This window comes from Miscanthus floridulus, chromosome 7, assembly GCF_019320115.1.
Source record: "Miscanthus floridulus cultivar M001 chromosome 7, ASM1932011v1, whole genome shotgun sequence".
NCBI classification, from domain to species: Eukaryota; Viridiplantae; Streptophyta; class Magnoliopsida; order Poales; family Poaceae; genus Miscanthus; species Miscanthus floridulus.
Window position 1 is genome coordinate 112,081,809 of NC_089586.1, and position 71,460 is coordinate 112,153,268.

A 71,460-nucleotide genomic window follows, 5' to 3' on the forward strand; every position below is an offset into this window, starting at 1 on the left:
AGACCACCGCTTATGCGCTTGCTCTAGGTGTATGCCTAGTGTTTAGTGAGGTTTGCATACCTCTTGCCACCCCGTGCTTACGAGCACAAGAGTTGTACATCGGAGGGGCTTGAAGTCTTGTGAGATCGCACCAACCGCGTTTGTGGTGCGGCCGCCACCGTGTACCGAAGGGAACAAGGCCCGCGGCATTTTGGCCGGAAGCTTGATAGTGAAGACGGCGGGGAGCATCCAGGAGAGGCTTGCCGGAAGGCACGTCGGAGACCCACTTGCGCGTGGGGAAGGCCCAAGGCTATCCATGGAGTTACCCGACCGGGAGCTTGGCCCTTGCAAAAGATTCCTTGCGAGGGGCTCCAACGAGGACTAGGGGGAAGCTTGCGCGCTTCTCAATACCTCAGTAAAAATACCAGAGTCGTCGACGGGAGTTTGCATATCTTTACCTTGCTCTTTAAGCTTCCGCATTTACATTGATCATTTTATTATCATTTGCGGTAGAGATAGCAACACACTAGCAAAACCATAGTTGCACATCTAGATAGATTATCTTTTGCATAGGTTTTGCTAGAGGTAGAAAAAGATGCCATAGTTTGGAGTTAGAATTTTAAGTTGCCTAATTCACCCCCCTCTTAGGCGTCCAAGTGTCCTACAAGTGGTATCAGAGCCGGTTGGCTCATATTTGGACCTTTGGCTTAACCGCCGTTGAGCCGACGCTAATTAGAGTGGTTGGGATGGATACCGCTAGGCCTCTACAATTTGACGGCACTAACTTCCTCTATTATAAGGCTAGAATGGCTTGCCATCTTGAGGCGGTTGATTTAGGTGTATGGAGAGTCACTCGCGATGGAATGAAATCCATTAAGAATCCCGAAAAACCCACGAAGAGTGATGAAAAAGAATTACATTTTAATGCTAGAGCTAAAAATTGCTTGTTTGAATCTTTTAGCATGGATGTTTTTAACCAAGTATTTACTTTAAATACGGCACATGAAATTTGGTTAAAACTCCAAGAGCTCCATGATGGCACAAGTAATGTCCGTGAGCAAAAACATTGTCTAGCTAAGCAAAATTATGATTCCTTTACAATGAATGAAGATGAGCTTGTTCATGATATGTATTCTCGATTGAATCTAATTATCAATGAGCTCCACTCTATAGGATTATTAAAGCTAGATGATGCGGACATTGTGAGGAAGATCATCTCCGTGCTACCACAAAAGAAATATTCAAGCATCATCACCATCCTTCACAATATGGAGGACTTGAGCACCATGACCCGGGGCATTGTCATTGGCAAGATAGTGGCATTTGAAATGTCACGCAAGATGGGTCAAGAAGAAGCCTCTTCATCGAGCAAAGGCAAAGCTCTCACATGTAGCGAGAAAAAGAAGATGAAGGGCAAGAAAGTTGAGACAAGCTCAAGCTCAAGTTCCTCAAGTGAAGATGAAGATGAGGATGATGATGATGAAGAAGAAGAATCAAGTGATGATCAATCTTCCTCCTCCACCTTCGACCTTGATGAAGAATCAATCAAACTTATCAACAAGGTGGAGAAGATGATCCAAAAGCTCAATGTCAAGGGTGTGCCCATCCAAATCCAAGACCTCATTTTCACCAATCAAAGAAACGAGCAAAGAAAGAGAGGATGCTATGGATGTGGCGAGGTGGGGCACTTTATGGAAGTTTGTCCAAACAAGCCCACACCCAAGACAAAGAAGAAGGCGTGCAAGAACAAAGCCCTCACATCAATAAAATCATGGGATGATTCTTCAAGTGAAGAAGACCATCACAAGAGGCGAGGACGCAAACACTCATCATCAAGCTCTTCTCGTGTGTGCCTTATGGCACGAGGTAACGAAAGCTCATCCTCTAATGAGAGTGATAGTGATGATGATTTACCTTCTTACAATACAATTGTGCAACAAAATCTTAAATATGCTAAAGTTTGCACTAGTCAACAAAAGAAGCTCAAAATTTTAAAAGAAGAGCTAGGTAGTTCACAAGAAGCATATAAGAATTTACTTGAACAATATAAAAACTTTGCAAATCTCAATGTTGAACTATCTACTAAAATTGAGCAACTTGAGGCTAGTGCAACAACGAGTGCATGCACAATTAATGATAAGCAACTTGAAAAGAAAAATGAAAAATTAAAAGAAAAGTTAGCTAGCTCACAAAATGATTATCAAAGTTTGCTTGCTAAAATGGAAATCATGTGCAAGCATTATGATGAGCTAACAAATAAAGTTGCTAATCTTGAGGCCATCAAAAATACCCCCACCAAGGCATCTAAAAGAAATGACATAATTAAAAAGGATGCCTCTACTTCTTGCAATGATTTATATTTAGACTTACCCTTGTGCAACCAAGCTTGTGTTGAGAAAGTGATTGTAGATACATGCACACAAGAGGTTGTAAAGGAGAATGAGAAACTCAAGCAAGAAGTAGTTTACCTCACCAAGGACTTGACTCAAGTGAAAGGCAAGGCGAAGCAAACCCAACTTCATCAAGATAACACCATCAAGGGAGTGAAGAAGCTTGATGAAGGACAAACCATGGTTTGCTACGTATGCCACAAGGAAGGCCACAAGTCCTATGAGTGCAAGGTGAAGAATGGGGGAGGAGAAAAGAAGAAAGAGAAAAAGCAAACAAGCAAGCTCTCCAACACCTACACCAACAAGGTGGACAAGAAAGCCTCCACACCTTATCTCTTGAAAAAGAAGAAAAATGATAAGGTGGTGGCCATCAAGGTGAACAAGCAAGCAAACAATGGGGTCAAACGCTTTTTGGTGCCAAAGAAAATCATTTTCAACATGAAGAGCACCAAGAAGGTTTGGATTCTGAAAGGGAAGTAAGAAGTCTGTTGGACCTCGGGGAATTTGGAGACTTGGCAAAGTATGGGTGCATTTCATGGGGTGCATCATGATGGACAAAATCATTTCTAAGTGTGTTAGTGAATACTATGGACCCAAATTCCCCTTCCCATGTTAGGTAACTAGATGTTATTGCTTTTAAATTGGTATATCTTGCAATTAGTTTTTCCTACAATTGATATCTTTAAGCATCTAGTTACTTTTCATGCCTAGGTTTGCTTTTGCATGCTTATATCTTTTATCATGCATACACTAGGTATATCTTATGGTAGGATTGCTCGGTCTCATTTTTTTTACCCTTGGAGCAAACCTACATGGTTTAAAATTGCTTACAAGCACGGCACATAGCTTGTCTTACTTTTGTTCATCTAATATGTGCCAAAGTCCAAATTGTAGATAATCTCTCCTGGATATCTTTTTGAAAATGATTCTCACATTCATGAGATGTCATCTTTCAAGTAGTATTTTTTATTCTAAAATCAATGTGCATGATTTCTACAATGTATTCTATATTTGTGTGCACATATTTAGGGGGAGTATTTCTACGACTTGGATGCTTTAAGACTAACACTTTTTAAAATGGTATCAACTTTTCAAACCTATCACATGTGTAGTAGTCTCATTGTAAGGAAATTGGAGTCCCCAAAGTTAAGCATCATTCTTCATTTAGTATCATCATGTTGACTTCATTTTGATATTTATATGCTTTCTCCATGCATTATATAGATTAAACTCCTTTGTGCAATAATTTCCCAATTATGCATATGATTTGCCTTCTATCATATGTATGTATTTATTTAGGGGGAGTGTAACACCCCGGTGTTATGCCTGCATTTAGGCACTGCAAATCACGCATATCATGCATCATCAAGCATCCAAATCATACATGCGTAATCATGTGAATAACAATTGAAACATCGCCTTGAAACATGTGAAACATGATTATGAAACAAGAGTATCATTTCAAGTGTTTTTCATCATTTCAGTACCTTTAGTGCTTGATTATTGTATGACCAATGTGTGGTATAGCTAAATATATTGTTAAACATCTTAGCTATGCTTAGAAAGTCATTAGGAACAATGTTCATGTTGATCATTTTGCCCAATTAAGATTTCAAATCATGGTTTGACTTGTTTTGACCCTAGGACTTTTTGGTTTGACTGTTCAAAAAGTACCACTTAGAATGTTTGCATGTCTGAGCAACCTAAAACAAAGTTGTAGCAAATTATATGAGGAACAAAAAGTATTTTTGTGACCAAGTCATGAAAATGTGCACAACATGCTCAAAATGGTCCCACAAGTCAGAATTTGGGTTGGTTTCAACACTTAGAAATTTTCTAAGTACAAAACTCCATTTTTCAGTTTCATGAACACGACTTTGGCATGAATTTACTCTCTGTCCTTTGCGAATTAGCTTAGGATTTCTATAGGACAATTGTAGCCCTATTGTAGATCTACAACTTTGCTTCAAGGAGAAATTGCTAACTCGCCACCGTTTTGGAGTTTGGAAGCAACGAAAAAGCGCTGTCAGTCGGTCTCGGCGGTCTCTGATGGACGGTTCAGGCCGGCCAGCTGGCCGACATCGTCAGGCCGCGGCGGCCAAGTGGTGGCCGTACGCCGTCGCTGCCCCCACCGGTCAGGCCATCGCCACCACGAAGACGCCACGCGCCCCGCAGCTGGCTTATCAGTCCACTCCGAGCCGAGCGCGCTCCTCCGCCATTACCGCTGTGAGCTCCAACAAGCTCCCGCGTAAGCACCACCGTACCTCGCCTCGCTCCGTCACTTACGCAGCTCCGCTGAGACCTCCACTAGCTCCTCGCCACCTCTGTGCAGTCCACCGACCTCAGGTGAGGCCATTTTTGGTGTTTCCGCGCCGTCGCAACCTCGACGGAGTTGGGGTGCTCCATGGCCAGCCCCACCTGGAGTACCTCATCCCCTCCGCTCTCTCCCTTCTTGTTCCCCAGTGTGCCCTAGTGCTTGATTCAAGCCTAGCCTGGCCTCTGCATGCCGGAGATGGTCGGCGCATCGCCGGGCTCCTCCACCGTGCCGCCATGCGCATCGGCGGGCTACCTCCGATGGCTCCACTCTCCCATCACCTACCCCAATCGTTGTGCATTGTTGAGTAGGGCACGCTGGTGACCTCGGCCTCGCCGGAATGCTCGTCGCCGGTGAGATAGCGCCGAGCCGCGTAGCGCAGAGCCGCCTCCCCTGTTCTGTGTCGCTGTCACGCGGGCCCGTCTGGCATGCGGGGCCCAGCTACAGTGACCGAGGGAAACCCCGGGTGCACAGCACCGGGTGCACCCAACGTTTGCATTCGCTGGTTTTTCGTTTTAAGGAAAAGGGTTTTAGAAATGGTTTCAAAAATTGATTCAAATGCTTAGTAAATGTATATCTCAATTTGTGTTGCTCCAAAATGTATGAAACAAATTTTGTTATGCTTCTTGTGACTAGATCTATCTGTTAAAAATACTGCATGTCAAGTTTGTGATACTTTTATGTGTAGCTTTATTTAAAGTAAATAAATGCTGATTTCTGAGAAAATGTCTAGTAAATAGAATATACCTCAGAAAAATATGGTTCCAGTTTTGTTAGTTTCCTTGAGTGATTTACTTTCTGTGAAAAATATATTCCATGCATGTCTTGTAGAAGAATTAGGAGGTGTAGTTCAAGTGCCTTTAATGGCTGACTTTTGTTATTTTTGCTAAAGAGCCAAAGTTGCATAAAACATGCATATGATAATTTTTGTACAGTGATTATATGCTATAAAGAACATAGGAAAAATACTCAATCTGTTGTTTGACACTTTTCATAGTACAAAGTAATTTCATGCTCATTTTTATGCTATAGCTTGTCATTTTTGTGTAGGATAGTTTACTTATCCAAATGCCATGAAATTTTTATGGTAGTCTGTTTAGGGTAGTATTATGCTACTGTAATTTTCTCAGATTTTTATAAGCATCAGAAATATAGATTGTTGTTGTAGCCCTAGTTTAAAAGGAAATAAAATAATTCTCTTTAATACAAGATTAGTTAATAATAATAGCTTTGGTGTATCTTTGAAGCATTTGATAAGGGTGTTGACTTAAACATATTAGTAGTAGAAGAGAATGCAGTAGATGACATGTGCTTGTAGTATAGTTTCTTGGATGATGTTGACTACCTTGCATTTAAACATATCCATTGCATTCATCTCCTTCGATGCACCATTTGCATAATCACTTACGCGCATTGCATCATATAGGATCACAAACCGAGAACCCAGTCGTCATACCCGAGGAGCCCGAGGAGCAGCTCGAGGTGCAGCAGCAGGAAGTGCCAGAAGCCGACGAGGAGGACGTTGAGGAACTTCCGGAGTGCCCCGATCACCGTCCGAGCTCCTTCGAGAGAGGCAAGCCCCGGAGCATTTTTCTCCTGGTTTACAATGATTTAATTAAATGCTTTACTTAATTGATGCATTACGTTCAGGAGTTAATTGCAACCGTTGCTGCATTATACTTTGTCTACCTTTGTTATACTATATCCTTATTACCCTGGTATCCATAGTCGAGTCAATGCTTAGCTGGCTTAGACCGGTAGAAGTCAGGTGATTTCCTGTCACCTGCGAGCTATAGGTGGTTACCTGGATCTGCTTGGATGACTATGAAGTCATGGTATAACTAAGTGTGAAATGAAGTTGAGACCGGACGGAGACTTGTAGAGTTTTGGACTGTAGTGTTTCCGTCTATGTCGATTAAGGACCGACCGTTGTTGGGCCTCGAGTCATGTTGAACGTATGCCTTACATTTAGCTGGCCGGATAAAGTACCTTCCGACCGCGAAGCTGGGAGATTTTTTGGGCCGAGTAGATTGCCCGCAACGCACTATGCCGGAGCAGGTGTGGTAGGACACGGGGGCGGGATGATAAGACCAAAGTGCAGTCGGTCGGCCCCCGGGTACATGTGGTTCCTGGCAAACTCGAGATTCCTGGAAAGTTGACTCGGTGATCAATATCTCACTTTAGCGGGTGAGTGAGGTTTATGTAAGGAACAAATCACCAGCTGGTTAGGAAACGATTCGAATCGCCATCGCTCCTGGATAGTGAGCACTTGACTTGAGTTACTTCATCCTAGTAATTGTTATGGAACACTTGGACAGTTATAATGAATATGACAGTATGGAAGTTGTTTAATGATCATTGGTTATCATTATCTGCTTAATCACATGTTTAACTCTAGTATAGGTGCAAATCTAGTCGACAGGTTAATAATAATTAACTTGGCAAACATGCTTTTCTAAAGGTTCTCGAAATGCTAAAAATGCTCCTTTTTGCAAATGAGTCAGCTACCCTACTATAAAGCCCTTCATAATCCTTGGTGTCATTTATTTTTGGTTATGTCGGGTAAGTCTAGCTGAGTACCTTCTCATACTCAGGGTTTATTCCCACTTGTTGCAGATGGGCAGATGTATTACGGCTACTGTATCAACTGCCTGTACCCTGCGATGGGTGATGCTTAGGACCATGGGCATGGTCATTCCTTACGTCTCGTCTGATGCTTTTGTCGGAGATGATCATTCGCTGGCACTATATTTAAACTCCGCGTGAGTGTGTGTGTGGTTTGAACAAATGACTTCCGCTACTTTTATTTGAACTGGTTTTGTAATAACTATGTTGAAACTCTGATGTATCTGAGATTGTGAACTTTTATGTAATATATGATGGTGACCGCTAAACTTATTACGATCTTGGCTGGAACGGAAGTTGGTTTGAAATCCTTCGTGATTTCACGGACTACCGGGTTATACGGGCTTAAGTTTGCTAAATCGTCTGCTCTGGCGGATGATTTTCTTACTTAATTTCATATAATTGGTCGGTTCTGTTACAGGGAGCTTAGTCTATATAATGTGAGAGTCAAATTTTGTGATCTATCCAATTCTACATACAAAGGATCACAAAGTTTGACCCTCCTTTGTGCTACTAATGTCTTCCTTTTCGGTGTTTGATGCCAAAGGGGGAGAATTTGGAGGACCAAAGGCAAGCATTAAGTTAATGTCTACAAATGATAATGGTTCGAGAAAGGGAGGATAGTGGATTATGGATTAAGTCTAAGTAAGGAGGAGAATTTATAAGAAGCAAGACTTTAATCCATAATGCCACATGGAGACATTTGCAAGGGCAAGCTAGGTCTTCAATTGGTATCATAGTCTTTCATGTAGTATCTCTTAGCATCATAAAACCTTGCCCCTTGCATTGCATCCTAGCAAGTAGATAGTTTTTAAATTAAAAATTTTGTTATTTGCTTGCTTTGGTCGTGTTGGCATCAATCACCAAAAAGGGGAAGATTGTAAGGAAAATGGACCCTTGACCCATTTACTTTGGATTTCGGTGTTTGATGACCAACACAACCAAATTGGACTAATGAATTTGCAAGTGTTTGTTTTGTAGTCTAATAGGGTGCAAGACGTGACTTGGACGAAGGCGACGTGATGATCCGATGATCAACACCTCAAGCAAGACCTTAGAAGCACAAGTGAAGACCCAAGATATCAAGCAAAGTCCAAGCATGAAGATTGAAACCAAGCCGTACGCAAGATCACGAAGAAACGAGCTCGCAGAGGCGACCGGACTCTGGACCGGACGCTGGACCGGTGGCTCAGCAGACAGGCGACCGGACGCTAGACTGGACGCTGGCGGCAACCGACTGGACGCATGGCATCAGCGTCCGATCGAGTACAGAGAGGTTCCAGGCGCGCGAAACTGCGACCGAACGCGTCCGGTGGCAGGCGACCGGACGCTGGCAGCGTTCGATCGGTGGTTCGTGGCTGCAACAGTCGGGACGACCGGACGCGTCCGATCAGGACGATTCAGCGTCCGGTCAGTAGCAGTTTCGCGGGAGTTCGACCCCAACGGCTACTTTCTCAGTGGGGCTTATAAATACAACCCCCAACCGGCCATTTGAGTAGTGGAGCTGAGGAAACATACCAAGGGTGTTGATACACCATTCTAGTGATCTCCACTTGTATAGTGCTTAGTGTTTCATCAGGTGATTAGCGTAGGTGCTTTACGAAGTGCTTAGGTTGATTAGACCACCGCTTATGCGCTTGCTCTAGGTGTATGCCTAGTGTTTAGTGAGGTTTGCATACCTCTTGCCACCCCGTGCTTGCGAGCACAAGAGTTGTACATCGGAGGGGCTTGAAGTCTTGCGAGATCGCACCAACCGCGTTTGTATATTATGTGATATACGCATAATATTCTCGAAGTATACATGTGATGTTCTATGATATATTTTAGAATGTTCACATAGTATAAATGAGATGTTCCACGATTTTTTTGAGTGTTCATATAGTATTTATGAGCTGTTCGGCTGGCCTAAAAAATAAGCAAAAATACTGTTCCGGCTGGATTGTTGTGAGAGAAAAATATTATTCTGACTGGAAGACATTGTTCATGTGAACAGTGCCCGCGTGAGTGGGCTGGCCAGCACCAGCCCAGCCAGCCAGCCAGCCGAATAAGCGGGTTCTATCCAAGAAAATCGGCATCGTGCCAGGCGACGTGAGTGCGGGGTAGACGGGTTATGGGTGCGCGGGAAATCATCGGACGGTGGTTTCAGTCCGAACGGCTGGGCTATACGATCGTGAATTATAAGCTGAAACATTATTTTTCTCTCACACCAAACCAGCCAACCAGTCGCAGTAAATAATCCACGATCGTTTACGACGAAACGAGCAGGCAGAGTGCCCATCCGGTTGGCCAGGGTGCTTTATATAGGGAAGAGGCAGGAGATCAGTCGCAAAGACAGTCAAGCATCTGTTAATTCGGATGGATTAGAATCCTATCTCCAACAACTTGCACGATTCTCTCCAAGACTTGACCTCTTGATAACTAGCTCCTGGATCTGGACTCTAATTAACAAGCTATGAAAAATAACGCACAGACACCAAAATCTCTTAATATCTCCAAGACTTATTATTATATATATATTTTATAATCATTAATATCTCAGAGGCAAACATACGTTCCAATATTTAACAAGTGGGGCTCATAAGCTATAAGCTCGACGACGTGAATAAATGGTCTTGTTATAATACGCGACGAATAAATATATCTTCATATTGGCCTTGTCACATATGATTATTCTCATTAAAAATAATAATCATCAAACACTCTTATGAAGTGATGGAGGATATCCTATGCTTGGTTCTTGAATGTTGAATCGGATTGGTGGCTATCTTGACGGTATTTTTATTGTCACGTAGCAATGTCATTTGTTCAAATTTGATCTCACTATCAACCTGGATGGATAGGTAGGGTTTGAATATGGGTTATGGGTATCACCAACAGTTATATATAAATACAAACAACCAATCAGGCTCTTATGATGCCCTTTTGCACAAGATAAAAAAGAAGAAGATAAAATACGAAAGCCTCAGAAGAATGCCCCCAACGTGCTGCCCCCAACGTGCAAGTGCTAATATTTCTGTTTCCTTTTTCGTATGTCTCCCCAACGGTGGTGGCTAGGGAGGTGTAACATGCAGTAGTACCTGTGCCAATTTGCCAATAAAACTGAAATTGAACAGCTCAATCCGGGATTCCGGGTGCAAATCTACGTCGCAGGTTGCACAACAAAATAAATTAAGTTGATGACAACTGTAGATTAATCATCATTTATTGAATTACACAAGTTCTTTCACCTAACAAGCATGCGACTGGCCAGTGGCCCCTACCAATTCTAACCGAGACGTACTTCACCTAGATCTTGAATGAAAAGCTAACATTACTTCCTAAACCGACGTCACTATAAGTATGGATCAAGAACCAACAGAAAGCACACGTCTAAGTTCAAAGTTCAAACCACCACGGACAGGGTGATGGCACTGGCAACCAAGACCAGAAGCCCTACTGCAACGGACGACACGACGCCAAGCACGCGCCTAGACGCACCGCTGGCCTGCGGCAGCGGGCTCGGGCTCGGCGTGGGAGCAGTGGAAGCGGAACCGGAGCCGACCGACGGCACGGCGGGTGAGGAGACCGGGCTGGGCCTGGGCGCGCCGCCTCTGCCACTGACGGTCGGCGGCATCCCCGGCGCCGCCGCGGGGGCGCCGTACAGTGCGGTGGGGGCCCTGACCCGCACGATCATCCGCTGCCCCGCCTCGCAGTGGCCGGCGACGCCGCTGACGAAGTAGAGGGGGCCGTAGCGGTCGAGCTTGAACTTGGTGTCGCCGCTCGAGAACCGGCTCAGCGGCGTCTCCGTGCTGCACTGCTTGTAGTCGTCGTGGGACACCAGCAGCACCGAGTCGTTGGCGTACTTGAAACCTGCATGCACCAGACCACGTACGCGAACGCGCGGCGGCGAGCCGGCGACGCGACATCGATCAAACACGCGCATTATATCGGAAAAGTAGAGAGAGAGGCTACAGGCACGGTACAAGAATAAATGAATGATTGAATAACCAAGTGTGCTTATTATTACTCAGGACGTCGCCGACTTGGACGCGGTTCCTCCTGGCCCAGTGGTTGTACGTCTCGGTGCCATTCGCCGGCACCGTCCACCCGCGCTCGTCGCCGACTGTGAACACCGCCGGCGGCAGCGACGACACCGACGCCACGAGGACGGCGAAGGAGAACGCGAACACGGCGACGAAGTGGAGGGTGGCCTCCATTGGCATGCAGCGGATCGATGGAGCCCTACGCGATCGGATCATAGCTTCGCCGAATGGACGAATGCTGCAGCTCTAGAGAAAGTGAAGGTTGCGGCGTGTGAGCACTGACCAGTGCGTGGGGCAGGGTGTTTTATATAGACCTGGATAGACGGATCGGAAGGGAGAGGCGCCGGCGAAAGAGGAGGGTGGAGTGCGTGGTGGACTGCGTACGTGCGTGCGAAATGCTCGGGGTTGTTGGAGTCGTGGAGAGAAGAGACGTTGCTTCGATCTCCTGGAGCCGTTGATTGGAGCTTCCCGGCTCCCGTGTGGACGGCCCGAGATTGCCGCTTGACTTGGTAAGAGCCCGCGGCGGAGAGATTCGTGCGTGGCAGTTCAGGTTTCAGCCTCGATTTTTAGTTACCGCCGGGCTCAGTATGTGACTCTGAAGTTAAGGCCAGTCTTTTTTTTTTTTTGAAAAACTGAAGTTAAGGCCAGTCAATTGTGCGAAGCAAACCGCACGCATTGCATAGTTGGGCTCAACTTTCTTTTGGGTGGGCCGCTTTTACAAGGAAGTTTGGGCTGTTTTCCTTACTAGTGATCTGCTTCCTCTTATTCTCCTCTGACGAAAAAAAGTGTAGCGATGCTTCCGGGATGAAGAAGACGGGGGGATCTGAATCGCAAATGTTATTGCGAGCGCCGCGCTCGCTGTCGAGCGAGCGACCCCTGTCGCCCGCGGCCTTTTCAATTTTTGTGAGCTGGCCCATAGGCTTTTACATGCACGTAATCATGGATCATCACGTGAGCTTAAATAGGGCCAGTACACGTGCACAAAATTAATATCATGGCCGTGTTTAGTTGCCCGCCACCGAAAACACTGTTCATACTGTAGCGCACTGTAGTATTTCGTTTGTATTCGGTACTAATTGTCCAATCGTTGACTAATTAGGCTCAAAACGTTCGTCTCGCAAAGTACAACCAAATTGTGCAATTAGTTTTTGATTTCGTCAACATTTATTACTCCATGCATGTACCGCAAGTTTAATGTGACGGGGAATCTTCTTTTTGCATAGTGCCAAAGTTTGGATTTTGGGTGAACTAAACATGTGCTAGCCTAGCCCAGCCCAGCCCAGGAAGCTTTTCATTGGGCTGTTGTCTGTTCTAAAAATACGATAACTTTTCGCAATATTTATCTGAGGCCATTCACCTATTTTTAAAATAGGATGTTCATATTTAATTTTGTTTGCGATATTGTGCTCCTTATGTCGTATTATGGGATCTAAAAAAGTAGACCTGCAATGCCTATGTTTAAAAATAATTTTTATATACTAGCAATTTATATTGTATATATAATAGCTACTTATGTATTAAGTGTGTAGCAATTTATATTAATAGTTAAGCTACATTATACCATAATCATTCATCCGTGCGCTGACTCAGAGTGCTACCACACCCATACTGATTAAGGGTCCTAGCTAGTTTAGCGGGCTTTTCGATTCCGGGTTGGTGGCTCAAAGGTTATAGTGTGTCCTCAGTTGGCAGCTTGTCGTTTTTTGGGACTGCTACAATGTTTTTCATATGCTGCCATGTGGTCTGGTGATGCAAGAATATGTTTAACCTAGAGTCACAATTTTTATTTTATTTTTTCTTTTAGTTTCAGTATAATGACTTATGAGTTTAATCTTTTCATTCACCCTTTTAGTTTAATGAGTTATGAGTTTCATTTCTTCACTTTTTTTGTTTCACTTTTCCTTTCAGGTTCAAATGCTTTCCTAAATCCTATATATTAGTTTTTTTGTTTCATTTTTTCTTTTAGTCTCTGTTTAATGAGTTATGAGTTTCATTTTTTGAGTCTCCCTTTCAGTTTAATGAGTTATGCGTTTCATTTCATCAGTTTATGTGTTTCAGTTTCCGTTTCAGGTTTGAATGTCTTCCTAAGTCGCACATATTTGTTTTTTCCATTTAATTGTTTCTTTTAATTTTAGTTGAATGAGTTTTGAATTTCATTTTTTAGTCACACTTTTAGGTTCAAATGCCTTCCTAATTCCTATATATTAGTTTTTTGTTTCATTTTTCATTTTGTGTTCTTTAGTTTTTTTTTAATTTCAGTTTGTTTTCATGGTGGTCAATTTCAGTTTTATTTCATTGTAATTTTAGTTTTAGAGTTGTCAATTTCAATCAGTTTCTGGTTTTTTTAGTTTCAGTTTTATGTTTCAATTATTTATTTATTTTTCATTTCGTCTACTTTTGTTTTTTGTTTCTATTTGTCAATTTCATTTTAAGGTAATTTTAGTTCCCTTTTATTTTGCAGTATTTTTTCATTTTTTCTACTTTAGTTTTTAGTCCTTTTTGTCAATTTCAGTTAATTTTCTGGCTGTCAATTTCATTATTGCCTACATTCATGTGTTTTAGTGCGAGGAGGAGGAGCAAGTTGACGGAGAGAAGGAGCAGATTTGGATCGATGGAGTGAGGATGGTTGCCGGTAGATTCGAGCGGAAAGGAGGAGCTGATTTGAGCAAGTTATAATAACTTGCCTCCGAGTTGGCAGCTTATGCATGTTTATTTTAATAATTTGCCCCTCAAATTGTATAACTATAGTATTACCTGGTATAACATCTTTGATATTTTTTGTCCCCAACTTGTGCATACTATGTAACAACTTTACTATATTTTTGGAGTAGCAACTTTAGTATTATATTGTAGTAACTCCTTTGATAAATCTTGTAGCACGTATATTACACATAAATTACTATTAAAATAATTTTTTTTGAAACATATGTTAGTGAACCCGTGTATACGGAATTAAAAACGGATACTTCGTTCAAAAATTATAGAAATTCAAAGAAAATACACATGCAGCACGGAGCTGGATTAGAGCATCGTGCGCTAGCCTTTTGCGCTTGGGACCACAAACTGAGAAGGGAAAGTGTCTGGGAGCTGTGGTCTCGTTGTAGCATGCTGGGGGCTGCGGGGTATCGCGCGCTCGTGCATTAGCGCGACGGGTCGCGCATTTAACCCAGTCCATCTGAATGTCATAATCTCCGCGAGAACACGGGTTTCCAAAAAACCGCCAAAGGTTATTTCGGTCAAGTCGCCTCTCTCAGGGCGCGTTTAGATAAAAAAAAATTTTGGGTTTTTGGCCACTATAACACTTTCGTTTGTATTTGGCAATTAGTGTCTAATTATGGATTAATTAGGTTCGAAAGTTTCGTCTCACGATTTCTCATCCAACTGTGTAATTAGTTTTTTTTTCGTCTATATTTAGTACTCCATGTGCCGCAAGATTCGATGTGGCAAAAATTTTTGGCTTTTGTGTGGAACTAAACGGGGCCTCAGTCGAAACGACGAAACCCAGAAAACCTTCTACAAACCCAGAGGCTGCTCCGGCGGCGGCGGTGCGTTGAGATGGCCGACGACGCGGAGACCGAGCAAGCCACGCTGGCAGCGGAAGACGGGGGCAAGCCCCCGGAGCTCTCGAAGAGCGCGAGGAAGAAGCAGGAGCGGCAGGCGGAACGTAAGGCTGCCCGGAAGGCGGCGGAGAAGGAGCGCCGGCGCGCCGACGTAGAGCGGCGGAGGCGTGAGTGGGAGGACGCTCTCGCCGCCGCGCCGTAGGATGAGGCCCGGGCCGAGATGGTGGCGGCGCGGCGGGAGACGCGGTGCGAGCGGGTGGGCCGCCGGGCGGAGGAGCGCGGGGCGCGAGCTGACCGGCTCAGGCGCGCGGCCGAGGGCGCGGGCCAGAAGGTGGTGCTGGACCTCGAGTTCGCGGACCTTATGCGGCCCAACGATATTCACAGCCTCACGCAGCAGGTGAAATTGCCGTTCTCTTGTTAGTATGTTCTGAAGTCTGAACTCAATGAAACGTTGTATGGCAATCAGTAGTCTGTATGATTCTCCTATAACTGAGTAGTTTATGTGAAGCGACTGGCCGATCTTGATATATGGAATTATGAACTATCTACTAAATGTGTTTGAAAGATCTCATATATTGGTAAACTAAGTAACCAAGACTCATTGAACTGATGCCCTTTTGTTAAACTCGTTATATTGAAATGTTTGTGCAAAGGCTGTAAAGTGTAAACGGACTACAAAGTGCAGACTTGCTAGAGAACTGCACCATTGGTTTACAAAACCACACCTAATGTCATTTGTACTAATTAGTGAGTTTGTGGCCATATCCAATGCCATTCTTAGAGGCCCTGTGCCCATATTTTTCTCTTGAGTTTTTTACAGCAAGTTTGTGAGAAGGGCACTAGTTCCTATGTCTGCATTACATATCGTTGTAAAATATCTCTGTCAAGCTCCTGCTCCATATCTTCTGCATGCACAAAATTTAATATTACCTTGAGAAAATATTTTACAAATGAACTGATGTGTGTTACAGATTATGTACTGCTATGCAGTGAATGGGAGATCTGCAAACCCAGCTCACCTGTGGTTGACAGGTTGCAGTGGAGAAATGGCGACCCATCTTCAGAGAATTCCTGGGTATGATAAGTGGATCATTGAAAGGAGGCCAAGCCTTATATTGAAGCATTTGAAGATCGTAAAGAAAACCTTGTGTATCTTACAGCAGATGCTGAGACAGTGCTTGATGATCTAGACGTGTCGAAAATATACATCATTGGTGGCCTGGTGGATCGAAATAGATGGAAGGGCATAACGCTGAAAAAGTCAGCTGAGCAGGGAATTCAATCTGCAAAACTTCCTATTGGAAATTACCTAAAAATGTCAAGTTCTCAGGTGAGTGTATATCTGTTTCTACCTTTCACACGGGGAAAAAAACTACTCGACTTTCAATAACCTTGTGTCTGAAAGCATCACCTTCTGTTTCAAATTTGTCTCTGTACCCATTATATGCCTTTGAAATGTTCCAATATGTAAATAGATTGTGGTGGTGTCTTCTGTACTTTACAGACTCCTTTGTTATGAGGCATTGTCTGACAACACATTAAAATATGGAACATTTCAAAAGAGAGAGAGAGAGAGAGAGAGAGAGAGAGAGAGAGAGAGAGAGAGAGAGAGAGAGAGAGAGGAAAAGTTACCATGGTTGTGCCTTTTGCTGAAATTCTGAGTATTCAGACTTGAATGAACACTGGACAAGTGAGAGCAATGTATTTATACTTGTGCTTGTTATAAGGTACTGCCACAAGTTGTCAGATTAGTTACATTGAACTGTCTGGATATCTAGTTATCTCAATTGTTACTTTTATTCATGAAGAAGTTGTTGGCATTAGAATATCTGATCTCTCTGGAGTAGTTTGTACTAAGACTATTGATCTCTTGTGTATCAATAATCATGCAGGTTCTTACAGTTAACCAAGTGTTTGAGATAATGTTAAAGTTTGTGGAAACAGGGGACTGGAAGACGGCATTCTTCCATGTGATTCCACAAAGGAAGCGAGGAGAAGCTGAAACTGGAGATGATGGGGACAAAGGAAGCTTGGATGACAATGGTGGTGCCGCCGAAGGGGATGCAGATGGAGACCATTCTGAGGAAGACCTGAACAAGGGATTCGATGAGGTGGACGATGATGTGGACGAAGAGCTAGAAGAGGAAGAAACGGATGTCTCCAACAAGAGGCAGTGTGTTAGACTTGAAAACGGCGAAGCTGGGGATCACTCCTCTGGCACCGTGGCAGAGGCGACATCAGACGGGGACGCCAGGCTCCAGACTGAGCAGGCCAAGGAATCAAACAACGTTGGCGGGGACTGATGAACAGTGAACACCACCACTACTTTGTCACTATTTTTCACAACAGCATCGATTTTGGAATTTTGAGCGTTCTCTGGTATTCCATGTATTTTAAATAATTTCTGTTGTACTCTGAACTGATCTTCTTAGTAAAAGCAGGCCAAGGAATCAAACAACGGTGGCGGGGACCTCACGTTTGTCACCGTTTTGCATAACCGCATTGGTTTTGGATTTCTTGTGCGTTTTGCCGTTTTCTCTGGTATTCATGTATTTTAAAATAATTTTTGTTGTGTATTTTGAACTGGCCACATTTTAGTACAGTGCGTTCAACGTCTCGCAACCTGGTGGCCGGTGGTGTCATTCATCTTTTCAGAAGAATGTGTAGTTCGTTGCAGTATCAGAAGAACGTGTCTCAAAAAATATAGAATGAATTGGTTGTCTCAAAAAAGATTGAATGAAAGGTACTCCGAGATTTGACAATCAAACGTACGAGCCCACGATGGAACCAAGCTCTTCGTACTGTGTATAGTAACATTTGGCACGGCGTAGGGTGCTGCGGCCTGCCGCTGTACCTACGGTTTGGATACCACGACTGAATTTGACGAGGTGTCACATGAGATATCGCATGAGGTGTTCGGATACTAATAAAAAATTTATTATAGAATTCGTCAGTCCTCCATAAGACGAATTTATTAAACCTAATTAATCCGTCACTGTAACACCATATTGTTAAGTCATGAACTAATTAGGTTTAAAAGATTTGTCTCGCAAATTAGTCACAAACTATATAATTAGTTTCATAATTAGTCTATATTTAATACTTCAACATGCGGTGAAACATCCGACGAGACGACCAATAAAGTTTAGGAGACACCCCGTCACGCGCGCAGACGCAGGCTGTACGTGCAGCCGTGCCGCAACAAAAATAGACCTGACCTCACGCGGTCGTGCGTACAGTAGAGAGATGGGCACAGGGAAGGAGCTACATGCAGACTTGCAGAGTGTGAGAGGAGTGAGAGAGAGAGAGCTCACAAAAAAAAGGCGAGCTGCGGTATTCAGTTCCCGAAGCGGCAGCGAGCAGGGCATGCACTGGAGCAGGGGAAACGGAACGAAGACCTGCCGATACATTAAAGTAGCGAGCCTCCACGTAGGAATTAGATCCAAAATAAGACGGTGTGTTGTTGGACGAGAGAACATTGGCCTTTTTTTAGTTGGCGAAATATTTTGGAAAATAGTATTGTAGCATTTTTGTTGTTATTTGGCAATTAGTGTTCAATCATAATCTAATTAGACTTAAAAGATTCGTCTCGTGAATTTCGTCTAACCTATGTAATTAGTTTATTTTTTATTTATATTTAATGTTTCATGCATGTGTCTAAAGATTTGATGTGACGAGAAATCTTAAAAAAATTTGCAAAATTTTAGAAACTAAACAGCACTGAACATGGACACGCATGGCCGGCAGAATTACAGCGGAAGCTGCGCGATTGCCGGCACTTGTCGCGGGCGCCTCGCTGCATGCAGCCGCGCACGCGACTGGAACGCCTGGCGGCTGGCGCGCAACGGCGCAAGCCAACCGGCTGGCCGTGGCCCGTGGAACTTGGACACACGCCCACGCCCACGCCCGCAAGGGTGTCCCAGCCCATGGCGTTTTCACGTAGTCCAGAGTCTAGAACATGCGCCGCCGGCAGTCGCGTTTCCTCCCGTCGGAAGCCACGAACACGTCACCTACACAGGCTATTGGCTATAGCAGCAGCGACAACGAAGGCAAGTAGGCAACCATGCATCACACTCAAACGACGCATATACGGCTGCCGTACCACCGTACGTATGGTATATTGGTATCTACCATTGTTTTTAATCTCCCGCTATAGCTGTGGCTATAGGCTATTTGTGTTCATATATAATTTAGCCGTTATATCCCGCTATAGCTCTGTTATTAGTTGTTTTAGATATACCCTTAAACACTTTAGCCAGCTACGTAGTGTAGTACAACAAACAATCCGCTAGCTCCAAGCCTCCAGAAGACTATTGTACGTACTTTATTTTCCAATAAACGATACAGTAATCAACAATATAATTGCGCGAATAGCTAGCAGCAGAACTGCAGAAGAAACACGAACAGTCAATCTGAAAGCATGCAGGAAATAATTTCATCGATGGTTACCGAACATAATACTACATACTGACAAGCATGGAACAATACTACCACTAAGAAAAACTAGAGACTGATATTTTAAGGAAAATAAGCTGCTAGCCGGGGACAGAACTTAAAATAGCAGTGCACACATTAGGACCCGCATGCGCCCGATACATGCATGCGTACAGGAGCTCATCAGCAGATCCTCATCAGCAGATCGACGATGACTTGCTGAACGAACTCTACTTGAACGCGAACGGGTGCGGGTGCTCGAAGCCGCCGCTGCCCAGCGGTGTGTGCGACGCGCTCCCGCCGCTGCTGCCACTGCCGTCGCCGCTCCCGCCGCCGTTGCCTGGCGCGTACGCGGCGGCCCCTCCGTAGTACGCGGCCATGGCGTGCTCGCCGCCGTACGTGGGCTCGTAGGGGTAAGGCAGGTACTGGCTGCCGCCCTGTGGGTGCGGCATGAGGAACCCGCCGTGGTGCGGAGGCCCCGGCGCCGGGGGCACGGCGCCACCGTACATGGCGGCGTGCATCTGCATATCGTGGTGGTGGTGCGGTAGCATGGCGGCTCCGGAGCCGGACCCGCGGGACTTGAGGAGGTGGGGGTGGTCGCCGCCGCCGCGCGGAGGGGCGCCCTGGGCGAGCCCGACGCCCCGCGCCTCGCCCTCGAACTCGAACTCCCGGTAGCGGTGGAGGTAGACGCTGAGCGGCTCGACGTAGTCGTCGAAGCCGAGGCGGCTCATGGCCCACAGCACGTCCTCGGCGGTGATGGTCTTGCGCTGCTCCCGCTGGCACCGCTCGTTGGCCTCCCCCGTGATGAAGCTGATGTACTCGGACACGCACTCCTGGATCGTCTCCTTGGCGTCGTCCGAGATCTTGGCATGCGCCGGCAGCACGCGCCGCATGATGCGGATCACGTTCGCGATCGGCATCAGCCGGTCCTGCTCGCGGATCAGCGGCGCCGCCTGCGGAGCGACGCCGTTGTTGGCGCCGCCCGCCGCCGAGCCATTCTCCGCGCCGGCAGGGAGGAAGCTGGAGTCCATTGGCTCGCTCGCTCTCGCTACCTGAAGCTAGCTAGGGTTATTGCTCGTGCTGAATGGAGTGGTGGCTACTGGCTAGTGTGTGCCGTTTAAATAGGAGGCTATGATGTGTTGACCAGGGTAGCAAGCCGTCTACCGAGCCACGGCATCGGCAAGGCAAGGGACGATGACAAGTGGCGGGGCATTCTGTGAAGTACTGCTCCGTCGTCGTCTGCGTGCGTGGCCGAGTTGTCACACGCGAAAGATGGAACGTGAAAATGGATGAATCGGGTACCACTGTTGTTGTTGTATCATCGTACGCCATTGTGTCACGGTGTCAGAGATATACTGTACGTACGTGCTTGGTTCAACCTACTCCTACGTACTACGTCCTAGTGGTACGCGCGGAGTACATTTCAAACGTGCGTGCCTAAATTTTCGCTTTTGACGACGTACGTTGATGCCGGATATTATGGGATCGTATCTTCGGTATTTCGAAGGAAGTTACTTTTTTGCATCACTTCAAAAAAAATTCGATCTTTTGAAAATGGGACGTGTCCGTGTATATACTCATGGGGATAGGCCGATAGGGTACGCATGCATGATGCATGGAATCGTCGTCGCTGGCGATTGAAAAGGCCAGTTACCATCCAAGCAATTGCGTTGTTTCCCAACGCATACTTTACAATACTTCTGACTTCCTGCTCCGGTGTGTGTGGCAGTGTTTCTACCTCAGTTAAAAAAGATGTAAATAATCTACTAGACCATTACCTGGGATACTTGATGTGTACCAGTATGCAGTAAATCTTTAGAGCATGGACGCTGACGTCGCAGACATGCTTCGCTTTTTTTTAATCCTTTTTAAACAATATTTTAATACTAATCCTAAAAAAAATTATTTGCAAATGTGACCTTTTTTGTCGCGCCACATGCGTTGGCGCGACAAGGGGTGCCACGGTGGCACGCATCGTTGACCGGAGCTGACGTGGCGGTCTGGAGGCCCTCCTTGTCGCGCCAGCGACTCCGGCGCGATAGGGTTGTCGCACCAAGGCCCCGTTCGCTTGTCTTAAATTTGGCTTGTTCGGCTTGTTTTTTCAGCCGGAACAGTGTTTTTCTCTCACAACAATTCAGCCGGAACAGTGTTTTCAGCCAGTTTCAGCCAAAATTCAGACCAGCGAACGGGGCCCAAGTAGGCTGGCGCGACAGGGTCATATACGACATGGTTGGCCCGATTCATTTTTCTTTCTCTCTCACTCTCCCTCTCCTTCACTCCGCGCTCCTTGGCACTGTGCCACCACCGCCGCCACCCCACGTCCCCGGCCGCCCCAGCCATCTGAGCCCGCTTCGCCGGCGAGTTGAGCGGCTACTCCTGCTACCCTCTCTCTCCCTTTCCCTCGTGCGGCAGGGGAGCGGCACCAGAGGGAGCAGGCGGGCCACTTTGGCTGGCGCGACAGTCCTGGAAATCTGTTTGCTTCGGCCATTACCTCCAAGTCTAGCTTTCATGAATGTTTTCGAAATATACGTCCTTAAAATTGAATTATCTTCATGTTTTTCTTCCAAACACAAAATTTTTGGCCATTTCCTCCGAGTGACGCTATTTTCGTGAAACAATTTCCTAAGTCCACCATTTCATAACTTATTGACATTGTCTTCATGGTTTTTTTTCCAGACACAATTGCTTGGCCATTTTCTCCAAGTGACGCTATTTTTGTGAAACCGTTTCCTAAGTCCATTATTTCATAACTTATTGACATTGTATTTTCTTCATGGTTTCAAAACATTGTTCGCATTACACACCATAATGAGTCATATCATAACGAGTTCGAAGCATTACACACGATAAGGAGTTCGAAGCATTGTTCGAAGGTCATCATCATCATCATCTACATAAGTGTTCCATCTAGCATATACAAGCACTACTACTAACACTAGTCTTCCATCTACCATGAACAAGTACTACCAAATGGTAACCCTAGGTCATTTGCAAAATATGTACGGATCTTGCTGCCTTTGCATAAAAGAAGCAGCGCTATCGTACCAGCCCTCCATCTACCATTTACAAGACGTACGTAATGCCAAAACTATTGGCATTTGCAAAATATGTACTACACCTTGTAGGCATCAGTTGAGAGGAAACACTACTCATCGTCCTCGTCCTCGTCATCGTCATGGTCATGGTCATGGTCATCGTCATCGTCATCGTCATCGTCCTCCTCCATAGGTGCGGGGATATGGCCGTCGTTCGGTGCATCATTGGGGACTACAAGAAGGAAACAATGTCTCATTGCCAACAATTGTAAGAAGATGCACAAGTCCAAACAAATTTTGAAATCAATTACTCACATAAGCGACAGATATGCCTGTGAAAAAAGGCCATCTCCCTTGCATCCTCGACCTCCTTAAAGTCACAGGCCTCCTTGTTTCGTCGTCAGAAGCTCATCAACTCGTCCTCGCTATTGTAATAGTTCAGGGGTCGACCGGTCACTCGAGGAAAGTCCTCTAAAATCCTGTTATGGGTCTTCCATGATGGCATCTTTACCCCGTACCTCATCCTCACCTCCATCTGCTTCTCCTCCCGCATCCAACGCTTCTAGCCTTTATCGAGAGGTGAATGTATCTTCAGCCTCTCCACTAACTCTCCACGACCAGTGAAGTCCTCCCAATCGCATGTCCTTCCCACCTAAGCAAACACAAAGCAATGAACAAACAAACCGGTGGCCTATGTTCATGTAGTAACTTCACTGGTTCAGTCAACTCGCCCATAACTCAGACGGCCCTCCATAAGCATTGCCACAGTAGTATCTGTATCCTAGCTCAGACGGAACAACTCCTTCGCGAGCCTTGATGCCACACTTGCACTTACGGTCCGGCATCTTTGTGCATGGCCATCGCTTAATGCCTTCTTGAAACTCCACAAATTCATACTCAGAAGGCCAGTGCGATTTGGGTCCATAGTTGTACTCCTCAAAGTCACAAGATGGGAATCCTCTTTGCAAAAAACACATGTTCCAAGTGTAACATTGTATGTGCAAAACACACACAAGCTTAGAGATAGATTGCTTTCATGAGAACTCACATAATCTAGCAATCCATAGTGATAGAAGGTAGTGAATGCTCCATGTTGGCTGGGAGTAGTTAGTCTCGTCGACACTCCACAATGGCATCTAGGAGGATTGGCTAGACGACGCAAAGTAGCGTCAACCTTCTCCGCCTTTGTCATTTTCGGAGGGTTCAGTGGCGGCGAAACCCCACGAACAAATTCTGAATATGGAACACTCTTTCAGGGGTCATAAGGAAACAACATAATCAACGAATCGAACATTTCATCGTCATTAATCCACTAATAAAAGATGCATCCCTCTAGGTAGGCATCAAGTGTCGGGGGACGTCTCTTAAGTTGGCAACAGTAGAAAGCACGCCCAGCTGACATAGGATGCATTGACTGCTTCACAAATGCCGGTAACCCATAGTAACACAACGATGCTGGCTCTGCTGGTAGGAAAGGACCGATACCACCATGGTCCTTCGGATGGTGCACGAATTGGTTGTTATTTTGAACTGCCATTGAACCTATTACAAAGTAGTTCAACAAGGCAAAGATATGAACCAATACTATTACACAGTTCAACAATAATTTTTATCTCAATCATCTCTCTAATAATGTAAACCCATGAAGCCAAACCCTAAAACAAACTTATTTAATGTAAATACATCTAATCACCACAAAAAAACTTCAAATCACACACTTCTAAGAAAGTTTAGTATCAACCGTCCAACCCATACTGCTATCTAAACCAGTGCACTCAAGCCCTAATGCACTGGCAACCAAAATCAATCACAAAAATCATAAAAGTTTAACAAGTACAACATGAACCATAATATATTAGACGTGATTAGCCAAAGCAACTTTCATTCAACCAAATAAAAGTCAGTTTTGCACACAGCAGTGTAAACTACAGCAGTATATAAACATCAACTAAACACAAAAAAACAACTGAGGTGAGGGAATCATATCTCATACACGAGAGGGTTCAAACCTGAAATGCAAATGCAAACTTGATCAAAGGCAAATAAAGGATGGAAGCATGGGAGCAAGAGAAGAGAGAGAACACTGGAACATGAACTCACCTCGACCTCGTCCAGAGTGAAGGGAGAGAGAAGAGAGGAAGGAAAAAGGAGCTAGGCCGCGGCCTTTATATGGGCTTATCGCGCCAGCCCACCTGGCGCGATAGCTCTGTCGCGCCTGAGTCGCTGGCGCAACTGGGCGAGGCCCACGACCCGCCACGCCAGCTCCGGTCAACGATGCGTGCCACCGTGGCGCCCCTTGTAGCGCCAGCGCATGTGGCGCGACAAAGTGGTGTAGTCGCGTCAGCGGCGCTGGCGCGACCAAAAGGACCAGATTTGCAAGTATTTGTTTTTTTAAATTAGTATTAAAATATTGTTTAAAAAAGATTAAAAATAAATAAAATTCCGCAGCAATAGCAGCATGCATGCGTGTGCACTCATCAGAGCAAGCCACCAAGGTTTTAATACGAACACCAACCTAGCGGGCTGCATACCAATGCCATATCACTTGCATAAAAAGGACTCCAAGTCCAAAGTCCAAATACATACTAATATGAATACAGTACACGGTTCTCATGAGGATCGTGTTGGCCTGCTTGTTCTACGCATTCCAGCGTTGATAATAACTATCTATACTGAATTTGGAGGAGCCCTTGAGAAGCTTGCTGCGTTGCATCTAGCACTGACAGACATATTTGCGCAATGCTCTCACTTCTCAGCAGCAGCTTCTCTCTTTTCTAGTTTTCTGAACTGATGGGGTATGACTGGGATATTTGGCACATCAAAAGAAGAAGAAAAAAATATCTCCTTGCATCTCTAGCCATCACATGATTATACTTGCATGCATGTACTATACTTAATAAAAAAAGCACAAAGAAAGTCTGAAAGGCACATCAATAGTGCCCTTTGGCGTTTGTTATGCAACTCTGCAAGCATGAACAGGTTATGTACATAGCTGGGCACTAGTCTCAGATTTGCACCTTACATTTGATACATATTTGAAGACCCGTGCCACAGAAACTTTGCAGACATCAACTAATTATTTGAAGGAACGACATCAACTAATTATGAAATATTATCAAACTAAATCTAGAAGTGACTGCTGCCCTGTCATGCTACTAGACACTTATTTTGATTACTCAGAGGGTCTCTGGTACGTGTTTGCTGCTGAACTCTTTTCAGTGGAGAGCCTCTCAGGCCAGTAAAGTACGCCTTAGATGTTGGCCTAAGAAACAAAAAATGTGAGAAAGAACGTGTGGTGAGTAGAACTCATCTATATGCTCCGATTCTTATCTTCACGAGATGATTCTTGTGTGCTCTCTAACACATATGAAATACATGTTACTGCACCCTGTATTCAGCTGCCTTGCGGCCGATCTGATGATCAACAGAAAGACTAATTCGCTAGCATCACGGACTCTTGTTGTCAGTGGCTGCATCACCACATGCTTCTCTTTGCAAATCCCTGTTAGCAACGAATTGATGGCTACCTTATCTCTAAATTCTTGTGCAATGCTCTTTGCTAGCTGCTGCTCTGAACTGAAAGAGATCCACACCAATTGTTTGGAGTGTGGCTCTCTTCTGAAATTTCGATGCGGCCTCGATATTTCAAGCCAACTTGTAACTTTTTCAGCACAGCACATGCTAACTACGTATCCTTTTTTCTGAGATCTCATGGGCTCACCTCACAGGAATCCACGTATCCACTCGACTGAACTTCACAAGTCCACGCCAATAATTCATACAAGTGCAACTAGCAGGGTTGCTCTGTACAAGTGCTACTAGCAGGGCTGCTCTGTACTGCATGATTCTGCATTTGACATGGCAAAATATGTGGTGAAAACAACATACTAGGTAGAAACATAAAAATCAATTTAAAAATATACTTTGGTTACTAAAAAAATGAAATTTGGTAATATCCGTAGTACTTACAAATATATACTCACATGCAAAAGCCGGGACACATACATGCTTTTGAAGAGAAAAAAACATACAAAAATAACAAATTTCAGCTGCATGTGCATATAAAATCTGTCATTTTTGTCTGAGTTTTTATAGTTTGAGTTTGTATCCCAACTTTTGCACATGAGTACATATTTGTAAGCACCATGGATATATCAAATTTCAAAAAAAAACGACCACAATATATTTTTTGAATTGTTTTTCATGTTTCCATTTAGTATGTGGTTTCTACCACATATTTTCCTCTTGGACATGCCTAAAAAAATTACATGCAGGGTTGATCGGAAGCCTTTGCTCTACAACACAGACTCAGCAACTACAGTAGCTAGAAAGAAAGAAAATTTAGGACCTGTTTGGCAGGGCTCGGGCTCCTCCAAAAATAACTTCAGCTTTGGCTCCTCTGAAGAAGTAGATTCTCTGAAAAACCCAAAACCCTTCTAAAAAAGGTTTGGCAAAACGGCTCTTGTTTTTTTAAATAGATGAAAGATATCAAATGTCCATACTGCCCTTATACATGATAAATAAAAAACAGCTAATTGACAATCTAACATCGATTATTTTTAACATTGGTCATGATTAAAGCAGTAAACTATATTTAAAATATTATTTAACAAAAACCAGGGCTAAATCAAACACTGTATGGGCCAAGGCCCAAAACGGCCTGCACCACTCTACCTGCAAGAAGCCACACGCTCCTCTCTCAAAAAAAAAAAATGAAAAGAACGCCGTATGCATCCTCGTCCTCTCGTGTTTCCCGCATGCTCACGTTGTAGTACAGTTCATAAGAAGCAAATATTATTGGAAGTTCTAGTGCTAGATTCCCAATCCACTTTAGTCATAGCTCTAATATCAACTAATGTTCTTTTCTACATGTAGGACAATGATGTGAAGGAACCAATAGTTCAAAGGTCAAGAACATGTTAAGGTCACATCAATGTTGCAATTAAATGCTATGAGATCCAACTCCTGCTATTAGATCAAGTACCATCAAGAAACGAGACAGGGAAAATTTGGGGAGGAGATATGAACGAAGAAACATAGAAAATGCATTTCTAATTTAGGGTACTGTTGATACTTTTGCCTCAATATACTTGTCTGAATATGTTTATTTGAAACATCAAGATTACTGTGAGTTTCTGGATATTGTGTGATTTCTATATCTGATATGGGTTACGTATGGGGATTTTGAATACCTACGTGTTTTTTTCGTGTGCGTCTAACGTCATGCGCGGCACTTGTCTGTCCACGGTCGCGCAGCCCGGAGGCACACAACTTGCGACATGTGCTTTTTTGTGTGGACCCAATGTCATAAGACAATTGGCTAGGGAATAGAATACTCATGTGCTTTTTTGTGTTGGCCCAATGTCGCTCGCTAGCATGCGGTCGCACGTTCACCTGCAGGAGCACGACTTTTTTCCAGCTTATGCCCCATGTCTTTCCAAAAATAGAAAGTTAATTAATTTATTTCTGAAAGTATGATGGGTATCGAATCGTATGTTTCCAGGACACCAAAGTTGTAGTACAATTCATAAGATATATGGAACCAGCAGGTTTCTATATAGCCCCGTTCACTTCGCTAAAAAAACAAGACAAAACACTGTTTCGGTTGATTTATTGTGAGAGAAAAATACTGTTTCAATTTAAAAAAACAAGCCGAAAAAGACAGATTATAAGATAAGCGAACAGGGTCATAGCGTTTTGTAAGATTCAGTAACTCTTATTATATCTTCTATGCAGGCCCGTACATTAGCAGGTGCAAAGTGTGCGACTGTTCAGGGCCTCCAAAATTACAGGGACTACAAATTTACACATTACACTAAGTATTAAGTACTAAGTAGCAATTAGCGACCAGGCCTGCAATCAATAACTTGTTAATTGGAGCACTGGCCCAACGTAAGGCCCAAAGCCATCCGCCATGTCAGCCCACCAGCCTGCTTGGGTGACTCCTTAGCTTCCCCATACGTACAGATTGGCCGACGACGTTTTATTTTCCTGTGCCGGTGTGCTGCAAACCAGCCGCTGCTAGAGCTGCAGCACGCCGAGTCGCCGACGTCGGCAGTTCGGCACCGCGGCGACTACGCCACCATCGCCAAGACGCCAAGCCGTCGTTCGCCGAGAGTCAACACGTCGGCAGCTCGGTATGCACACGGCTTTCATCCCCAATTGTTTACGTTTGTATCTTAAAAAGCAAATTAGTCTAAAAAATTGCATTATAATCAGGGATTCCAGAGGAGATTTCGAAATTTGCATCATATCTTCTAGAAATAGGAGGTTTGATTATGGTCATGAAAATATAACGGAAGATATAATTGAAGACTTTATTTCAAAGAATACTAAGAGAATAATAATTTTCAATAGAACATAAGGTCAGTTGGTTGCCTAAGTACTTTTTGTATTGTTTTATCATTAAGATTTGATATGTTCTTAGTATGGTAAGAACAACGTATATTTGAAGCTTTATAATTAAGCAAAAATATGCTTTTATTATATTATTTTCTTATATAATTTTAGGGCCATATCATGCGTTTCGTTCAGGGTCTTTCAAATCATAGGTACGGGCCTGCTTCTATGATATAATGAAAGTCACAACATAAAGCAGGTTCCTAACACAACATAAACCATTATTCAGATTCTTAGTTCACTTTAACTGAAGCTTTAATGTCAACTAATGTTCTTTCCTACAATCCTACAGGTTGGATAATGATGTGAAGGAACCAGCAATCCAAAGGCCAAGAACATATTAAGATCACATCAGTGTTGCAATTAAATGCTATGAGATCCAACTTCTGCATATCATACCAACAAGAAACGATATAGGAAGAATTCGGAGAGGAGATATAGGTCATGTTCGTTTCTCTTGTAATCCGTCTTTTTCAGCTTGTTTTTTCAGTCGGAATAATATTTTCTCTCACAACAAATCAGCCGGAACAGTGTTTCGGCTTGTTTTTTCAGCGAAGTGAACGGGGCCATAATGGGAAGAAACATAGAGAATGCATTAGTCTGAGTTAAGATATTGTTGATGCCTTTTCCTTGATATACTTTGAATTTGTAGTTTGATTTTCTATTTTTTTAGATTTTGTGTGATTTCTACTCCATCTGTTCCAAATTATTAGTCATTTTGTCTTTTTGTAGATAAATAGCAAAAGTTAAGAATCTAGATAGTATGGGCCTGTTTGGTTCCCATGTACTAAAGCATTTTTGACTAAAATCTGCACTTTAGTTGGACTAAACAGCCAAACACTTGGACTAAAAGTGGACTAAAATCCTTTAGTCCTTTAGTCCATAAAACTGGACTAAAAGGTGTTGGGGACACCCATGCCTCTCATTTATTGATCTCTCTCCACTTTAGTCCATTTTAGTTCAAGAAATCAAACACCACTTTAGTTCACTTTTAGTTCATGGACTAAAGTGGACTAAAACTTTTAGTCCATGGACTAGAGAACCAAACATGGCCCATGTCTAGATACATAGTAAAAGTTATTATCTCGAAAAGTCAAACCACTTATAATTTGAAACATAGGAAATACCTTTTCGTGTGGGTCTAACATCATGAGTGGCTTCGTGTGCGGTCGCGCATGTGCCGGTAGGCGTTCAGTTTTTTTTTCCACACACGCTCCACCTCTTTTCAAAACCAGAAAGAATTTTTTTTTTCAAAAGTAGAGTGGACAGTTAGAACGCATATTTCCCGTGCTGTAGAATAAGAGTGTGTTTAGTTCCAGGAAGTTGGAATTTGGGGCTACTGTAGCACTTTCGCTTTTATTTGACAATTAGTGTTCAAATATGGACTAATTAGGCTCAAAACGTCCGTCTCGCAATTTCCCACCAAACTGTGCAATTAGTTTTATTTTTCGTCTATATTTAATGCTCCATACACGAGCCGTAAACATTCGATGTGATATGTACTGTAGCACTTTTTGGGATTTTGGGGTGAAACTAAACAAGGGCTAATTCATAAGATAATATATAGAAACATCATGTTTCATATACTCTTTTCATTCCAACTTTCTTGGAGAGTTAAAACATCTCAAGTTTAACCAAAATTATAGAGAAAATTATAAAGATTTATGACATCAAATGGGTATACTATAAAAATATAGTTTATAAAAAATCTAATGATACTTATTTGGTATCATAAATGTTATTATTTTATTATATAAAATTTTGTTCAAATTTGAGATGACTCCCCAAGAAAGTTAAAATGAATTATAATTTGGGAGAGAGCCATAGATGGAGTACTATTTAGCCTTTTGTAAGACTCAGATAACTCTATATATTTTTTGTTATTATAATAAAAGAGTCAGCATAGGAGTACAAGACAACGAACATCGCGATACACACGGAGGCAGCCTGCTTCTTCTTCAATAATCCGATTGGTACTACTACGTATTCGTAGTGCATGAACGGCTCTGGTCGTTCGCTATGCTCGCAAGCCGACCGTGCAACCATGCATGATGCAACGGATCAAACTGTGAAGCGGTCACATGTTATCAGGTGAAGTGTGCGCACTCGGCGTGGGCGCGTGCACCGACGTGCTCCCGCCATCATCACACTCTCCATGTCGGGCAACACGACCATGCGTCTCCTCATCGGAAACGCATGGCGCCGCCGTGGCGGCCGCCACCACCGTCGCAGGGGGAGGAGGGCGCCGCGCGAACCCGCGGTAGCCGGCGGGGTTGACCTGCTCGCGGTAGCGGCTGATGTACGTGCTCATGGGCTTGACGTAGTCGTCGAAGCCGAGCGCCTGGAGCGAGCACGTGAAGTCCTCGGGCGCGATGGTGCGGCGGTGCTGCGCCGTGGCCCGCTCGGCCGCCTCGCCGGTGAGGAAGCCGACGAACTCGAGGGCGCAGTCGTGCGTGAGATCCTTGGCGCGCGAGGAGATCTTGACGCGCTTGGGGATCACCTGTCGCATGAGGCGCACGAGGTTAGCCATCGGCAGCCCGCGGGTGCCCGTGACTCCCTCCCCGTCCGACGACGACGCGGCGACCTTCTCGTCACGGCCGCCCTTCTTCGCAGGACCTGCACGCACCCAAACCCAACCAAGAAATTGTTAGCTGGATCACAGTGTGCTTCTAATTTGCAGCCATCACGTTAAGTAGAGATACTATCACTTGCATACATTGCTTCGCCTTAAGGCCCATCCTCTCCCTCTCTCTCGCACACTCCCGTGTGTGCTGTAAACTTGTGGTGATGAGTCTCTTGCCATGGGATCCTCCCTATTTATAGCAGCCGTGCCGGGTTGAGTGTCTGCTACAGGGGCTGCTACTGATTGGGTACATGCAGGCCCGGACGCAGGAAGCAACACATGGGACGGTGGGGTGCCGCGGCGTCACGGTCGCGAGGCCCCCCGGCACCTGGATCCACGCACGGACGCGTAACCCTGCCCTGCCCGGCTCTTGCCCTGGCTGCACGGCCCGCGTCGCTGCTGCTCGCCTCCCAACTACCGGCAGACGCAACGCAGGGCAGGTCGCCGAGCGGAGAGCACCGCTCATGAATTAATACCCATGCATCTCGATCGCCTGCCGATGTAGCCCTGGAAGGAAGGGTAACTCCAAAAGGAGGCGAGCCGCGGGCGTGGGTGACGACTGACGACGTCGGGAGCGCTTGGCTTTTGGCTTGCGTAGTTGCGTTGCGTGCGTCCGTTTGGCGCAGCCCACGGAGTTGACCCCTGTGCAACCGTGCTACGCTTTCAGATCTCAACAAGCCCTGCCCTCTTCTTTTTTTTTTTTTTTTTTTTTTTTTTTTTTTTTTTTTACAGAAAATCAGTTCGGTGCCGCCCCCCCCCCCAAGTATTAATTGTAAGTGCTATTGTGTAGCGCAGCCAAGCATTGAAATCCTCTGGAGCAGGATACTCTATATTTCAAATATTGAATATATTGTACCACCTTCTATCCTAAATTATAGATCACTTTGATTTTTCTAGATACATATCTTTTGATGTGCACCTAGACATACGATATGTCTATATATATAATGAAAGTTATGTATTTGAAAAAAAAAGCTAAAACAACCTATAAATTTGAACAGAAGAAGTACATTCGAAGAAAATCTTACCTGAAGCTAAGTGTTGAATCCTGCCCAAAGATATCATATCTTGCAAGCAATAAATTCTGTCAAGCAATTACTATATTATTTGAAACATCATCACAACAACAAAAAGTATTGTTTGAAGTATTATTAAATGATAAGGCATTTTAGGAAAAAATGGATGGGATATTCAGCTACTTACTATTTTAAAAAAGAAACACTAGAGGTGTGAGAGTCAACCCTCACGTCCCTAGCTACAAGACGCTTGCGACCAAACCAGCACGACTGCCACCTCTGAGTCCTAGAAAGCTCGCGCTAGTGAATTCCCACCTCAAGACGGCAACAGTGGCAGTGGCCACCAACCTGCTACGTGCTATTATTGGTTGTCCGCCAGCATGGCTTGCCAAGCTCCACTGCCGGCCGCGATGACAACGTGGAAGCCCATACTAGGGGAAAGAAAGGGCGCCAGCTACATATTGTCATCAACATGCCCAAGACAGGGATCACCTTCTACAACCCTGTTTTTTATGACCTTCACTCTGATGTATTACCCATTACCCTCCATCCTTCACTCACCTCCGGACGTTCATTGGGTTACTTCCCTGCCTAGATCGATCACCTTACTTTCTAGTTGCTTTTATGTTTCTAGCATGCTCTCTTTCCACCTCTGCATGCCACATATGCTGCTTCACGCCACTTTCGCCTATCTTATCATTTCTGAACTATTTATCTTTAGCCCTAATGTTGCCAATCTTATCCTCATGCATGATGTGCTCATCTTGGGTGCAAACCGCTTCTGGTTGCATTGTGACCTCAACGGTGCCCTAGCAACGGCTGAGACTCTAGAGGACGAAGAAGAGCTTTTAATAGCCCCAACATCCACCGCTACTCATAGCCTTAGGAACCAACGCTTGGAGTGTGGCTCGGTGATATTCCCAACCAATCTTGCCAGCTCAAAGATCTCCTACCCTTGATTGAACCCCCTCCTCATGTCTTGTCTCCCTCAAGGAAGCCCATCGCTCAAGGACAAGACATGCCTCTGCCACACCAAATGGGACATTGTAGGGAGTTGACTCATCCTTTACTCCACCCCCAACTAACCGCAACGTCATACTTGAAAGCCCTCCTTCCTCCACCCCACTTCCCAAGCTCAACGTCGAAGCTTTTCCAAATGCCCCCTCCTCAGTCAGGTGCTTTTGCTGCCTCTCCGCAACTCACTTTGTGCGGGACTATCACGACCCTATGGACTGCTGCCGTTGTGGGTGCCACGTTCATTGCCAACCCGAGTGTGTCAATGCCGCCCCGTAGATAGATGCCCTACCTAAGGGTTGCTCCCACTGCCCCAATCGCCTCCACCCACATGTTGTTACGCCATGTTCCCTACACCACCTGTCCCAACATAACCTCACCCACATCATCGGCACCAATGCTAACCCCCGCTCCATCCCACTCCCACCTATGACCACCAACTCTTGCTCCCACCTGAAATTCACCCCTCCAACATATGTTGTTCTTGTCCCCCCCACCCACCCACACACACCTCACCCCCCGACTTACATTGTTGTTTCCTTCTGGGCTTTGTAACAACCCTTCTGAAAGACCGAATTGACACATACACTTCGAAAGATTATATCTGGGCCGCTAGGCTAAAAGAAGGCAATAACTTGGGCCAACCGTATGGGCCAAGGTACATGGCCCTCGGGTTCGTCATCCAAGCCGTGGCATGCTCCTGAGTCTCCGCTCTGGTGACTGAAATCACCATCTCTAATGCGCTGTTCACATCAAACTACACCCATTGGTGGCGCAGATGCCCAGTCAATTAGTGCCAACTTAATCATTAACCATGGACCAGATTGAAAGCTGTTGTAGCAAGCAAAGCTAAAGCCGCTGCATCAGAGGATAACGTACCAGACCTTCCGAAAAAACCCCAACCCGGTAACATGGCCAATTGGCCATTGCACAGGCCAGCTCAGTTTGCAGGAACCGCTTTGCTAGCTGCTCTTCGGCTCTCTTTAGTCTTTACCGCTAACACTTCAACAGAGCCGCGCAACTTCTTTGAACGGCAAAAGAGTACGTGTTCTGTCTACCATGTACTCTGCACTCTTTCGGAAAGTTTCACAAGATCCTAAACGTACTAGGTAAGCAAAATGCAACTGCAGGCCTACAAATTGAAAGGAGATGCTTGGAGCTCTTCGTCTTTTGGGGGTCTGTTTGATTAACGGGCACAGGTTTTGGCACGTCTAACCTGTACATGAAGAAGGTGTTTGGTTAGCTGTCACCTGCCAGCCTGCCACTCCTGACTCCTGAGTTAAGCCATGGCAAATTTAGTGTTGATTGTGTGTTGGATTTCGACAACAAGAATCGTCTGGTTTATCAGACATGTTACATTGTTTTTCTCTCACAACAAATCAGCTTCAGCCGGCTTGTCAGTCGCTGAAACCATCAGCCAAACAGCTCCTATGTTTGAACTTGGATATGCTACCAACATGCGACATGCCTAGTTGTGATCTGTGGAAACGAACCAACGAAGCCCTTAGTTAGTTTGAACAGACTCCATCCACCTCAGAGGTTGAGAGCTTTGGTCCCGGTCAGCTTAGTTCGGGGCTGACTACTTTGGACCAACGGCGCAAGAAAAGGCAGGCAAAAATACTTAGAAAAAGATCGTCGTAGGTTCAGCATGATTTCCCATCTTTCATTTTTCATTCATGTTGAACCTTTGAAACCATTTCCGTGCATATGCATAGCAAGGCTCTAGCAAATTCCAAACCAGACATCTGCAACTGCAAGGAGATAACCTCTGATGATCATTGGTCACTTAACTGAAAAGCATACCGACAGGTTTCAATGAGACTGACACAGAGTCGACGAAAATCTAAGCAGAGACATGATCCACACGCACGCACACGCACACAATCACAACCTAGCAGTAGCAATCGACGGTGAACCGACCGATCGATCACTCAACCAGACGCAAACGCCGCCAGAAGAGTGAACAGAAGCGCCGAGGTGGCGAGCCATTCACGCGGTAGCCAGCACGGAGTCGGAGCCGAAGCCCTCGAGCCACTCGTCACGTGACCACCTCCGCCGTCTTTCCCGCCCGAACGCCCATCGGGACCGGACGAGAGCTCGCCGTGCTCCGTTCCCCCTGCTCCTTGCGCCGTGAGGTTACACGGCACCAGCACCGCGTCGATCATGTACACGGCGACGGCTTCCTCGTCCGCGAGCGTGCGGGTGACCCTGGCCACGTTGTGCGTCGCGGACACCAGCGTCACCTTGTCGCGGACGTTGCGCACCGCCAAGTCGAAGTCGGACTTGCCCCCGTCGAGCGAGGTCATCGTGCGCAGGTCTTGGTCGCCCGCCTTGAGCGCCTGCATGGAGTAGTGCCCCGGCGCGCCGTGGTACAGCACCACCGCGAGCCTGGCGTCGGCGGAGAGCCTGTTGAACGTTGGCTGGAACGCCTCCACCGCCTTGTCCGCCGGGCAGAAGAACGTGAAGCCGCCGCCGCCATCGTTGGCCTTCTTCTCGAACGTCACGGCGGCGTCGCCCGTGGCCGTGACGAGGCCCGCGAAGCGCCCGCACCCGTTCTTGGACATGACGTCCGAGACGTTGCGCCTGCTTGCGTCGGCCGCCGCCGCGGGCGCCTCGGCCTCAGGGGACGATATCACGCCGCTCACCTGAAGAACCGAAATGTTGTAGGGCGTCTCGTGGACGGACCTGACGTAGAAGACGGTGGTGCTCCCCGCGTCGTCGCCGGCGTCGTCCTGGGGCACGAAGGCCACGCGCCCGCCCCGGCGCTCCGCGATCTTCACCATGCCGGCGCTCCCGGGGGCGTCGCCCGAGGCCTGGAACAGGGTGGACACGTCCGCGGAGCCGCCGGGGAGGCGGTGCAGCTTCGCGTCGTCGTAGTAGTCGACGAGGACGTGGAGGGAGAGCACGTGCCGCAGCGTCTCCCGCGGGAGGCCACGCGCCTTCAGCGGCGCCATGTGGGCGTCGTCCACGGCGAGGACCGTGATCGTGTTCCGCCCGTTGATGTCGTCCGCGAGCCCCGTGGCCGCGAGCTCGCGGCTGAACTCCGCGAGGTCCCGGCGCCCAGAGAGGATGGCGGTGATGTTGTGCGCGGCATGGCATGCCGGCGCCGAAGTGGTCGCCAGCACCACTGCGGTGACGAAGAGGACGAGGGTGGACCGGCCGCCGGCGGTGACCGGCATTGCTGCGCTGGTACGAACGCCTCCGGGCACTAGATTGTGTGGGGTTTCAGTTTCTCAGCAGTGCAGGAGGTGCTGATGGACACTAGGCATGGAGCGTTTCACGGAGCTTGGGATGCCTGTGGTTTTATGGGAGCCAAGTGGCTGCAAAATGAGCGCGCTGGCACGCCGCGCTGTCCTGTACCCGGCGTTATAGTTCCATGCAGCTAATAATTTGGCTTTGTTCAGCATTACATTGGTGCAATATGTATGCACATTCAAAATGTTCAGAGATCTAGTAATTTATACCTTCCAAATGGAATCATATATAGAGTATTAGAGTTGTGTTGTTGTAGCATGGGACATGTTTCGCCATTTCGTATGGTCAATCGAGCTGAAGTGCAGAGTTTCAGGTTATGCCGGCTTGGCTTGATCAGTAAAGACTAAAGAGTGGTGGTGCAGAAGGAAACGTCGCTAAGATGTTCATCCTAGTGTGTTGTCTTATACCGGGTGCCCCCGTATTGTTCAGTGCTGTATTTAGTCACCTAATATTTGCTCAGAATTCGTATCATCATAAGTGATATCTTATATAACCCTTTCTTTGTATATGGACATCATATATAGCCTTAGAACCGTTGCTCAGCAACTGCTTGGAATTTCAGATATTCAATTGCTGTCAAGAGCAGAGTCTTATTAGGTGACGACGACTCGTCTGAATGACTGAACACTCTGCCGCAGTGGTAGAGTGGTGTTGCAGAAAAGCAGGTTCTTTCCCTCTGAAACAATGAAATGATTCGGCCCGTTCAAATCCTCATTTAGCTCGGCCCATTTCTGGATCTTGTCACTTGCTGCTGTTCATCCCCGTATAAACTCGCGAGGTTCACCTAACGAAAAGTGATAAAATCGTTCAATGTCCCAGTGTCCCTCAAGGATGATTGAGTGAACGGCTCTTGGTTAAAATTCATGCGTTGCCCACGTTCGTTTCCAAAAAAAAAAAAAAAATCATGCCCGCCGGCGCGCTTGAGATGAGATCAATGAACCCAAAGAGGAGGGCAGGACCGCAGGAGGCTCCATAACTTTGTTCCAGAATTGTGCTAGACCGCTCTGAATAGGCGAGCACTGAAGGTGTTCCTTGTTCGTGTACAGGCGCACAGCTAAAGCGGCGTTTCTACCGCTGCCTTTTGCCCTCACCTCACATGTCTTGGCAAATGCGTCTCCAGGGCCACGGGCCACGGCTTGGGGAACCTGTCCTCGCGCCGCGACGTCGCTTTAGCCATGCCGGTAATGGCTCACTTGGACACAATCATGTGGGAGTCGGTGGACGAAAGGTGAAACGCGAGCGGCAGATCGGTCACATGGCGGTGGCGGGCGAGATCGATCGGGCCGGCCGGCGGGGATGGTCTCGTCTTGTGGCCCCTGCACTGTGCAGAGCTTGCACGTTACTACTTACTACAGGGGGCACTGTGCAGAGCTTGCACCATGAACGTGACAAAGCAGCATATATAACATACAGATACAAAGTCATCAATTTGAAAGATGACAATGTTGTGCATGGGCTAACATACTCTTTGTATTTCCGTTACAAGCTTAATGGAAATGGGGTTGCCTCGTGTTGAAAAAAAATATTGAGTATATTAGAGTTCCTAAACACCGGAGTGTCTTGTATGAGACAATGTTTTCCATCATGGAATACAAAATCATTGTTCCAAGCGGAAAAAAATACTTCATCATTTCTTATATGATCTAACATAATTTATTTAAGACTTAGGGTGCGTTTGATAGGGATCCAGATTCTCGAAAAAACGTTTCGGATCCAGATTCTCTCATAAAACGTTTTGGATAATGAATCAGAATTACTAGACTATTTGGTTGTAGGCTGGATTCTGATTCAAAAAATATTTTTAATATAAAAAACATATAAATGAAAATATACTTTAAAAAAGTTTCAAACTTTTTGTGGGCGAAGAACAACTTAAATACAACCTATTTTAATTTGTTGTACTTAAAAAGAATTAACTGAAAAAATAACATGAGAAGGAAGAATGAGAATCACTATGAAACCACCTTCTCACTGTTTCACATTTGAATGGGAAACACCGCGAAACATTTCGAACCGTTCTGAGCAGAAACGATTCGCTCGAGTGTTGTTTGGCTCCGATTTCAGCGATTCTCCTCAGAATCGGAAACGGTTCTAGGTGCCAAACGCACCCTTAGTTGGTCTCCAAGATTCTGGTCTATTGAATCAGAGGGGAACTTATGTATACGCGCAATTTGCAAAGAGCATCAACACGCTCAAAAATATGAGATTGTCTAAATAGAGCAGAAGCTCAAAAATCGATGGCAATATTCAAATGCATCAATACCTTTTTTTCCTTTTCCTGAGAGCACACTTCAGATTTAGGATATATTGATTTGGCACCTAAAATATACGCATCAGAGATTAAGATTTTTATAGAGGATCTTATCAATTTGCATGTGTATAGCAGAAAAAGAAGACACGTTCAAAAGGAGACATACCAAATAAGATGTGTAAATAAGTAACACACTAATACATGCAAAACATATGAGAAACAAAGGCCCTGTTCGTTTGACTGAAAAGCCAGGCTGAAAAGTATTGTTTGCTGATTTGTTGTGAGAGAAAAATACTGTACCATGACTGATAAGTCAGACTGATAAGTTCAAGCAAACGAGGCCAAAGTTACGTACCTTCAAGAAAAGTGAGACAATATTAAAAATATAGAAATTTTAACGAAAGAATTCACCAATTGGCAAATTTATTCGGGAGTTTAGATACAGTTTTTAAAAAGAAACTAAAGATACAAATTGTTATCCATTATTCGCAACCATGCATCTAAATTGATAGTTATGTAGCTCGCATTTGAGAGGAAAAAATCATGCTTTTCCTTTCATATGCATTGCAATGCATTTGATATATTTCAGTATTAACTTCAAAAGGTTTCAAAGAATAACCCATCTATTCTAGACAGGTCTATTAGAAGTTTTACTCAGCACATCAACATATGATTATAGATACAATGTTCTCAAACAGTTTCATTTCAAGACTGTTATACAGTGATAAATTAATTATACAGTGATAACTTCAAAAGGTTTTATTTTGATTATTATTAAATCAAGTACTACTAAATAAAAAAAACAGTTACTGCATTCCAATTATAAAACAGTTACGGCATAGTGGGCTGCTTCCCAGCGCAGCAGGAAGCCGAGCCTTGGGGGCGGCTAGACCGAGTGGGCCTTGTGCCCAGAGCTGCAGGCGGCCAGGCCGAAAGCTGGGCCGGCTAAGCCGCTGGGCCAAGCCGAGTAAGCTCTCAGACCAAGCAGATTTTGAACAGTGCATCAGCGGTTCTTTTTGTGTTTCTTGAGTTTCTTGATCCGTTTCGCGTGCCGTCTCTTCCGTTGGCTTACTGCTGTTCCGAGGGACTTTTCTCATCTCTCTAGTCACTTGTTGGCTTGAGGGTTTCGAGTCGGGCTCTTGTCTCTTGGTTATAGAGATGTGGAGCACTGTTCCGTTTTTCTTAGTGCCGTGTCAGTTTTCCAATCGCTGTGGTGTCCCGTTGTGTTTTTAGTGAACATCCAACCACCAGTGTCCCGTTGTGTTCCAAAAGCATCATATTTGCAGGGTTTGGTACTTTTGGATGGTGATCTTAGGACAATAGTCATTTCGAGAGAAATTTTGAATTGGTTCTCATTCATCCCCCTCTGATCGTCATCAGTCCTTCAAAACCCTACTCCGCCGTTTCCCTGTATGCGAGAAAAAATTACCGAGTCCAGTGGCGAAGTTAAAATGGGCCGCATTTTTGTCCAACCCAAACCACCTTTTGACACAAAATCCACCCTTATGCCTTCTCGAGTGGTGATCGCGCCGTCATCCTCCATATCATCTTCTTCATATGAGCTTAGCTCGTCTGATAGTGCCTAGAATCTGGAACCTATACATGGCCAATCGGACCGCACGGCACGGCACTATGAGGCACGGCAGCTTAGCCGTCCCATGCCTGATAGTGCCGCCGTGCCAGAATTGTGGCCCAGGCACGGCACTACGGAGGCTTAACCGTGCCATGTTGTGCGATGGGCACGATAGCCCACCGGGGCCGTGCCGGCCTAAGTCGTCCCTACAGGAGGTGGAGTGGCTGGGGAAGAAGATGCGCCACCATCGCCGTCGCCCGCGCGCTGCTTTGCCACCGCTGTCGCCGGCCACACACTGCTCCGCTGCCACTGGCCACGCGCCATGCTCAGATGCGCCGCCACTGGGTGCGCGCTGCTTCGTCGTGGCCGCCGGGCACGCACTTCTTCACCGTCATCGGCCGGGGCATGAGGGAGGGAGAGGGTGCGCTGAGCAAGGCAGGCGGTGGTGGGGTGGCAGTGGCCGAGGTAGAGGAAGGTGAGGCCGGAGAGGGCAGCACCGCTCGGGACGGGAGGTGCGAGCTCGTGAGGAGATGCCGTGGGGGAAATAGGGAACGATGCCCTGGGGACTAGGTGCGAGTTAAGGAAATGCGAGAGAGAGAGAAGTTAGGGTTTGAGGATGGAGAGATGCTTATATACTGGTATTCAACGGCTGTGGTATCCAACGGTTGTGGTTCATCAGTGCTCATCCAACAATGAAAAATAAGCAGGCCACATCGTGCCAGCCCAATAATCATGCCGTGTCTGGGCCAACACTATGAGTCGAAGTTACGGCCCAGGCACGACACTACCACCGGGCCATGCCAGGCACGAGCACGATGGGAGCCGGGCCGTGCCGTGCCTGGGCCGTGCTTATTAAGGTCGTGCTAGTGTCGGCCCACCGTGCCCGGCCCAGCTAACCAAGTATACTGGAATCTGAGAAGCTTTGGCGAAGATCCACTTTCGGGGAGTGTCTATATGCCGATGGGGTTGACATCGAGACCCCCGCCGCCCTCATGCCCCTACAAATAATACTACTTTTGAATTTGAGCTATTTCTCTTATATTTGGGCTAGGCTTGTCGTTTCGGCCCATGCCCCATGCAGCCAACCAGCCCAACCAGACAACAGTCATGCAAAAGATCCAAAATTACTGACATCAGCACATATCCTATGCTTTTTGAAGTAAAAAAATCATAAATTCTAAACTAAGTACCCTAATTAAAATCTGATTGCACCATCGTGTTCCTTATAATAAATTCTTCAAAACAAGACCCCACGTGGATACACATCGATAAAAAATTTAACAAATATTTATCTCGTGATGAACATGTATTTAAAGATAATCGTTGAACATCACATTAACACTACACGAATATTGTAAAATATAGCATAGAACATCATATGTATATTACGTAAACATCACATATATCATAAAATATAAAAAATTAAAAATAAAATTAGTGAAATAATTAATTATAATCAAATAAAAAGAAGAAGAAAATGCCACCGAACATCTAAATTCATCGTAGAACATCACATTAACACTACAAGAACATCATAATGTATATAATAGAACATTAAATGTATACTACGTGAACATCAGAAAAACATAAAAGATAAAATAAAATAATAAAATTAGTGAAGTAATTAATTAGAGTCAAATAAAACAAGAAAAAAGTTACCGAACATCACACAAATATATCCTAGAACATTAATGCATACTACCGAATATCACAAATATATCATAGAACATCATATTAACACTGCACGAACATCCAAAAATATAGCATAGAACACCATCTGTATACTACGTGAACATCACAAAATATCATGAAATGCGAAATAAAATAATAAAATTAGTGAAATAATTAATTTAAGTCAAATAAAAAGAAAAAATACTATCGAACATCATAAAATATATCTTAGAATATCAATGTATGATTACTGAAAATCACAAAATATATCGTAGAACATCACATTTCTACTCGCGAACGTAAAAAATACATCATAGAATATTACATGTATACTATATGAACATCGCGTGTATCTATAAAATAAAAAAGCAAAACATAAAATTATAAATAAAAGAAAAGAAAGGAAAATAAAAAAGAATAAATTATGAAAATAGAAAATGAATTAAACAAAATTATTAATTCTATCAAAAAAGGAATTAAGAATGTTTAAATGTTAAAAAATAAAAAGATAAGAAAACAAAAAGAAAGAAAAATTAAAATCTAAATAGAAGCAAGGAAAGGAAAAAAAAGGAAATGACAAATAAAAGGAAATAAAAGTAAAAGAAAAAAGAAAAATTCATAGATTAAAATAAAATAATAAAAGTATAAAGGGAATGAAAAGAATGAAAAAAGTCTAGAAAAAATAAAAGGAAAATAAATGAATGAAAGGAAAGAAAAAAAGAAAAGAAAAGAAAAACTTACAATAAAAAATAAAATAGAAAAGGAAACAAAAAGAATAATAAAAGATCACTAAAAAAGAAAAATGAAAAAAATAAAGGAAAGGAAAAAAGAAATAGAAGAAAAGAAAAGCAAAATAAAAAGAAGAATAAAAGATGAAAAGAAAGAAAAATAAAAATAATAAAAGATGACAAGAATAATAGAACAGAACAAAAATAAATGATAAAAGGAAAAGAGAAAAAATAGAAGAAAGGAAAGAAAAAGGAAAAGGAAAAAAAGAAACACACGTAGTAGCGTACTCATCGAGTCGCTCACTACATCGTGATGAAATTGGTACGCACGTTCCTGTCCCTCACGCTCATGGGCCGCGCGTGGGCCGCTCTCAAGCCAGCAACGTGTAGCCGCGGTGCGGATCGCCGAGGTTTCCGCACTTTCGGAGCCTCCGGACCCAACTTCACCGGCGCAGAATGCCGCCCCAAACCATGCACCCCCTACCTGACCTGCCGCCGCCGTTGCCCGTTCCCCTTCACCGGTGGCCGAGTCCGGTGTGGACGGACAGCCCGCCAGCGAGGTCCTGGTCGGCGTTACCCGCAGCAGTGGAGGACCAAGTCATTTGGTAGAGGTCGCCCATGTTACTTGCTCAGTTGCTCGGCCGGCCTGAAATAATACTTGTTCTCTCGAGTGCTGGCTGCTGGGTGCCCAAATTAACATATTCCTTTTATTCATCTCTGGAACTGGAAACGGAGCCACCGGCCAGGACAGAGATGGTTTGTTGTTGCGTGATCCCGAGAGCTCCGTGCCACAATTAACAGTCACGTAAGCCATGATATTTGCCATATGCGTGATGCGTCAACGACTCAACGCTCTAGCGACGACGTTCAAATGCATGGTAACTGACGTGGATAGCTATTGGCTACTGCCTGCAGCCTCCTATATATGTACAGCCTACTGGCTAGCTAAAGATGGTTTAGCATTGGTTAGAAATAGAACCTACGGAGTATGCTATGAACAATCACGGGGCCTCAAGGAGCTCTGCATCTCTCTGAAGCTGCCAGCCAAGTTGTTGGTCGCAAACACGGCGAGAAAACTGATCATATTCTCCTTTCGCCAACGTCAACGTGCAGGAGGCTAGCAGCCTAGCACATGCTGGAGGAGGCAAAGTCCCATCGCATACACATCATTCACCATGCATGGACTCAGAGAGAGAAAAGCTTAGCGGATGAAGATCATTTGGCGATATGCATCTCCTTTTCTGAAATATTATTAGGCGGTAATGCTCCTCAAGCAATAGACTGTCCCCAATCTTTTATTTGTCCATCCAGGGGCGAAGCTACGTTGTCTTTCCCTGGTGCACGTGCACCACGGTAAAAACAAAAAATTACTAATATCTACCTCAATTTTTCTATGTATTTCCTTTATAATTGTGTATATTCCTTGATATTTGATAGAGAGTGCACCAGGGTTAGTTTTGAGCTGGCTTCACCCCTGTGTCCATCCTCTTTGGCTCTGGCAATAATAATAGGCAACATGTCTACCACCATATTAAATAGCATTGGGGACATTGGATCACCTTGCCGAAGGTCTTTTCGTGTTTGGAAGTAATGGCCCATTTGGCCATTAACCTTAATTCCCACATTACCACCTTGTACAAAAGATTGGATCCAACTACACCATTTTTGGGAAAAACCATTCATTTGAATGGTCTGACCTAGAAATTTCCAATTGACCTTGTCATAGGCCTTTTCGAAATCAATCCTAAAAATAACCCCGCTCTCTTTTTCCCATGTAACTTGTGTAAAGTTTCATATAGAACTACAACCCCTTCCATTTTATTTCTCCCTGGGAGGAAAGCGGTTTGTGAAGGACGAATAACTTTTTGGGCTACTAAAGCCATCATATTAGTGGCCACTTTGGTGAAAATTTTGAAACTACTTTTTTCCAAACAGATCGGTCTGTATTGTTGGATTTATTTAGCATCACTACTTTTAGGTAGTAAGATTATTGTCCCAAAATTTAACCATTGAAGTGGAAGGTCACCTTTATGGAATTCCTCGATGTCGGTGTTTCGAACAAACACCGGCTAGTAAATTTATGATTGTTGCGCGTTAGGCCTGGATGGTGCACTAAAGGACACGAGGTTTATACTGGTTCGGGCTGAACGTCCCTACGTCCAGTCTGCTGCTGCTGCTCGTGTTATTAGTACCGAAAATGGTTCGTAGTAGGGGTACAAACGGTCGAGAGAGGGACGAGTCCCAAGTCTCTGATGGAATGATCGAAAAGGTCGCCGAGAGCTTAGTCGCTGCTCAGCCGTGTGTGAAGGATCATGTGTGTATTGAGCTTCTCCGTCCAGCGTCGGTCCCTTTGGTGGGGGGCCCTGCCCTCAGTTTTATAGACCAAGGGGGGAGCATGGGTTACAGATTGGAGAAAGAGGAAAATATCAAAGGTATTGAAGGTCCTTCGAGGAGCCGGGTCTTCCTTTTTCCCTGTGCCTACCCTGCTTACCACGGCAGACCGTGTCAGAGGTGGCGTGTTCGCTGATCTTCGTAGGCCATGCCCTGGCCTTTTTTAGCAAGTGGGTGCGTCCCATCCCACGCCGGCGGACGGTGCAGCGTGCCAGAGAGCCGAGCTGTGAACCCTCGGGGAGTAACAGGGGAAGTGACAATACGCCCATCACCGTAGATGAGGTGATTCCTATCTTGGACTGTGGTGGCTGTCGTATGCCTGTGTTAGTATCCGCGCCCGAGGACTGAAGGCGGCGCCTACTACACTGTGGGACAAAAGTCGACGCCTACAACACTATTCAGGCACTGTTACGTCGGAAAGGGCCTAAAGCGCCCATCCCATCGTAAACTGATGGTACCTTCCTACAGGCGTGCAGGGCATGGTCCCTGGTACTACGTTTGACTCGAATGTCCTGTCATACCCTGTGCTTATCATTAGGAAGGAGCAGGGTGCGATCGTCGGGCGAGGCGGAGCCAGCCCTCGAGGGTCGGGCGCGGCGGAGCCCGCCCTCGGACGTCGGCGAGGTGGAGCCAGCCCCTAGCCATCGGGCGAGGCGAAGGCCAGCCCTCGGGGTCGGGCGAGGCAGAGCCCGTCCTCGAGGGTCAGGCGAGGCGGAGCCCTCCCTCGTACGTCGGGTGAGGCGGAGCCAGCCCTTAGCCATCGGGCGAGGCGGAACCGACCTTTCGTCGCCTGGGCAAGAAGAGTAGCAGTGCACCTGTCTGACTAGAAGCGTCGACGTTCGATGGTTATTAGTCCTACCTCATTGGGTACCCTGGTATTAGGTCCCCGACAGTAGCCCCCGAGCCCTCGGGTGATTCGGATAGAATCACCCGGAGGGTATGTCGATTAGTCAGAGGGTGCATGCGAGCGCACCCATCGGGTGTAGCCCCCCAAGCCCCCGGGTGATTCGGATTGAACCACCCGGGGATAGTTTCGGATCCTTTGCGGGTAAGGCTGTGGGATTCGGTTTTTGTCAACTGGAAAGATTTAAGGGAACCCTGGTATCCCATTCGTGGGGATTTCATCCAGGGTCTGCCTGGCTGGGGCTCGATCATGGAAGGAGGCCCTACCGATGTTCACGTACCTGCGTCTTAGTCGCTCACGGTCCTATCCTTTGTTGGGATGGCCATCGAGGCTGTTGGGCCAACCCTTAGGCTTTTTGGGCCTATACAAGCCGGAGGGGAAATCTGCTGACCCGTGTCCCCTCTGTGGGAAAAGAGTCCAATTCGCTCGGAAAGACGAACCGTCTGGTGTGATTTTGGTGGGAAGGGATAGCGATCGCTGGTGCGTATCCCGCGGCGTGACGCGGCGGTATGTTGTGGCAGGCTCAGAGATCGAGACGGGCGGTTGCCCTTCTCGCATCCGTCGCCCCTAGGGTTCCGTACTTTGCCTTTTCGCCTTCGCATCATCAACCTCCGCCGCCAATCGCCAGAGCCTCCCATACTCGCATCGCGGCCACCGCCAAGCTCGCACCCGCATCGCAGCCGCCGTTGAACTCACGTCCACCCTCCTCCCAATTGTTTCAATGGAGCTGTGGGGCAGATCTAGCATCACCCCTCAATGCCTAGAGGGCCTCGTTCGCCGTGGCCTCCTTCGCCCGTTGATAGCCGCCAAGGAGTGGCGGCTGCCTGGTGATGAGGACGAGCCATCACCGCCCGAAGGGTATGTCTTGTCCTTCGCCCACTTCCATGAGAGAGGATTCGCCATACCTACTCACCCGTTCCTTCGAGGGCTGTTGAATTACTACCTGGTGGAGTTGCAGCACCTTACCCCTAATGGGATCCAACACATTGCGGCATTCGTCACCCTGTGTGAGGGGTTCTTGGGGATCGATCCCCACTTCGACCTGTGGCGACATATCTTTGTCGTCAACCTTTTGAAGAGGCGGGTCAGGAAGCAGGAGCTGCCCACGCCGGTGTGATGCGCCGGCATTCACCTCCGCAACAACCGGTCAGATGCGTACCTGTTAATGCGTCTGTCCACCTCCAACAAGGAGTGGCATTTGCAATGGTTCTATGTCAAGGATGATGCCACCGCCCCTTTGCCAGTCTTCTCTGGGTGCGTCATCAAAGAGGCCCTGGGGTCGTGGAGGTGGGGTGTCTTGACCAAGGAGAAGAAGAACATCGACAACCTTCTTGCTGCCCTCCAAACTTTGAAGGATAGGGGTGTAAAGGGTTCAGGGATCATCGACTCCTACCATGTGAGGAGGGTGGCGCCGCTGATGGCGCGCGTGCTTCCCCTACACCAGATGGTGCCCGGAGCACCGTCCGAAGGAACGGTGCTTGTCGATGAGGTGCTGTCTCCATCCTAGGTGGCACAGCATATCAAGGAGGCGATGGAGCCTTCGAAGGACTCTGCTGGTGTCATCCTCGATTTTGTGTTCTCGCTGCCGGGGCATCCCCCAATGTGGCCAAAACCAGGGTTTATTGACTTCATAAGTTTTCCTTCTCCATACTCTTTTTACTTGAATTTTCGACCCCTTGAAGCTGACCCTAGGGATGGTGGGACCAGCCGGGGGGACTATTCTTCAAGGATAGCCTAGCTCCATTGTAGAAGGATCGGGCCCTGGTGAAAGCGAACCATATCACGGCCGAGTGGGACAAAAAATCAAGGGAGCTTAGGAAGAAGAAGCTGTTACGGAAGCGGTAAGCGCATGATCGAGGAGAAGAGACAGGCAGTGACGATGATGACGACGACGCCAATGAGGTAGTTGTCGGCGTGGATTGGGACGTCCTGGCAGATGAGGATATGCTAATAGACGCCCATCAACCCATGCAGGGACCCTTCCCGTTCCATGCGGAGGGAAGCGAGTCCATGAGATCAGTGGAGGTGGGACGAACCATCGGCCCGTCCGTGGGGCCGGTGGGAGCTGAAGAATCTGCCGCCCCACTTGGGGTGACGCCGGAGGATCGGTGGATGGGAGGCGGATCGGCCGCTGCCCCCGAGGCTTCGACGGAGAGGGGTGGCTCCATCGTCGTGCCCTCGGAGATAAGGGAGGCAAGCCCCCCTGCCTGGGAGCAGGGAGCAGGCTCAAAGCGGTCCCGCCCAGAGGAGTCGGGGCAGGGGTCTAAGGGTTCATCCCCAAAACATTCCTGCCGCCCTAAGGCATCGGAGTAGGCCACTGATTCCCCTATTTTCCCCCTTTTTATTCTTCTCTTTCAACCTTATGCCTTTTTCCCTCTTGCAGATTCTTACGGTGGGGACGCTCTCTAGGGCTGGCGCCTAAGAAGAGCCTTGCCCTTCAGGTGGGGCGGACGGCGCTGCCCGACGTCGCCTCTATTTTGGGTAGGAGCAGCGCTGATGCTACTGAAAGGTCCTAATGGCTAGAGGGGGGGTGAATAGCCTAATAAAAATTTCTACAACAACACTTAACAATATGGTTAGACAATTATGAGGTGAAGCAAGTGTTGCGCTAGCCTACTCAAAATGCAAGCCACATACCACAATTCTAGTTTAGATAGTGTCTATTCACACAATAGCTATGACACTACCCTATGTTAGTGTGCTCTCAAAGGCTAACTAAAGAGCCACACCAACCAAGCAAGCAAGCTCTCACAACTAGCTACACTAAAGAGCTTGTCAACTAGTTTGCGGTAAAGTAAAGAGAGTGATCAAGAAGGTTATACCGCCATGTAGATGAAGAAACCAATCAATCACAAGGATGAATAACAATGAAGACCAATCACCTCGAAATCAATGATGAACACAATGATTTTTTACCGAGGTTCACTTGCTTGCCGGCAAGCTAGTCCTCATGGCAATTCACTCACTTGGAGGTTCACGTGCTAATTGGCTTCACACGCCAAACTCTCAATAGGGTGCCGCACAACCAACACAAGATGAGGATCACACAAGCCATGAGCATTCCACTAGAGTACCTTTTGGCTCTCCACCGGGGATAGGTCAAGAACCCCTCACAATCACCACGATCGGAGCCGAAGACAATCACCACCCTCTGCTCAACGATCCTCGCTGCTCCAAGCCGTCTAGGTGGCGGAAACCACCAAGAGTAACAAGCAAAATCCACAGCGAAACACGAACACCAAGTGCCTCTAGATGCAAACACTCAAGCAATGCACTTAGATTCTCTCCCAATGGAGGACACTACTAGAGGGTCTCCGGGCATCGTGGTGGTGGTGGAGAGGATCAGCAGGAGGTCACCCTCAGCCCTGTTGTTAGGGGGCAGCCGCTCCCCGCGCGGGGCGAGCCGCCGCTTCAGTGGATGGCCACCGAGGACCGAACGTCGGCTCTGTTCTCGCTTGACGATGCTGCCGAGAGCATGGAGCGAGAGAATCTTGGCATCGCGCTCTCGGTTATGATGGATGCCTTGAGCCAGGCCAGTGGCGTTCTACGCGAAATCCTCATTCCTACTAGCTGGATATCCGCTGAATCTTCTCCCTCATTTTCTCTTTTCTTCGCGTATTCTTGTGTTTTCACATTTTTGATACCGGTCCTCTTTTTTAGTGTATCGTTGCTCGTAGCATGAACAAATCCTAGTTCCTCCGTGAGTAAAAAGCAGAAAGGGATCGCCTTACTGAGGAGGCCCGTCTGTGAGGAGATGTGGGCGCACAGCTCACTGCCGCCCAGCAGCGGGAGGCCGAGGCATGTCAGGACGCGGAGGAGATCCATGGGATGTTTGAAGACCTATTGGCCAAGATGAAGTTGGACGAGGAGGCAGCCGCTAGGATCCGAAACGAGCATGCCGAGCTACTTCAGAAGGATGCTAAGGCCAATCAGTGGGCCATGGAGGTCCTGGCTGAGTTGGAGACGGAGTGAGATCTCCGGCGGAAGGCCAAGGAAAGGTCCATGACCCTGTAGCAGAGGGCAAACTAGGATGCCGAGGTGATCTCCCGGCTGTGCGGGGAGCGGGACGAGCTGCGCTGGACCGAAGAGAGACTTCGCTCAGAGTGTAGCATGGCCCATGAGGAGCGCGACTGGGCCATCCGAGAGCGTGGCGAGGCACGTCAGGAGGCTGTGGCCCTCCAGGCGGATCTTGGCAACGCAGTAGTCCAAAGGCTGAAGGCCGAGGAAGTTTCTGCCAGGGTGGCCACGAAACTCGCCGGGGTGCGGGGGATCCTTCGGGCCGAAAGTGATCAACATGATCTTCTGCATGCTGCCGTCGGGGTGGTCTACGATGACCTGCAGGTGGCGCACAGAGAGGGGATCGGCTCCCTCCTGATTCGTGCCACTGGAATCACAGCGTGGGTGGGCCAGCTTGAGGAGGACGCCTTTCATGCCGGGATCACCCAAGCCTTCGTTGTTGCCCATTCTCATTATGATCGGGAGATCAACTTGGTGGTAATGAGCCAAGGCTTCATGCCTGTCTATGAAGACCCTGAGCTGGACGAGATTGAGAGGGCGGTGACTCCCCTTGCGTGGAACCTGGCAAATAAGCTAAAAGAAATGATTCTCCCTCCGCGGAAGTAGTTAGTTGAATAAGTTTGATAAACATTTATCTGTAATATGTGAACAAGTGTCGGTACTTTTGTGTATGAAAACGGACTCGTGACTTTGTTTCGCAATTTTGTTTCGTTTATTTGATCTTACCTTCTTCCTTTTTTGCAATGAGGAAAGATTTATGCGAACCGACCCTTCCATTTGTTAAGACCGTAGGACTCAAGGTGTTTAGGGGAAATTTTGATTGTGCTGGTGAGCAAAATTACCATAGCTGTCTGGGCCGTGGGCTTTTTGCAGTCTTACCTATCTGTTCCCCTAAACCTTGTTGCCAGTCTTGATGCGAGGAGAAGGTCTGATGTAATGAGTTTATATTTGCGCGTACTCCTTACTTAGGACTTTGGCGATCGCTGTATGACCGTATGTTTGGCCTTATCGCTGGTCCAGCCTTCCCCGAGCCCCCACGCATGGTGGGGATTTGGTCAAGGGCTGGCTTGTTTCACGACTGTCGCCCCATCAGCAGTTTTTCACAACTAGAGGGGTTGAGGCGACGTTATTTGCCTCGATGGCTCGAGTGACGTGCTTTATGAGCTCGCTAACGGGGATGTTCGGACAGAATCCGATCCCGTTTGCTTTGCGATAGGGTCGGCAAAAGTCCTCGGGTGGCGTTCCGTTGCTCCTTGGCCCGCCTTCCAATGGATTCCCCCTCAATGGGGATTCTATGGGCTTGGCTAGAGGCTAGATTGAACTAGAAGGTTGAGATGACCCTACCTGCCTCAATGCAGGCTGGGCAAAGGCTACCGAGGGTCATCTACGTTTTTTCTCCTGGCTCTTGTTTGACGCGAGGTGGCCCTGGACCTTTCACGGGTCAGCCTTCGAACCTCGGTCTCTTGATCTTGGATCGAGCGGCTCGAGCCCCCGAGCCCCTTAGGGTCTGATAGGGGTCGGCCGTGTTTCGCACGTTACCCCATCCTTGGTTTGTGCAACCAAAGGGGCTGAGTTGACAATACTTGCCTTGATGGCTCGAGTGTCACGCTCGATGAGCTCGCTAACGGGTATATTCATATGAAATCTAGGTCCATCATTCGCTGACGGGGTCGGTAGAGCCCTCATGTGGCATTTCACTACTTCTTAACCCACCTCCCGACAGATGCCCGAGCCATTCGATAGGCTTAGGTGGCCCATTGGCCTCTCCTTGACGGAGATTCTGTGGGTTTGGCTCAGAGTTAGAATCGAACAAGAAAGGTCGAGATGTCCCTGTCCGCTTCTGAGCGGGGTTGGGCATGGCCGCTGGGGCTCATCTCTGTTTTTTCTCCCCTGGCTCTGTTTGACGCAAGGTAGCCTCGAGCCCTTCGCGGGCCGGCCTTTGAACCTCGGTCAGTCGCCGCTCATATTGAATGAGGCGGTTGTTGCTTTGTGATGCGACACGAAGCGTTGGGATGCAGGGATTTGCATATGCAACATTTGGATGTATGGATTTAGCATATAATTTAATTGAAACAAAAGCGGGGGGGTCGATAACGTTACCCTGGTTGTGTGTGCGATGGGAAGCTTTTACCAATTTTGTCCATGCGGGGTTTGGGTCCGACATCTATGATGAGGTTGGTGTAACCTGCATAAACATTGCCATTTTTGTTTCTGTCTCTCGGCAGCGATCCGAGTCATTCGATTGATTTTAGGCGACCTGACAGCTTTGCCTCGAAGGAGATTCTACAGGAGGCCCCCCAAACCCCTCTCAGGAAGGCGAGAGCCAAAGCTTGCGGTGTGGGGAACTGTGAATTCAATTATGCTGGTGAACAAAAACAGCATAGCCGTCGGGGCATAGGGTCTGACGGTTCGTCCAGTTGTATTCAAAGTTTTATACCCACACGCCGTGCTTCCGGTTTTAAACATAAGGAGGGGTCAGGCGAGAAGGATGTCTAAATAGGTAGACACTCTCGGCAGCCCCCGAGCGATGTCCGTGCCACTGCCGTTGCTAGGGTCGGAAACTCGGTGATGAAATTAATGCGCAAAACAAGGAAACAGAGGTGCTTATCTTTCTATGGCCGTTCGTTCGTTGTTTCGCCTAGGCCGTTCGATTGACACAGGAGGCCGACGGGACCTCCCCTGTTGGGTCATTCCATGCTCCTGCCTGGGGAAGCGGAGAGTCATCTGCATGCGAGTGTGGCCTAGTTCTCGTGCCCGGTGTGCATTAGTGGTAGGCCACTCCTAGGCAACGTCTTGTCAGTTAGAGCGCGTCCCGTCAGTCCAGGCGCGTTCCCTTGGATTCCCATCAACATTGATCTCCCACCTGTAATGAATAGGGAAAGGCAGAGAGTTTTTTGTCCCAACCTTTCGCCTTTCCCTAGTTGCTACGCCTCTTCCTTAAATAGGGAGGGGGAGGGGAGTTCTCGCCCCACTCTTTCGCTTGCTTCAGAGCCGCTACCTCTTGTCCTTCCTTTCCACCGAATGAGTTCATGTGTCGTGGTGGGTACTAAGTGAGAGAGGGTAATGCCAGGGAGAGAAAAGCTCACAGATCCGTCGGTGAATCTGAAGCGCGATGTCGAGCTAGGGGTCATCCAACGTAGATGAGATGGTGTAGGCCACCTTTGCTGAGAAGGGGCCATTGCTGCCGAAGGAGGAGGAGCACTGGAGGGTACCAAGTGTCGTCGGCCTTGCCATCGTTCGTTGTGGCCTTTCCTCGATGGGAGACGCCCCCCGCCCAGATGCCATTGTCAGGGTTGCGGCTAATGATGATGGCGTAGTCCCTGGATGCCCTGGCGGGGGCGCCGTTGTCAGGGTCGCGGCTGATGATGATGGCGTAGTCCCTGGGCGCCCCGATGGGGGGCACCGTTGTCAGGGTCACGGCTGATAACGATGGCATAGTCCCTAGGCACCTCGACAGGGGGTGCCGTTGTCAGGGTCGCGGCTGATGACGATGGCGTAGTCCCTGGGTGCTTCGAGGAGGGCACCACAGTCGCCGATGTGGTGCTCGATGTTTGTAGAGGTTGGTGCCTTCGGGGATCCCACAGAATGGTACAGCATCGCTGATAGAGAGCGTGACATGGCGATCGTAGTAGTACTCGTAGTAGGGCTGGTCAGAAACTATAATCAAATAAGTTTGTGGGGGAGGCCCTGAGTGAACAGTCTTTTGTATTTGTGTCGATGGGGAACCCTACAGGCCCCCCATAGACCATACTACACGGGGCAGAGCAACATGCAAGACCAAAACTCCAATTCGGACTATACAAGGAAAGGCGCCCGAAGCATAGCTTAGGACTCTGACCTTGTATCTGAGTAGAACACAAACAACTCCTCTCAGCACCTAGACTATAAAGGGCTAGTGAGGATATCCCTTGTAACGGACGCGACTGAACACACCCAATACTAAAAACAATACGACGCAAACAGGCTAACGCCGAACTGGACATAAGGTTATTACTCGACCAAGTCAAGGGCCTGAACCAGTATAAATCATGAGTCTCTTTGCGTAACCGCCGAGTTCCACTATTCGCCGAAGCCCGAACAACTATCCCGGGTACCCCCATGGCAGGCTATCGGTGGTAAAACATCGACAGCTGGCACGCCAGATAGGGGCTTTCGACGAATTTTTTCTCGAGAGCTCGGCGGACCTCGACCTCAAGATGACTTATTCGGTGGGAACAACCTTCATCTTCGGATCCTGGATCTACGAGGCAAGCGGCGATGGCAAGCTACGTACCCATCTCCGAGAAGAAAAAGAATTCGATGACAAGAACAATCCCATCGAGCAAGAACTCGCCAAAAAAATGATGAAACTTTCGACTTTGAATCCAACTCAGAAAGGAGAAGAAAGTGGATACGAAACTGATTCTGAGAAGGAGATGGAGTACGACTCTGACTTGGACAAGGAGATGAAGCGCAATTCCGACTCAGACAAGAAGATGGAGCACAATTCTGACTTGGACAAGAAGATGGAGCATGACTCCAACTCGGATAAGGAGATGGAGCACAACCCCAATTCGGATGCAATTTTCAAAACAAAGGAGCCACACCTAATTGGACTCAAAGACACAACAATGATCGTGAAGGAATACAACCCGTACAACTCCAAAAAGAACTCGGGAACGTACGGACTATACAACACGGCATTAATCTACCAACACTTTACCCAAGACAAGATGAACTCAGCAAGAAAAATACTCCTGGAGGGAGCACAAGAAGGAATGATCATGACAGTTACCCCACAAGACTGTGTGGTGCATTGGCCGGGTTCTTTCACCTCAAGCAAAGCCCAGACTAGCACGTACGTTGAAGAACTACCTTATCAAGAAGGAAAAGAACTCAGATCCAGCTCAAAAACTACAGACAACTCAACCAAACGAAGGATGAAGTACCATACAAGGAGAGCGTGGAAGAGGTACACTATATACATGGTGGAGCAATTAGAACAACCTTTGGAACCACCACAGATACCAGATATAAAATCTTCAGATGAATCAGAAGGCAACATCTCGCCGGATGAGAAAAGCGATAGCAACAAAAATGATGAGCAAATGCTAGCAAGACTAAAGAAGAATAAATTAAAGGCTAGGAGAAGGAATAGGGCTAAACAAAGGAAGCAAATCTGGAATAAGTACAAGGCAGAACTAACGGAATACAACAGAAAGAAGGCGGAAAGAGAAGCCGCAAAGAGTACAAAAAGGGAAAGAATTGAAGAATTAACAAAGGAGTTGTACACCCTCACAAACAATGGAAGAACAAAGGAAGATCAGAAGAAAGAAGTTGGGGGATCAGAAGAACAACCCGGCGAAGAAGTTCCACAAGAGCCACAAGGAGAGCAACCACCCAAAAAATCAAATTTTCAAAGGCTAGGACAGACAGAAAGTGTTGATGCTAATGGAAGGTAGGAACATTACTCAAAGCAACAAGAAAGAGGCAAACCATAATTGAGCCAACGCTACCAAGAAATATCAAGAAGATTTGACAAAGAAGATGACTACGGAGAATCCGAGCTTAAAGAAGACATGTCTTATTACAGAAGGGCAAGATCGCCAGACTACGGAAGAACGGAACCATACGACAGATTCTCTTGTTTCGTAGGAAGACTACAAACATTGAAACTGCCACACAAATTTAAACCAGCAAATCATTGCAAGTACGATGGCAAAGTAGAACCAAGACAATGGCTAAGAGTTTATTCCCAATCTATTGAGTTAGCCAGAGGAGATGACGACATCAAGGCTCTATTTTTTCCAATGGCCCTTGAAGCAATGTCACTGCAATGGTTTGACAAATTGAGGCCAAGATCAATCAGATATTGGGAAGACTTGCAAGAAGCTTTCTACAACAACTTTGTAGGCATTATTACCCATCCAGTGACCGCAGCCGAGTTGAAAGGAGTAAGGCAAAGGAGGGGAGAAAGTCTAAGGGAATACTATAGAAGATTCGAAGAATTCAGGGCTCAAGTCCACGACATTACCGACAGAGAAGTGATAGAAGCCTTTGCGGAAGGAATCTCAGCAAACTGGCAATATAAAGACTATTTCAATGAGAACCCAAGAACAAATGAAGATTTCAAGAGGGTTGTTGAAAAGCTAATTTCATCAGAAGAAAGAACCCGGCATCGGTTTGCTAGGGACAACCCAGAAAATTGGAGACCTGATTATAGACAGCAAGACAAAAGGCCAAGGCAAGACAACATGGTGGCAACCACAGACAACAAGAGAAGATACAATAACAACAGCAACGGTGGCAATTACAATGGCAACTACAACAATAACAACAATAGTAACAACAGCGGGTACAACAGTAATAGCAACTATCGGAGCAACAACTACCGAGGAAGAGCACCGGAAAACATAGAGAACATGCCATGTCACATACACCCAGGAACCAGACACAAGTTAGTTGAATGCAGCACTTTTCAGCGGCAATTCATGAAGAGAGAAAACATGAATCAAAACAACTCAGAGCAAAAACAAGAAGAATCTAAGAAGGAGGAAAAGAAAGCTGAAGGAGATTATCAAGAACCCAAACGCCAATTAGCAGTTATATTTTCAGGTGTTCCTAACACACGAAGCAAAAGACAAGAATAACTAGCTCACAGAGCCATCATGGCAGCTGAACTAGCCACCCCAAGATATCTAGATTGGTCAGAGTACCCCATCCACTTCATAAGAGAAGACCAATGGACCAGTACAGCAAACGTAGGATGCTACCCGCTGGTACTGGGTCTAACTATCACATGAGTGGCAGCAACTAAAGTACTCATCGATGGAGGAGCCGGGCTCAATATAATTTTCGCAGATACTCTTAGAAGGATGAATCTAGATTGTGAAGGACTAATGACACCAACAAGCACACCATTCTATGGAATAGTACCTGGCAGAGCAGCTATGCCACTCGGACAGATAACCCTACCAGTCACCTTTGGCACATCAGACAAATACCGGACGGAATTCGTCAAATTCGAAGTTGCAGACTTTGAATCATGCTACCACGCAATACTTGGGAGACCAGCTTTAACAAAATACATGGCAGTGCCACACTATCCATACCTACTACTCAAGATGCCAACAACAAAGGGTGTATTATCATTGAAAGGAGATCTAAAGAAAGCACATGATTACGACGTACAAGCAGTACAAATATCTAAAAGATTACAAGACATAAAGGAAGGAAAGGAGATTACAATACTAGCCAAAGAAATGAACCGGGATGAGATTCAAATACCGGCTAAGAAGCCAAGCAACTTTGCACCACCAAAAGAAGCCGCTACCAAGACTATTGACTTATTGACTGGTGACCCATAGAAGACGGCAATCATCAGTGCAAATCTCGATCCCAAATAGAAACTCGCGCTCACCAACTTTCTTCGGGACAACAAAGATATCTTCGCTTGGAAGCCGGCCGACATGCCAGTGGTCCCAAGAAAGTTGGCTGAGCACACAATTGATGTGAACAAAGGGTCCAAACCCGTTAAGCAGAAGCTACGAAGATTCGCTCCAGATAGAAAAGCAGCAATCAAAAAATAGATCACCAAGCTCATGGCTGCGGGATTCATCAGAGAAATAATCAATCCGGATTGGCTTGCTAACCCGGTACTAGTTGAGAAGAAGAATTCAAAAGAATGGCGCATGTGCATTGATTACACAGACCTCAACAAATATTGCTCAAAAGATCCATATGTTCCACCAAGGATTGATCAAATCATCGACTCAACAGCAGGATTAGCTCTATTATCCTTTCTGGATTGCTATTCAGGCTATCATCAAATATCTCTAAGAGAAGAAGACCAAAGCAAGACATCATTCATTACACCATTTGGGGTATATTGCTACAAATCAATGCCTTTTGGGCTAAAGAATGCAGGAGCAACATATCAAAGAGCAATTCAAACTTGTTTGGGGAATCAAGTCGGAAGGAACATAGAAGCATACATTGACGATGTGGTAATCAAGACAAAAGAACTCGGATCATTGATAGAAGACCTTGAGGAGACTTTCAAGAATCTAAAAGCATGGCAGTGGAAGCTAAACCCCACAAAGTGTGTTTTTGGGGTCCCATCAGGACAACTACTCGGATTTCTAGTCAGCAACCGAGGAATTGAAGCAAGTACAAAGCAGGTTAAAGCCATCATGGACATGAAACCTCCAAAGAAAGTTAAAGACATACAGAAGCTTACAGGATGCATGGCAGCACTCAATAGATTCATCTCCCGACTAGGAGAAAAAGGGCTACCTTTTTTCAAATTATTGAAAAAGGCAGGAAATTTTGAATGGACAGAAGAGGCAGAAGAAGCATTCCAAAAGTTAAAAGAATACCTAGCATCATTACCAGTAATGACACCACCAAAAGGCAAAGAGGACATGATGATATACATTAAAGCAACCAAGAGCGTTATCAGCACAGCAATTGTGGTTGAGAGAGAAGAACCCGGACACGCTTATAAATGTTGATATCATCAAGAAAGCTGAGACATTATTTCCATGAACACAAGATTACAGTGGTAACCAATTTTCCACTTCAAGACATTCTATGTAACAAAGATGCAACGGGTTAGATATCAAAATGGGTAGTAGAACTCGGTGCTCTCAACCTAGACTTCAAACCAAGAACAGCAATCAAATCTCAGGCATTATCCGACTTCATTGCTAAATGGATAGAAATCAGTCAAAAAGAACCCGAACCAATACTTGACCATTGGAAAATGTATTTTGACGGTTCCCTAAAGTTAGGAGGAGCCAGAGCAGGAGTACTATTCATATCACCAGAAGGGAGACAGTTAAAGTATGTGCTACAAATACTTTGGTAGGCAACTAACAATAAAGCAGAATATGAAGCATTAATACATGGTCTAAGAGTTGCAAGCTCACTTGGGATCAAAAGGCTACTTGTCTACAGTGATTCAGCTATAGTAATCAATCAAGTCAACAAGGATTGGGATTGTACAAGAGACAATATGGATGCATACTGTGCAGAAGTTAGAAAATTGGAGAAAATTTTCCAAGGGCTCGAAATCCATCATGTACTAAGGGATTCCAACGTTGCAGCAGATGTGCTAGCCAAACTAGGATCAGATAGAGCAAAAGTACCACCTGGTATATTTGTAGAAGAACTCGTAGCCCCATCTATCAAACAACCCAGGAACACCGAAAAGAAGAAGGAGACAACAGATCCAATGGAAATAGATCAAGCAGAAGAAACAGATCAATCAAGACAGATCATGGTCATACAAAATGATTGGAGACAAACATACATTGATTTTATCAAAGAGAAGAAACTACCCAAAGACAAAGCAGAAGCAACCCGGGTTATACGAAGAGGCAAAAACTATGTTCTGGTGGGAGACAAACTTTACAAAAGAGCAGCATCATCTAGAGTACTGCTTAAATGTGTTCCAACAGATAAAGGAAAGGAAATCTTGGATGAAATCCACTCAGGATGTTGTGGAAATCATGCAACCTCTAGGACACTAGTCGACAAAGCATTTAGAACTGGGTTCTATTGGCCAACAGCACTCAAAGATGCAGAAGAACTCGTCAAAACATGCAAGAATTGCCAAATGTTTGCTAGACAATCACATGTGCCCGCTCATAATTTGATATGCATACCACCAGCTTGGCCGTTCTCATGCTGGGGGCTGGATCAAGTAGGACCACTCAAAAAAGCAAAAGGAGGCTTCGAATACATATTTGTGGCAATCGACAAATTTATAAAGTGGATTGAATATAAACCTTTGGTCAAATATAGTGCAGAAAAGGCAGTGGAATTCATACAAGACATCATGCATAGGTTCGGCATGCCCAACAGAATAATCATGGATCTTGGTTCACCATTTACAGCAAGAGAATTTCAATACTGGGCAAAAGATTGTGGGATAGAAATCGACTTTGCATCAGTAGCACACCCACAGGCCAATGGACAAGTCGAAAGAGCAAATGGACTCATATTACAAGGCTTAAAACCAAGATTATATGAAGATTTGAAAGATTATGGTGGAAAATGGATCGACGAACTACCAAAAGTAGTATGGGGTTTAAGAACCTTGATCAGCAGAGCCACTGGCTACTCACCTTTCTTTCTGGTCTACGGATCAGAAGCAGTACTACCAGCCGACTTGATATGGCTATCTCCAAGAATAGAACAATACGAAGAAGGCGAAGCCAAAGAAACAAGGTGGTTAGAAATTGATTCAATAGAAGAAATAAGAGACAGTGCAATAATCCAAAATGCAAGATATCAGCAAGGACTACGAAGACATTATGACAAAAGTACTCAGCCCCGATCACTAAAGCCAGGGGACTCAGTATTACGACTAATCCAGAAGAAAGATGGACGACACAAACTACTTAGTCCATGGGAAGGACCCTTCATCGTGAAAAACGCAATAGGACCCGACACATATGAGTTGATGACTCCAGATGAAATACTAGTGAAGAATACTTGGCATATCAGCCAACTCAAAAGATTCTACAATTAGTACAACATATTGTACTCAAGCTTCAAGAGAAATAAAGCAGAAATTCTTCAAGAAGAATGACTTCAAATATATAAGCCCTGTCCAATGGACAGAACCAACCCATAATCAGGTTGGGGAAAAAGGGGCTTCCCTGTTAACAGCTAACCTAGAAACGGTTGCGCTACATGGGCAATTTTGTCACTCAACCATAAGGAGATGGTATGACTGACAGCCCTGTCCAACGGACAGAACCAACCCATAATCAGGTTGGGGAAAAAGGGGTAGCCCTACATCAGCTCAACCCAGAAACGGTTGTTGCTAAACGGGCGCAATCGCTTACCCCAAGAGCTGGTACGATTGCTTACTTACCCTGCAAACAGCCAACCCGGAAACGGTTGTGCTATACTGGTCCGATCGCTTACCCCATGTGGCAGAACCACCCAAAATAGCGTACTTACGGAGGCGCTCGTCTTCCACCAGACACTAAGCACCCCGAAAGCCACTACCGTGAGCGGTATCCGTCGGACACACCCTGAGGGAGAGCCCGAAAGATCCATATTTTTCCCCAAGGATCCAATAATGAAAACGAGTTACAACACAAGTCCATCTCATACATTAGAGTTTCTGAAAAGTACATTATTACAATACCAAATACAGAGTTCGGAACGATAAACAGTGGAATATTAAAAGATAACATCTAGCGATAAGATAACGAGGATTTCATCTGAGCCCACCAGAAGAATCCTCCACACAAGGTACTCCTCAAGCAACACCTGCAACAGGGGTAAATAACCCTGAGTACACAATGTACTCGCAAGACTTATCCGATAGTAGGAATACTCTCCCGACTCCAAGGAATATGCTAGGCTTTATGGTTGCTGGTTTTCTTTTAGCCAAAAGCAATACTAATAGTGAGTCCTTATTGATATATTATTACTATCAGCCGTATTAAGTTTTTATCTAGTCAATCTATATAAGCACCTGTGCTACTTTCAAGCAAGAGTTGAGCAATCGATACTGTTTCTTCTCCTTTTCCACTTCCAGTTCTTACTACGGTGCTAAACTGCAGACAAGTCGTACCGGGTAACCCGGCGATTCGCGAATCAATGTGCCCAGCTGGGTGCCCCGAAGACACATGCCCCGCTTGTACCCCAGGCACAAGCAGGACTAACCCACCACTCTTCCTGTCTCGAGTGTCCAGGTCCCCATCCAAACTTGGACTCCAAGCCCCCGCCTCTAAGTCCCGGACTTAGTGCGGTGCAAGGACCTCCACCACCTCCTCTTCCCATCAGTCGGTCCGGAAAGAGCCGGATCCGCGACAAGAGAGCAGCAAGCCTTCCCTACGCCCATACCCAAGTATGTGCTCGGGACAATAATCTGTGACTTGCCTAGAGTCATATGCAACGACCGGTCCTTAATCGACACAGACAGGGAAAAAGTGTAACCGGGCTATGCCCTGTTGGCCGCAGGACACAACCCCTCACACCCACCAGTACCAAATCCACATCCCTGTCCGGTCACCATTTTTCCTTTCCATTATTTCATCATGATATCATAGTTTAATCACCTATTTGCGAGTAACGATAGGTTACTCACGCTACCGACATCCTAAGCATAGCAGCTACTCGACCTGTACTAGTAGGACTCATGGTGGATATATTTATGCATGTAGCTTCCATAAAATGCCTGTAACGTAAATGCATATCATATAAATATATTCAGTGATCATTTAAAAATAGGGGTTATACACCGGGGCTTGCCTTGGGCAGGTGCCGAGTCAGCAAAGTCAGTACCAACAGGCTCCTGGTCTCCTTCCTGTGTGAAAAGCTCCTCCTCGTACTCCTCGATCACCTCGTCTTACTCTGGATCACCGACGGGTACGAAGTCTACCTGTTCGTGATCTACATGAAATGACGATGCAATGATTACACTATGGCAACAGCAATTCTCAATGCAAAAGTACCTCTATTACATTACTAAGTGAGGTCTACCTACTAAAGTCTAAGCCACATACCAGTACTACTAACAAGTATGACCGTGTCCTACATTCTTACAATGACTACGGATATTCATACTCCTAATGTCAGTTTACGATAAAGCAAGGATAACAACTACGTCATCCAACGACTCGTTCTATGATTATCATCAGTACAGCAAGTATATAAATGCCTAAGGAATCTACGGTAATGAATTTCAAAGCTAAAGTTATCGTCGGTTTACCACAACAAATCTTGCAATTAAAGATCGATATACCGCTAAGCCCTCTACTTCAAGCTTATGGGCCTACCATCCTAACCACTAATGGGGAACCAACTGTACTAATAGGTAGTCGATATTTTTGCGAACCTAACAAACTTTGTTTCGCTATTTTTGGACAATCATGCAATTTACTACTAATTATTGAAGTTCAGTTCATAACCTAAATAGATAAACAATTTCTAATACCATGAAATGGAGAAAACGAAACCTCCCTGACCGGCCCACGATGCGCAGCCCGACCCAACTCGCCATCCCGCCCGCGCGCGACAGCAGCCAGGCGCGGCCCACGCGGAGGCACAGCCCAGATGGCCAACGGCCCACGAAGGGGAAAGCCTGCGCGCGCGGTAAAAATTGCACGAACACCCCCGATGAACTCAGCATTTACTACGAGCTCTACGGTACTGTTTCTCTACTCTACCGTTTTACACCAGCACCCTCCCACTTCCTCTTCTTCACCACGAGGAGGTCCCTGGCCCCCCCAGGGCGCGCACCGGCGCGACGGCACGGCACCGGGCGACCACGCCGGCCTCACCTGAACCCCTACAGCCTACCTAAGGGGTCGATAGGTACCTGGATAGCACGTAGAAGCTACTGGAGGCGACACGACGAGTAGAGATGCAGGCACAACCTCCCTCCCCGGCGGTGGCTCCTGACCTAGCAAGAGCGAGCGCGTTCCCGTGAGCAACATCGAAGGCGAGGCCAGCGCACGAGCTAGCGAGCACCTAGGGAGCACTCACCGACACCCCTGCATTGACGGTTAGGTTGGAGGTGGTCTGAGCAAGGCTGGCCATGTGAGCTCGCGGCGGTGCGGTGATGACCGACGGGGGCACTACCGTGGCGGTGGGGCTGGCCTACTGCGATGCTAGGACTGAGGTGCGCGGGGTGCTCAGGAGGACATGGCGAGTCTGTGGGTGCACTGAATCGCCATGAGGTGCACTGCGGGACTGGCTCGCCGCTGGAGGGCGTCGGCACGGCCTTATGGACCCGGTGGCGCGGTAGTCCAAAATTGAAGCACAGTGAGTCGAGAATGGCAGCGCGGTGGGGTAGGCTAGACGACCGGCTGTCTAACGGAGCTGCAAGCAAAGCCAATTGGAAAGCGGTGCACCCACTACGGTGAATTGGAAGAAAAGGTCACGACGGCAAGGGGACAACGGAGACAGAGGAGGTCCCGTCGCGGTATGGCTCACCAGCGACGTCAACGCTCGGTACTGACTTGCCTGGCCATGGGGAACCCCAGGGCGTGCTCCCGACAGCCGTTCGCATGGCCACTGCAGCAAACGACGAAATGCGGCATGGCTCGCCTACGGGTAGTACCAGCCCACGGACACCGCAACGCGACGTCGAGGATGATGGCGAAGCAGGCCATAGACCAGCGCGCAAGCAGCCAAGGGAGTCCAGTCATGGTACCAACGTAGCCGCTGGCGACACAAACGCGGGACCCGGTGGTGACACAGCCATAGTGGCGCAGAGCAAGGCGCGGGCAGAGCACGGCCGGCGGTCCGGGCGCCACGCATCGGTTGGCGAGGCGAGCAGCAGCGAGGCAGAGCGCGCAGGCGGGCAGCATCAAGGCAGATGATCAAGACGCACGGGGCATGCGAGTGAACGGCGTCGTCAGCACAGCCAAGCGTGGCAGTGGCTCAGGCCTGCGCGACACAGCGCGCTGGCAAGCCGACCGTGGTGGTGACCACGCCCAGCGCTCAGCCAGGTGGTGTGCATGATTTTTAAAGCAACTAGAAATTGCGTACGCCATGTCCCAAACGCTAAGCTAATTGCTCGATGCGACAAGGGGTACACCGAGCCATCACCCACAGTTGCGACATTTCGCTACTCCTTAAGACAATTGTTCCACAACTAATGCCAAAGGTGGCTTCGTCGACCACTTCAAAAACCGCCGCGGAGGGCGTCGTTTTGAAAGGTTTCACGTCGAAACTCCAAACCCGACCCCCGGGACGTACGCGCTAGCCATCCATGTCATCGACCACAACTTTTTATCATCATTCCCAAAACGTTTATAACATTTTGTGTTAACAAAATTTTGATTCAGGTAATAAACGCGTTATGTGACACGAAACATAACCTTTTTCTTTACGTTTCGTAAAAATGTTTCCAAGCCAAACATGGATTATAAAGCCTATCATACACCAATGCACATAAATCAGATGCTTACGAATTATTTCAGCAAAACGTTACAATGTAACACCAGGGTGTTACAAATCTACCCCCCTAAAACAAAATCTCGACCTGAGATTTATGTGCCTAGTGTGAGAAAAGGTATGGAGTACATTTTGCGCAAAACTAACTATCCGGCCCAGAGAGGAGATGGGGGTAATGCTTTGTTAAGTAGTTCTCTTGCTCCTAGGTGGCTTCGTCCTCTGAATGGTTTTGCCATTGTACCTTGTAAAACTTTATCACCCTGTTCCTGGTCACTCTCTCCTTCTCATCCAAGATTTTTATAGGATGTTCCACGTAGGACAGATCAGGTTGGAGCGGAAGTCCTTCTATTTCCACAGATTCTTCAGGAACTCGTAGGCATTTTTTTAGTTGCGAGACATGAAATACATTATGAACTGCCGAGAGAATTTCAGGGAGTTGGAGACGATAAGCCACGGGACCACACTGCTGCAACACCTTGTATGGACCCACATACCGAGGGGCTAACTTGCCATGAACACCAAACCGATGTACCCCTCTCATAGGAGATACCTTGAATACAATCTCCAGCTGCAAATTCTAAAGGCCTTCTTCGCCTATCTGCGTAAGCCTTCTGTCGACTCTGAGCTGACTTCAAGTGTTCCCGAATTATATTTACTTTCTCTCGAGCCTCCTTTATGAAATCAGGCCTAAGTACCCACGGTCTCCTACTTCAACCCAATTTAGTGGTGTTCGACACTTCTGTCCATATAAAGCTTCAAATGGTGCCATACGGATACTCTCCTGATAGCTATTGTTATAAGAAAATTCGGCCAGCTTCAAACACTGATCCCACTTCTCAGGAAAAGAGATTGTACAAGCCCACAGCATATCCTCGAGCACCTGGTTCACCCTCTCAGTTTGACCGTCTGTCTGTGGGTGGTATGCCGAGCTCCTGAGAAGGCGAGTACCCAAACACTCCTGGAGTTTCTCCCAGAAACGAGAGACGAAAACTGACCCTCTATCAGAGATGATGGTGAGAGGAACTCCATGTAGGGTCACAATCCGATCAAAGTATAACTCCGCATACTTCTTTGCATTGTATCTAGTGTCCACCGGAAGGAAGTGGGCAGACTTGGTGAGACGGTCCACGATGACCCAAATAGAATCAAAACCAGAGGAGGTGCGGGGTAAACCCACAATGAAATCTAGGGAAATATCCTCCCATTTCCAAACAGGAATGGGCAAGGGCTGTAGATATCCAGGAGTACACATATGATCTGCCTTGACTCTGCCACAAGTGTCACATTCCGCAATGAACTGGGTGATATCTTGCCTCATGTATGACCACCAGTACAGCCTGCGCAGATCATGATACATCTTGTTGCTACCAGGGTGGATAGACAGCTTGGAATGATGGGCTTCTTGCAAAACCTTTCTTTTCAGCTCTTATTGGATGGGACTACCAGTCTATCCTTGTATCTTACGACTCCTTGCTTATCAATGCTAAAATGAGGTCCACGCCCTTCTGCTAGCAACTTCTTGATGTGAGGAATCTCTTCGTGATCTCCCTTCTGTTCCTGAATAATTTGCTACAGCAATTATGAGGTTAATGCAATCTGAGCGAGCACCTCAGTGTGGTGGAGTGACAAGGGTATTTCCTCAACCTGATGTGACTTACGACTCAAAGCATCAGCCACCACATTGGCTTTTCCTAGATGATAGTGGACTTCCAAATCATAATCCTTAATCAACTCTAACCATCTCCTTTGTCTCATGTTCAACTCAGACTGAGTGAAAATATACTTAAGGCTCTTGTGGTCCATGAAGATATGCACTTTGTTGCCCAACAAATAATGTCTCCAAATCTTCAGAGAGTGAACTACAGCAGCTAGCTCTAAATCATGGGTAGGGTAGTTCACCTCGTGCTTCTTCAGTTGGCGCGAAGCATAAGCTATCACACGCCCTTCTTGCATAAGCACACACCCCAATCCCGTCTTCGAGGCATCACAATAAACATCAAAGGGCCTCTCAATATCAGGTTGAGCCAACACAGGAGCCATGGTTAGAAAAGTCTTCAGGGACTGAAAAGCTTCTTCACAAGCTGGACTCCAAACAAACTTAGCTTCTTTCTAGAGCAGCTTAGTCATGGGCTGGGCTATCTTGGAGAAATCAGGGATGAAATGTCGATAGTATCCAGCTAGCCCAAGGAACTGACGGATCTAGTGCACAGACCTTGGAGACTTCCAATCTACTACATCTTGCACCTTGCTGGGATCCACAGAAACGCCCTCAGGTGTCAACACATATCCCAAAAACTACACTCGATCAAGCCAAAACACGCACTTGCTGAATTTAGCATACAGCTGGTGCTCCCTTAGCCGAGTCAGTATTATCCGAAGGTGATGGGCATGCTCTTCCTCATCCTTGGAATAGATTAAGATGTCGTCAATGAAAACTACCACAAACTTATCTAGCTCCGGCATAAAAACTGAGTTCATCAAGTACATGAAGAAGGCCGGGGCATTGGTGAGGCCGAAAGACATCACTAGGTATTCATAAAGCCCATACCTAGTAGCGAAAGTTGTCCTTGGTATATCATGTGGCCTGATCTTGATCTGATGGTAGCCTGACCGGAGGTCTATCTTCGAGAACACCTTGGCACCAGCTAACTGATCAAACAAAGTATCAATGCAGGGCAAGGGATACTTGTTCTTGACTGTTACCGCATTGAGGGGGCAGTAATCCACACACATCCGTAGTGTACCATCCTTCTTCTTCATGAAAATTGCTGGGCAACCCCATGGTGAAGAACTTGGGCGGATGAAACCCTTGTCCATCAACTCCTCCAGTTGCTTCTTCATTTCTGCTAGCTCTCTTGGAGCCATGCGGTACGGACATCTGGAGATAGGAGCAATACCAGGCTCAAGCTCAATGGAGAATTCTACCTCACGGTCCAGTGGCAATCCAGGAAGATCTTCAGGGAAAACATCAGGGAACTCACATACTACTGGAATGGAGGTAAGATCAGGAACGGCCTCAGCATGGGCAGCAATAGGTAAGACCGGTTCTGAGGGTATGATGAGAGACATCCTATCCTCAGAAAATGGAAGCCGTAACTCTACACTTCTTCTCTTCATATCCAATACTACCCCATACACCCGCAACCAGTTCATCCCAAGAATAACATCAATGCCTTGCCCAGGCATTATCATGAACTGTAGACGGTAAGTGTGGGTAGCTAATACCAAACTTACAGTATCCGTACGGGTATTGATAAACATCTGAGAACCCGTAGTACGGATCTTATAGGCATACGGTATAGCCACAAGTGACAAGTTGTGCTGCTCTACAAACCCCATGCTCATAAAGGAATGCGATGCACCAGAATCAAACAACACCAAAGCTGGATGGGATTCGATGGTAAACATACCAGCCATAACTGTCTCCTGATGCACAACCTGCTGAGCATCTGTGAAGTGCACCTGACCAGATCTGCTGGGCACCTTCCTCTTGATGAAAGTCCTCTTAACCAGCCTAGAATTTGCAGACGGCTGAGACGGCTGAGCTGTCTGCTGCTGAGGACACTCCCTGGCATAGTGGCCCTCCTTGCCACACTTGAAACAAGCACTAGGCTTGTTCCTGAATCCCTGACGAGGTGGGACCTACTGTCCCTGAGTCTGCTGGGGCTGCACCTGCTGCTGAGGTGCCTTGTACTGGGTAGCGGAAGTCTGTGAGGTCTGCTGGGGTGACGGGAACGGAGGCCCGCCGGATGGTTGATAGGACCCCCGCCTCACAATTTGCACCTTCTGAGTATGAGGGTGGCTGGAGGATCCAGCTGCCACCCTCCTCCACTTCCAATCCACCTGAGATGCCCGCTGAAAACCCTCAAGAGCAATGGCGGCGTTCATCAGAGCCCCAAAGGTCTGATAGTTCCCCAGGTACAGTTTCTCCTGAAGAACAGGAGTGAGACCACGAAAGAAGCGATCCTTCTTCTTGTCATCCGTGTCCACCTGACTACCAGCATACTGAGCCAAGTGGTTGAACTAATTCACATACTCCATTACCGTCCTGCTCCCCTGACGCAACTCCATGAACTCGGTCACCTTCTGGTGGATAACGCCAGCAGGTATGAAGAACTCGCGGAAGGCGGTGGAGAACTCCTGCCATGTTGCCGGGTGATCCAGCAGCTCCGTGGCCAAGAAAGTCTCCCACCAGGCACCTGTGGACCCCAAAAGCTACTAGGATGCAAAGTGCACCTTTAGCTCGTTGGCCACTCCAAGCAGCCGAAACTTTTGCTCCAGCATGCGAAGCCAGTGCTCCGCCTCCAACGGATCGTCTGACGGTGTGAACGTGGGCGGGTGGGTCTTGAGGAAGTCCTGATAAGAGGACTGTCCCTCAGGACGGCGAGCACCACCCCCATTCCCACCGTTGCCTTCGAGGCCTCCACGGGCGAGACCCGCGACGGCCTGTGCCATAATCTCCAAGGCACGAGTAGTCTCCTATCAAGCAGCGGCTGACTCCCGACGAGCAGCCAACAACTCCACCATGACCTCCGCGGCGGACAGACGCGGAGGCGCGGCCCAGATGGCCAACGGCCCGCGAAGGGGAAAGCCTGCGCGCACGGTAAAAATTGCACGAACACCCCCGATGAACTCAGCATTTACTACGAGCTCTACGGTACTGTTTCTCTACTCTACCGTTTTACACCAGCACCCTCCCACTTCCTCTTCTTCACCGCGAGGAGGTCCCTGGCCCCCCAGGGCGCGCACCGGCACGACGGCACGGCACCGGGCGACCACGCCGGCCTCACCTGAACCCCTACAGCCTACCTAAGGGGTCGATAGGTACCTAGATAGCACATAGAAGCTACTAGAGGCGACACGACGAGCAGAGATGCAGGCACAACCTCCCTCCCTGGCGGTGGCTCCTGACCTGCAAGAGCGAGCGCGTTCCCGTGAGCAACATCGAAGGCGAGGCCAGCGCATGAGCCAGCGAGCACCAGGGAGCACTCACCGACACCCCTGCGTTGACGGTTAGGTTGGAGGCGGTCTGAGCAAGGCTGGCCACGTGAGCTCGCGGCGGTGCGGTGATGACCAACGGGGGCACTACTGTGGCGGTGGGGCTGGCCTGCTGTGATGCTAGGACTGAGGTGCGCGGGGTGCTTAGGAGGACATGGCGAGTCTGTGGGTGCACTGAATCGCCACGAGGTGCACCGTGGGACTGGCTCACCGCTGGAGGGCGTCGGCACGGCCTTATGGACCCGGTGGCGCGGTAGTCCAAAATTGAAGCATAGTGAGTCGAGAATGGCAGCGCGGTGGGGTAGGCTAGACGACCGGCTGTCTAACGGAGCTGCAAGCAAAGCCAAATTGGAAAGCGGTGCACCCACTACGGCGAATTGGAAGAAAAGGTCACGACGGCAAGGGGACAACGGAGACAGAGGAGGTCCCGTCACGGTATGGCTCACCAGCGACGTCAACGCTCGGTACTGACTTGCCTGGCCATGGGGAACCCCAGGGCGTGCTCTCGACAGCCGTTCGCACGGCCACTGCAGCAAACGACGAAACGCGGCATGGCTCGCCTGCGGGTAGTACCAGCCCACGGACACCGCAACGCGACGTCGAGGATGATGGCGAAGCAGGCCGTAGACCAGCGCGCAAGCAGCCAAGGGAGTCCAGTCGTGGTACCAACGTAGCCGCTGGCGACACGAACGCAGGACCCGGTGGCGACACGGCCACGGTGGCGCAGAGCAAGGCGCGGGCAGAGCACGGCCGGCGGTCCGGGTGCCACGCGTCGGTTGGCGAGGCGAGCAGCAGCGAGGTAGAGCGCGCAGGCGGGCAGCATCAAGGTAGATGATCAAGACGCGCGGGGCGTGCGAGTGAACGGCGTCGTCAGCACAGCCGAGCGCGGCAGTGGCTCAGGCCTGCGCGACACAGTGCGCTGGCAAGCCGACCGTGGTGGTGACCACGCCCAGCGCTCAGCCAGGTGGTGTGCACGATTTTTAAAGCAACTAGAAATTGCGTATGCCATGTCCCAAACGCTAAGCTAATTGCTCGATGCGACAAGGGGTACACCGAGCCATCACCCACAGTTGCGACATTTTGCTACTCCTTAAGACAATTGTTCCACAACTAATGCCAAAGGTGGCTTCATCGACCACTTCAAAAACCGCTGCGGAGGGCGTCGTTTTGAAAGGTTTCGCGTCGAAACTCTAAACCCGACCCCTGGGACGTACGCGCTAGCCCTCCATGTCATCGACCGCAACTTTTTATCATCATTCCCAAAACGTTTATAACATTTTGTGTTAACAAAATTTTGATTCAGGTAATAAACGCGTTATGTGACACGAAACATAACCTTTTTCTTTACGTTTCG

The 71,460-nt window shown here is 46.9% G+C and overlaps 5 protein-coding genes and 1 pseudogene across 5 annotated transcripts; 2 read left to right on the top strand and 4 right to left on the bottom strand.

Annotated features, from left to right (window-relative positions):
• Window positions 1-10,472: 10,472 nt before the first annotated feature.
• LOC136467590 (early nodulin-like protein 21) lies at window positions 10,473-11,617 on the bottom strand. Its single transcript, XM_066466348.1, has 2 exons — window positions 11,315-11,617; window positions 10,473-11,157 (listed from the first exon to the last, which is right to left on the bottom strand). The coding sequence occupies exons 1-2, from the start codon at window positions 11,544-11,546 to the stop codon at window positions 10,691-10,693; spliced, it is 699 nt and encodes a 232-aa protein (XP_066322445.1). The 5' UTR covers window positions 11,547-11,617; the 3' UTR covers window positions 10,473-10,690.
• A 3,268-nt stretch (window positions 11,618-14,885) lies between these two features.
• Window positions 14,886-17,340, top strand: LOC136467588 (tRNA (guanine(9)-N1)-methyltransferase-like; annotated as a pseudogene).
• Window positions 17,341-19,554: 2,214 nt separating this feature from the next.
• LOC136467589 (nuclear transcription factor Y subunit B-3-like) lies at window positions 19,555-20,355 on the bottom strand. Its single transcript, XM_066466347.1, has one exon. It carries the CDS (start codon window positions 20,353-20,355, stop codon window positions 19,555-19,557), a length of 801 nt encoding a protein of 266 aa, XP_066322444.1.
• Window positions 20,356-30,835: 10,480 nt separating this feature from the next.
• LOC136466073 (transcriptional activator hap3-like) lies at window positions 30,836-31,496 on the bottom strand. Its single transcript, XM_066464562.1, has 2 exons — window positions 31,475-31,496; window positions 30,836-31,374 (listed from the first exon to the last, which is right to left on the bottom strand). The coding sequence occupies exons 1-2, from the start codon at window positions 31,494-31,496 to the stop codon at window positions 30,836-30,838; spliced, it is 561 nt and encodes a 186-aa protein (XP_066320659.1).
• Window positions 31,497-35,163: 3,667 nt separating this feature from the next.
• Window positions 35,164-36,708, bottom strand: LOC136464290 (fasciclin-like arabinogalactan protein 2). The gene has a single exon (XM_066463256.1). It carries the CDS (start codon window positions 36,588-36,590, stop codon window positions 35,343-35,345), a length of 1,248 nt encoding a protein of 415 aa, XP_066319353.1. The 5' UTR covers window positions 36,591-36,708; the 3' UTR covers window positions 35,164-35,342.
• Window positions 36,709-54,397: 17,689 nt separating this feature from the next.
• On the top strand, window positions 54,398-55,642 carry LOC136466074 (uncharacterized). Its single transcript, XM_066464563.1, has one exon. It carries the CDS (start codon window positions 54,398-54,400, stop codon window positions 55,640-55,642), a length of 1,245 nt encoding a protein of 414 aa, XP_066320660.1.
• The last annotated feature ends 15,818 nt before the right edge of the window (window positions 55,643-71,460 follow it).

What these genes read in the sequence shown, in the direction of transcription:
- LOC136467589 (XM_066466347.1), bottom strand. Translation starts at nt 20,355, where the DNA reads ATGGACTCCAGCTTCCTCCCTGCCGGCGCGGAGAATGGCTCGGCGGCG.
- LOC136466074 (XM_066464563.1), top strand. Translation starts at nt 54,398, where the DNA reads ATGACTTATTCGGTGGGAACAACCTTCATCTTCGGATCCTGGATCTAC.
- LOC136464290 (XM_066463256.1), bottom strand. Translation starts at nt 36,590, where the DNA reads ATGCCGGTCACCGCCGGCGGCCGGTCCACCCTCGTCCTCTTCGTCACC.
- LOC136466073 (XM_066464562.1), bottom strand. Translation starts at nt 31,496, where the DNA reads ATGGGCCTTAAGGCGAAGCAAT. An exon ending in GGGCCTTAAGGCGAAGCAAT is followed by an intron (nt 31,375 to 31,474) that starts GTATGCAAGTGA and finishes GGGTGCGTGCAG; the next exon opens with GTCCTGCGAAGAAGGGCGGC.
- LOC136467590 (XM_066466348.1), bottom strand. Translation starts at nt 11,546, where the DNA reads ATGATCCGATCGCGTAGGGCTCCATCGATCCGCTGCATGCCAATGGAG. An exon ending in CCAAGTCGGCGACGTCCTGA is followed by an intron (nt 11,158 to 11,314) that starts GTAATAATAAGC and finishes TGGTGCATGCAG; the next exon opens with GTTTCAAGTACGCCAACGAC.